The 72089-nt window shown below is 44.3% G+C and overlaps 1 long non-coding RNA gene across 1 annotated transcript; it reads right to left on the bottom strand.

Annotated features, from left to right (window-relative positions):
• Positions 1–21896: 21896 nt before the first annotated feature.
• LOC120880537 lies at positions 21897–43549 on the bottom strand. The gene is made up of 3 exons (XR_005725053.1): positions 43499–43549; positions 28223–28233; positions 21897–21908 (listed from the first exon to the last, which is right to left on the bottom strand). It is a non-coding gene; the product is annotated as an uncharacterized LOC120880537 (long non-coding RNA).
• Between the last annotated feature and the right edge of the window lie 28540 nt (positions 43550–72089).

Genomic DNA, 72089 nt, shown 5'->3' on the forward strand with positions numbered 1-72089 from the left:
TCCCCTATAATGAAAAGGACATCTTTTTTGGGTGTTAGTTCTAAAACGTCTTGTAGGTCTTCATAGAACCATTCAACTTCAGCTTCTTCAGCATTACTAGTTGGAGCATAGACTTGGATTATTATGATACTGAATGGTTTGCCTTGGAGATGAACAGAGATCATTCTGTTGTTTTTGAGATTGCATCCAAGTACTGCATTTCGGACTCTTTTGTTGACCATGATGGCTACTCCATTTCTTCTAAGGGATTCCTGCCCACAGTAGTAGATATAATGGTCATCTGAGTTAAATTCACCCATTCTAGTCCATTTTAGTTCGCTGATTCCTAGAATGTCAATGTTCACTCTTGCCATCTCCTGTTTGACTACTTCCAATTTGCCTTGAATCATGGACCTGACAGAAGCAGAAGATATTAAGAAGAGGTGGCAAGAATACATGGAAGAACTATACACAAAAGATCTTCACGACCCAGATAATCATGATGGTGTGATCACTCACCTAGAGCCAGACATCCTGGAATGTGAAGTCAAGTGGGCCTTAGGAGCATCACTGTGAACAAAGTTAGTGGAGGTGATGAAATTCCAGTTGAGCTGTTTCAAATCCTGAAAGATGATGCTGTGAAAGTGCTGCACTCAATATGCCAGCAAATTTGGGAAACTCAGCAGTGGCCACAGGACTGGAAAAGGTCAGTTTTCATTCCAATCCCAAAGAAAGGCAATGCCAAAGAATGCTCACACTACCACACAATTGCACTCATCTCACCTGCTAGTAAAGTAATGCTCAAAATTTTCCAAGCCAGGCTTCAGCAGTACGTGAACCATGAACTTCCTGATGTTCAAGCTGGTTTTAGAAAAGGCAGAGGAACCAGAGATCAAATTGCCAACATCCACTGGATCATGGAAAAAGCAAGAGAGTTCCAGAAAAACATCTATTTCTGCTTTATTGACTATGCCAAAGCCTTTGACTGTGTGGATCACAACAAACTGTGGAAAATTCTGAAAGAGATGGGAAAACCAGACCACCTGACCTGCCTCTTGAGAAATCTGTATGCAGGTCAGGAAGCAACAGTTAGAACTGGACATGGAACAACAGACTGGTTCCAAATAGGAAAAGGAGTACATCAAGGCTGTATATTGTCACTCTGCTTATTTAACTTATATGCAGAGTACATCATGAGAAATGCTGGGCTGGAAGAAGCACAAGCTGGAATCAACATTGCTGGGAGAAATATCAATAACCTCAGATATGCAGATGACAGCACCCTTATGGCAGAAAGTGAAGAGGAACTAATAAGCCTCTTGATGAAAGTGAAAGAGGAGAGTGAAAACGTTGACTTAAAGCTCAACATTCAGAAAACGAAGATCATGGCATCCGGTCCCATCACTTCATGGGAAATAGATGGGGAAACAGTGGAAACAGTGTCAGACTTTATTTTTTGGGGCTCCAAAATCACTGCAGATGGTGATTGCAGCCATTAAATTGAAATATGCTTACTCCTTGGAAGGAAAGTTATGACCAACCTAGATAGCATATTCAAAAGCAGAGACATTACTTTGCTAACAAAGGTCCATCTAGTCAAGGCTGTGCTTTTTCCAGTGGTCATGTATGGATGTGAGAGTTGGATTGTGAAGAAAGCTGAGTGCTGAAGAATTGATGCTTTTGAACTGTGGTGTTGGAGAAGAATCTTGAGAGTCCCTTGGACTGCAAGGAGATCCAACCAGTCCATTCTGAAGGAGATCAACCCTGGGATTTCTTTGGAAGGAATGATGCTAAAGCTGAAACTCCAGTACTTTGGCCGCCTCATGCGAAGAGTTGACTTATTGGAAAAGACTCTGATGCTGGGAGGGATTGGGGGCAGGAGGAGCAGGGGATGACAGAGGATGAGATGGCTGGATGGCATCACCAACTCGATGGACATGAGTTTGGGTGATCTCCAGGAGTTGGTGATGGACAGGGAGGCCTGGCATGCTGCAGTTCATGGGGTCTCAGAGTCAGACACAACTGAGCAACTGAACTGAACACACATCTTACAGTCTTATACCTTTGACATGAATGAAAGGATGGAGAGTTGATTAGTTTTTGTTTATTCCTTTGAAATTCCTCATGATGGCAAAGTGATATCTATGTTTCAAGATTTTTGCCTGAAGTCCCATTTTAATATCCTGTACAAAGACACACAAAAATAGATACTTCTGTACATTTGTCTATAAATATTATTAGTCCACAGAACTTCCAGTAACAAAGAAAAGTGGGCTAGGGAATTGTCCCTCACAATGCCCTTCTTTGTTTTCTATGTAATACTTTCTGCATGTTTATTGTGACCTCATTTTGCCAGCAGATAGAGGTGTGTGTGTGTTTGGAGGTGGTGGAGAGAGGAGGGTAGTATATGACTCTCCAGAGAGTAATTAGTCTGGGTTCTCATATTCTTCTGAGTTCAACCCTGGGTCTCACATCAGACAAGCTGTATGGATGCTCTGTAAACCAAGAAGTAGGGTGAATGCTCCTGCTGGCATCACCCTTTGCTACAAAGACATTTAAAACAAGGCCTGAGGCAAGTGGGACATCAAATAACCCTATTGCTCTTATAATAGCAAAATATTGAATATTTAAAAGGTAAGCAGGCTTGAAATTTGTAATGGAAAGAAAATACCCCTTTAAGTCATTAAGGAGTATGAGGAACCCTAGCCTTTGAAAAATAGTGGGCAAAGCTTGAAGAATTCATAAGTCAAAAGAAGCTGGGTTACAGTCATGAATATGCAGAGCTTTGAGTAAAAAATAAGGGCCAATTCAGAGGTCCATTTAAGGAAGTGACCAGAGCATAATTAAAATAAAACTGGCTTCATAGCCAATTTGGAATTCTGTCTCTAGGAAAATGGTTACTATGTGATATTCACAGACAAGCCAGAGAAAATGAGCCCATGAATTGGCATTGAAGAACATAAGCTGAGGTGGTTGAGAGGGCAGGTTCTTGAATGACAATGAACAGACCTTGATTCAGCTTAAATAATTTATGATCTGAGTGGCATTAGGATACCTGTAGAACTTTCTCTACCTTAATTTTCTCACCTTGTAAACTGGCACCTATCTCATAGGGTGGTTGTGAGAATGCTCTTGATACATAGTAAGTGCTCATTAAATACAGTTATTATACTTAGAATTTTTATCTCCTAGAAGCACCAGAAATCTGATATGAAGATGAACATTTCTGATAAAAAGAGAAGACAAAGCTAAGCTCTCCTAGAGAGTAGTTCAGATTTTCTGTTGAATGGATTTGATTATATAGTCACCAAAATAAATAATTCATTCCATTTCAGATATAAAAGAGACAAAAGTATGCCAAAGAAAGTGTTTAATTCCACAAACAGAGGGAATGACTTTCGGTTTGCTCTTGTTTCTCAGTGTTTACATTACTGAATCTCTTTTCTCCAGCAGGGACAAAAAATTCCCCAGAAGTTGTTTCATCTTCTGATTATATTGTATTATATTGGTTTATAGATATGCCTATTAGAGACTCAGTTCTTTAGTCATGAAGATATGACTCTTAATAATTAGAACAGACTGCGTGGTATAACCAAGACACCCCAAGTCCCGCTGTTGCATATTAATGGAGGTTTACTTACCCCTTGGACTACAGCCTGCTGCTACAGCTCTCCTGAAGGGTTTCCCTCCAGAATTGAGGTAGTAACCTGGTACCATTTTATCCTGTGGTTCCCATGATTGCTATGGCCTTTTTGATGTTTTTCACTGGATCTTTAGTTTCCCCAACTGATAAGCAATGATATGATATGAAGATGATAATGTGAGATGTTTTATGTTCAGCTTGGGGATGGCAAACATTATTCCCATATTCTTTTCACCAGAACCTGCCACATAGCCCCAACCTGACTGCAAGGGAAGCTAGGAAATGTAGGTTTTCTATATTCCCATGAGGGGAAAGAGGTACTGGAAAGCATTTTAGTTCATCTCTATGCATGACTTTTGTTGATGTGACATTAGAGATTTTGTACTTGTAAACTTTTATAGGATGGGTTGCAAGAGGATTGTTGAGAGATCTTAGCCACTAGATCAAGGCACATTCAAGTTCACATTCTTGAACTTCAGAATGTGAATGTGTGCATTGATCTACATAGTGGAGAGGACTACTTTGAGTAAGATGGCCCTTGATCCACTGGGCAGGTTGAACTCATTTTTGCTTACGTAGGTCAAGATGCTGAAGAAGTGGCAGGTACCATGTGTTTGCTTGATAGCATCAAGGTCCTTTCTCATATATTCCAGAAGATGTTGAGACCTCTTTCCTCTGGCTGATCTAATTTAACTTGACGTTAACTTGATATTACATATCTTCTATGTTTCTTCTCTAGAATTTCCCTTAATATGCTTCAATTTTCACATCTAAGTCTAGATCATCAAAATGGCCTCTGCTCTGTCTTCACTCATGGATTCATACATCAAAGAGTTGTTGAGCATCTCTTATGAAGAGACAAGAACGTGTGCATGCTAAGTCACTTCAGTTGTGTCCAACTCTTTGTGGCCCCATAGACTGTAGCCCGCCAAGGTCCTCTGTCCATGGGATTCTCTAGACAAGAGTACTGGAGTGGGTTGCCATGTCCTCCTTCAGGGGCTCTTCCAAACCCAGTGAAGGAACCTGGGTCTCTTACGTCTCCTGCATTGGAAGGCAGGTTTATTTTTGGTTATATCTTCAGGTCGTAAGGTGGCTTTTTCCCAAGGGGTAAAAGCTTTCATGAAACAATATATTCAATCATAGTCATTCATAGAAGGAGAATATAGTGTCCTAAAGTAATAATAATACTATATATCTGCAAGCTTCTCATTTGTGTAGTTCACCCCAGAAGGGGATGAGCAAATTATAGTAGGTTGTTGATCAACTTTGAGAGAAAGAACTTAAGACTGCCCTCACAAAGTTTTCAAATGGCAGTTGAACTGTATAATGGTTGCTTTGTACTATTCTGGGCAAGGCTGGCTTGTCTGTGACCCTTAACATCTCTATTTCTTTGTTTCTTCATCTCAGTCAGTGTAAGCTGGACCAGATAATGACCATAGCTCTCTTCAGCTTTTAGAGTCGATCATTTGTCCTTTCTGTCTTCGAACACTCTTAAGGTTCTCCTTACTTCTTTTTCTTCCATGCCATCGTGGGAGTATAAGAAGAAACAATTTAATTTTAATGTCATCTGAAGTCAGATGTTTTAGGAAGACAAATCTTGGGAGGTAAAAATCTTCATTCCAAAGCTAAATACTATGGTGTTGGCAGTCAGATCAAGCACCAACTTAATGCATTAACTGTGCTCTGTGAGGTTTTTGCTAAAGGTAATAGTTTCATTTCAAGAGGGCATGATATGACCCATGATATTTTCACATTCTCAAGAGTAACAAGCCATGAAAACACAGGATTTATTTGTATGCATGAGTTCAAAAAATCATCCTTTGATTTTGCATGCTAGGAAAAACATCAGACTGGGGCAAAGTTATGAAAGGATCAACCAGGTTATTGTTCAACACATGGAATTCTGGGCTCCACCCCATAATCATTAAGGTCAAGTATCTGGGATAGAATCCAGTAATCTGAATTTCTGACAAATTATCTGGTTTGGGAGCTTAATAAAAGTTTGGCAACTTCTCAACCACTAACCAAGTCACAGAACTGTCCTCATCTGTAGAAGGAGAATACTGATACTTATTCTTTGTCACACAGAATTATTGCATAGGTTAAAAGGATAGCATGGACCCAAGGATCTTTACTGAATGAAAATTCCCTGTGAATATAACTTTGAGTTGTTACTGTTGGAGCAAAGCCTAGTCAAACTTCCATCTTTTGATTTTGCATTTTTTTGAAAATGTCTCAGGTCCCCCTCTTCTCAGGAACTTAGGCCAGAGTATCAGCATGTGATGCATTCCTTCTGGACCCCCTGCTTTAGACAAGTTCACGTCAACTGCTGCAGCTTCAAAGTGCACGTGGAGTTAACTCGAAGCAAGGCTCTATTTGTGCACTTGCAGATTTTAAAGGGGATAGCGCAATGTTCTCTTCTGTTTGTCAGGGACAAACAAAGCTATTAGCTCTAGGTCTAGGGAAAGGAAAAAAAATCACTTTTCATATTGTGCAACCAACCCTAAATCAGGTCAATCTCTCCCTCATTGCTGGCTAATATCCAAGCCACAGTGAAAAGCTGATGTTTTTGTTTAGAATGGATTTTTGCAGTGTTTATAAACCAAGACTCCTTGAAATTTTCATTAGGAGGATCATATAGTTCACCTCTTGTCCTGCCCTTTCTCCTTTCTCCTGGAATAGTTGAGTGATTTTGAAAATTCTCAGTAGTTTAATTGATTAGTGAGGAGAGTTCATTGTGAAAGTCACCTTTTGCAAAGCAGAACTGAGATTGACACACAGTCAAGATTCTGTGACCTTAAAGGATGAAGAACAAGGAATGAGGAAAAAGTGACCTTCCTTACAGTCCCGGATATGTGAGGATGAGAAGGGAGCAGTTATTTAGGAACACAGTGCTGGCACTTTGCTAGGCATGGAAGATGCATTATATCATCAAATCCTAACAATTTATAATCCCATGATGTACATATTATAATTACTATATTTATAGGCAAGGAAACAGAGGTCAAAGTGCTTAACTTGCTAATAGGTGGTAGAGCCAGGATTATTTCTGTGTAGCAAACCATCCTAAAGCTTAATGACTTAAAACGATAATCATGTATTGTTGGTTGCAAGCCTGTACAACCAGTATCGGCTGACAGGTTCTGTTGATCTGGGTCAGGGTCAGCTAATCTTAGTTGAGCTTGTTCATGTATTTGCAGTCAGTCCGCCAGCTGGCCTGTGTGTGTGTGTGTGTGTATGTGTGTCTGGCTGACTGGTTTAGGATGGTTTCCCTTGTGTGTCTGGCAGTCAGTTGACTGTTGACTAGACTGATGAAGCTGTGACAGGTTGTATTTTCCAAAGATGACCACAGTATATTTTTATTCCACATACCCTTTTTACAATGTGACATTGCAGTTTTCTCATCTCTGCCCCTTTCCTTTGAATCTGGGCAGGCCTTTGAGACTGCTTGGACCAATAGAAGGTGTCAGAAGTAATGTTCAGCCGATTTCTAGGCTTAGACCTTGAGAAAATGGCAGCTCCCACTTTCTTCCCTTCATGGCTTTGCTCCTGGAAGATACCTACAATGCTGTGAGGTTGTGGAGCAGTCACTTGGAGGGGCCACGTGTAGATGTCCAGTCTGCAGTCCCAGCTGAGGTCCCAAATGACAGCCAGCAGATGTGTGAGTGAGGGGGCCATAGGTGACCCCAGCTCCTGGGTGTCTCGTCCCTTCAGGCCCTTGAGCTGCCCAGCTGATGCCAGACGGGGAGAGATGAGCTGCCAGGGCCAGGCGCTACTCAAAGTGCTGGTTTCTAAGGAAAATAAATGATAGCTGTTTTAAGTCACTGAGCTTGAGACACTTTGTTTTACTGCAGTGGTTATCAGGTCATGTGTCTTATATGATCCAGCAAGCTAGACTGGGCTTGTCTGTAGAGTGGTAGTGGGGTTCCAAGACAGAATGTAGAAGCATGAAAGGTCTCTTGAGGCCTGGGCTCAACACCAGCACACTCTCAGTCCCAGTGCATTCTGTCGTGCAAAGCAGATCACAAGCCAGCCTGGTTCAAAGGAAAGGGAAAGACACTCTGCTTTTTGGTGGGAGGAGCTGAAAAGTCACTCGGATGCACAAAAGTGCTCGGATGAAGGCAGATAAAACCTTGTGGCCATTTCAGCAGTGTATTGCATTACACAACCTCCTGAGCCTTGGGGACAATTCAGGTCTGTAAGAAAGCTGAAGTGACACTTAGAAACACAATGATTGTTTTTCATGTAACAATATATAGAGAATGAGGCCTGACTTCTGGCAAACTTGATCATATAGAATGTCATTTGCAGGAAAGGAAAGTCAAGAAAATAGCTATGACCAAGCTCATTTTCTTTACCAATGGCACAGATGTGCCATCTTCCTATAGGCCCAGTGTAGGAGGAAGGGAAGAGAACAATTTTTTTAATTGAAATATATATGATTTGTAATGTTGTGCTATTTTCTGTTGTACAGCAAAGCAATTCAGTTATATATATATATATATATTCTTCTTGAAATATTCTTTTCCATTATGGTTTATCCCAGGATATAGTTCCCTGTGCTATAGAGTGGGAACTTGTTGTTTATCCATTCTAAATGTAGTAGTGTGCATCTTCTAAATCCAGAATCCATCCCTCTTCCTCCTCCCCCCTACCCTTGGCAACTACAAGTCTGTTCTCTGTGTCTGTGAGTGTTTCTGTTTTGTAGATGGGTTCATTTGTAGCGTATTTTAGATTCCAGATGTAACTGACATCATGTGGTATTTGTTGTGTTAGTCACTCAGTCGTGTCTGACTCTTTGTGACCTCATGGACTGTAGCTCTCCAGGTTCTTCTGTGAAGGACAGTGAAGCACGGTATAATGAAGTGACTTAGCAACTCGTTGTTGTTCATGACTTAGCAACTTAATGGAAACAACAGCATAATGGTATTTGTCTTTCTCTATCTGAATTACCTCACTTTGTATTATAATCTCTGTGTCCATCCATGTTGCTGCCAGTGGCATTATTCCATTGTTTTTTATGGCTGAGTAGTATTCCATTGTATATATGTACCACATATCCTTTATCCATTCAACTGTTTACTGGAGATAGGTTGTTTCCATATCTTGACTACTGTGAATAGTGCCATCATGAACATAGGAGTGCATGTATCTTTTGGAATTATAGTTTTATCCAGATACATGCCCAGGAGTGGTATATGGTAGTTCTGTTTTTAGTTTTCTGAGTAAATTCCATATTGTTTTCCATAGAGGCTGTGCCAGTTTACATATCTACCAACAGTGTAGAAAGAGGAAAGGGAACAATTTTATTCCTTTATGCTGCAGAATACATAGGACATATATCAAAACCGGATTTACACTCATTTATTGATTTGAGAAACATATTCACTGTGCCTATTAAGACATGGAAGTGATGGTTTGGGGACTACTGTCAAGGCCCTTCCTTTGTCCAAGTTCATGAACATTTACTTCTGAAGATGGGTTATGCTGGGAAGCCAGGTTTATTTTGGGGGCAAACAGCATATTTTTGTTAGCTCTGGAGTAGGTTTAGTGGCTCCTTGTAGAGATCTGACTTGTGGGAAAGTTCTACCCAGTTGCCAAGTTACTGGGCTAGGGAACCAAGGCATGTCCTCTGGCCCAGAAGCCCCAGGCATCTTTTGACGTGTTCTGATCAAGTGAATGGGATTCATTTCAGCTCACTGCTACTTAAATCAGCTAATAGTTATGGAGCACCTCCTGTGTTCCAGTCATATTATAGGTGCTGAATACATAGAGATAAAATAAGATCTGGGTCTTGCTTCACAAGTGTTCATGGTCTTGAAATAAGTCAGTGAACCAGTTCTTACCGTACAGTGTGCTAATTCCTATGACCAGCCAAACAGCTGTAAACAAGAAGCACTGGAGAAGGACAGTGAATGGAACCCATGAGTCTGGAAGCCTCTGGGATGAGAAGGGATTACATAGAAGAAGCAGGTACCAATAGGCTGGGGGAACAGCAGGTGGAAAGTTCTGGAAGCAAGGCAAGTTAGGATAGGACAAACAGCCCAGAGGTGTGTGAGAGAAAAGCAAGAAGTGAACTCATAGAGGAAGGTGGAAGCCAAGAGAAGTGACACAGCTGGACTTGGTTTTAGGAGTCAGAAATATGGAGAATTTATTCAAGGGAGAAAACAAGACAGGGGAATTTTGAGAGACATTTGTGATAATCCAGGCCAGCAGTGATGAGGGCCCCACCAGGACAGTAATCAGGGCACTGAAGTTAACGGAAGTATAGTTGATTTTTTAAAATTAGAGTGTAGCTGATTTACGATGTTGGGTTAGTTTGAGGTGTATAGCAAAGTGGTTCAGTTATACATATATATTAGTTTTCAGATTATTTTCCCTTATAGCTTGTTACAAAATATTGAGTATAGTTCCTTGTGCCACACAATAGGTCCTTGTTGGTTATTTAGTTTATGTATAGTAGTGTGTATATGTTAATCCCAAACCCCTAATTTATCCCTGAAGAGGACATTTTAAGAATGTACTATCGTGGGACTTGGATTAAGGGGATGGAGCATCAGGGGAATCCGGGATGATGCTCAGGTTGGAACAGGTGGGTGATATGGCCCTTGCCTGACACGGGGAACATAAGAGGGTGAGCAGGCCCAATCAGGATGATGCTGAGTTTGGCTTCGAACATGCTGTGTTGGAGGTCCAGTGGGCATCTAGCCTGACAAAGTGTACCCTGAAGACTTCATGACTGTTTTCTGGGTTGTTCCAGTTTCTTTCTTCTCCCTCTCCTTGCCTGTCTCCATTTTTAACTCACCTTTGCCCTACAAAAACAAAACCTCCAAAATAGTGAAAAAAGCATTTGAAAGAGTCTCTCTGTTCATATGAAGTATTTATCTTACAAGTCTCCACCACTTCCTAGGTCATGCAGTGGACTCCCTTCAAAGACCTGCAGGTGCACGGTGCATTGCTTACACACTTCATAAATGACTGCTTCTACAAAATGCTGTCAAACATTAGGATGAACCCGCTCCAACCTCACTGGAATGCACAACCTGAAACTGGAGGTGTGGGTTGGTCTGTAAGGCATTTTGCATCCGCCCCCAAACCTAAATCTATTATACAGTGCAAGAAAGTTACCTTCCATGACTTTATAACACTTTACAGTTTACAAATTACAACTCTAACTGGGATCTCACAACAATCACCTCAGGTCTGTGGGAAAGATATTGTGCCTTCCATTTTACTGATAAAGGAATTGAGGTAAAGAAACGTGGTAGATCTGGAACACGAACCCAGGCCTTTTCCTTTAAGCTCAATATTGTTTCTGTCCTGGCATCTTGACCCTCTTTATGCAAGAACAGCTAAGAAACAAAGAGCTTGACAGGGTCTAGAATTAGATCCTCTAAGCAAACATGGTATGATCTGGCTTAGGGGATGCCAGCTGTCCCTACAAAACTGAGGCTTCTCCATCATGTTCCGGGTGGTGTCACTGGTCAGCGGCTGTTGTATTTGTCTACTGAGGTTGTCTGGTTAGAGTCGTCATCTAGTTTGAACTGTCACTACAGTTCTTTGGGGAGTGCTAATTCATATAAATATGTATATTAAGTATATATACACATATAAACTTTCTGCTTTTATGCGTAGGTATTGTTCTTCCTTGTCACATCATATTTCTTTCCAGCTTAGTAGCTGGTGAAGCTCAGGTATCACCACTCAACCAAGAGCTAAGGTTCATGTCTGAAACTGACAGAGTGGTGAGTAGCTTGCTCCTCTTCACTTACAGCCTAGGTCAGCAGGGCCAGGGATCTGCGGAAGGAAGAACGGGGAAAATATCTCACATGATTTGTTTACTTGCTTGGTAAGTTGGTGTGTCACTTGACTGGCAGAAGGAGTTTGAGGGGGGGGTATGTTTTAAAAGGATATGCATAGATATTTGCTGGAAAACTACATTCCCCAGTGATGTGATGGGAAAGGTATTGCCCGATGACCAATCTCTTATATAGCACAAGGAGAGGTAATGAAAATATGAGTGTAAAGGACTTTGATGTAAGATAAAGGATGCTCAAATGTAAAAAAGAAAAATATATAGAAGTAAAAACTCCTAAAAAATCATTCCCAAGGGCATTCTTTGAATAACTGATGAGACATATTAAAGTCATTTGAAAGATATAGCACCAATTTCCAGCATGAACAAATGGAGATATTCTCATGAGAATAAGTGACATTCTTGTTGTTTTTGCTGGGGAGATACCCTCTTTTGTTTAGGAAATTGACAAGTGAGAGTGGCTTCTTGGGCTATGTTGCCCTGTCCAGTGGCTCTCTCAGAACCTTGGAGGTTGACTTTCACTTGGCAGGTGGTGGGATGCTCAGCCAGGAGTGAAAGAACCAACATGCCTGTCTTCCTTTAGCCATGGGCCAGCTTTGTGCTGTCATCCCAACGTCTTGTCGGTCCACTCTTCCAAGCAGGGATATCATCGGGATACCTGAAAACAGTGTTGAGGAGGGACATGAAGTGGAGGCATGGTAGTTTCAGAAGCTTATCAACGTTGCCCAAGAGAACCCTCTGGGAAGGAAAAAGCAGAAGCCGTTGGGGTTCCTGTTCACTTCTCCCTGAAGCCCTTTTGGGTGATGAAGACCTGGGCAGTAGCAGGAGACAGGCCTGTAGTTCTCTGCAGCCCGTGGTCCATGCTCAGGAGCCCTGCTCTGGTCTTTTGAAATTCCAAATCACACCCTCTCCAAGAGGATGGTTGGAGTTCTTATTCTGTCTGCTCTAGTTTAGCTTTGTCATAATCATTTGGGATATCATTCATTTGTTGAGAGGCGGTATGGGTTTGGGGAAAGAGCCCAAACTGGCACCAAAAGTCCCTAAGTTCAGACCCTGTTGCTGGCTAGGGACACTGAACTAGTCGGTCTAGCTGTCCAGAGTGGTGTCTACATCTCTAAGATAAAAATGAAATGATTGTACATGGAAAATTCCTACATTAATGTGCACCTGCAATCAGAACTCAGATGTAGCTATTATTATATAAATATTAGTAGTAGTAAGTATTGTTACTGCTTTCTATCACTGTTGCTGTCAGTGGCGCTGGATGAAGGTAGAGGTAACCCCTCCATCAAACCCCACCCCGGATTCCCAGAGGAACTTGCTTCCCTGCTTTTCCTAATGCTCTCCCCTGCCCCATCCCACCCTTGTGGCACACTCTCACTGCTGGACCTCCCTTGGCAATTCCTTGAAGGTGGTGTTTATACTTGTCTGCTTAAAAGATGATCCCCCAGCTCCCTGAATGCACAGCAATCTGCCTCGCCAGCCTGTCCAAGATGTTCCCAAATATAAGTGCTGCCACTCATTTCCCCTCCTACCCCTTCCCAAGCTCCATGTAAAGCCATAAACAGTGTGGGATAGAGGACATTTTTAGCCAGATGGTACAATAATAATCATGATAATGATAAAAATGTCATAATAGATACTAATTACAGAATATCTAGTTATTCTAGTATGTAGTAATAGAATATGTACTAATATGTATGTACTAGAATATGTACTAATATGTAGTTAGGTGTTTTCCTGTTTCATTTCAATGAATCCTTATTGCAATCCTTTTGGATTCTAAGAGCATGCTTGTTCCATTAAATGTTGACCAAACCTGGGGGTCCAATCATCTTGCCCTCCTTCTATACCATTCATTCTTAAGGATCCCCAAGGCCCAGAGTTTCAGATTGTTTATTCATTTGGAACCAGCTAAGGAACCACAAAAGACAGCAATTAGTCTGATAGTAACAACTGGTTTCCTTTCTCCATCAATCAACACCCCACAGCCTATTGAACAAGCTAGGTGTATCCTATAAGTAATACATCTTATTATGGAGGAATCCCAAAGGTTCAGCACTGGGTCTCAGTCCCCCTGAGTTTCTCTGTGACCTTCAGTGGCTCAGCCAGGCTTTAGGCAGCAGGTGCTGGCAGGGAGGGTCTGTGAAGAGCAGGAGAGGTTCTCCTGGGTGAGGATCTCAAGCCTTACCTGGGCCTGAGCCTGGGAGTGCTGCCTCCTTCCTTAAAGTTTACACAGGATGACAGCTTCTGACTGGGTTATGCTCATGTAGTAGTAATCAGGAGGGAGAGAAAAAAATGAAGATGTGTTCGTGTGTGTGTGTGGTTGTGTGTGTGTCGGGGGAGGGATATGGTAAAGGGCATGACCACTCACATCAGTGTTCTTGCCTGGAGAATTCGGTGGACAGTGAAGCCTGGTGGGCTACAGTCTATGGGGTCACAAAGAATCAGACTCAACTGAGCAACTTTCACTTTTCATGGAGAATTGGGCTGTAGGCAAACCAGTCATCTCAGTTTGCCTATGTCTGAGGAGTTTCTGGGACACAGGGCTGTCACTGATAAAACTGATATGGTCCTAGGTTAGCCAGAATGGTTGGCAACCTTAGCTGTAGGAGGGGGTAACAGTTAGTCCTTATTTTGAGGGATAATGCACTCTTGTGGCTGATGGTTGGCCTGACTGGGTGCAAAGTCTAGCTCTGCCTGGGCAAAACAGACCCCGTGCCCCAGTCTCTTCATCTGTAAACTGGGGCTGATAATGGTACCTATGTCATAGGTTGTTGTGGAGACTGAAGGACACACTGAATGTCAGGTCCCTGACATACGCAAGTAACTGACAGTCACTGTAATGTTCTCTTACCTGGCAACACAGCCCAGTTCCATGGGTTTTCCTTCCTGAGTCTAGTTGACCCAAGACCCTATGAGACCCCCTGCTGTCAGCATCTGGTACAGAATGCAGTCTGATCGGTGCTGCACAGCAACTTCTTGTAGGGTGTTTGTTACTCTTGGAGGGCTTTTTGCCAGACTGAGAGCTCTGTGGGGGGTGGGGGAAACCAGGGCTGTGCCAGGATTAGAATATTTCCAAAGACAGAATCTGGTTCTAAGCACAGACTGTGATAAATGTCATAACCCAGGAAGGGGGCACTTGAGGTGTCAGCAGGCAGAGGACCTGTGTCTCCATTAGTTAGTGTTAGCTGCTCAGTTGTGTCTGGCTGTCTGCAACCCCATTGACTATAGCCCAGCAGCTTTCTCTGTCTGTGGAATTCTCCAGGTAAGAATGGGAGAGCCATTCTGGAGTGGGTAGCCATTTCTTTCTCCAGGGAATCTTCCCAACCCAGGGATTGAACCTGGGTCTCCTGCACTGCAAGCAGGTTCTTTACCATCTGAGCCACCAGGGAGGTCCATGTCTCCATTAGCACCCCTCTTTGAAGAAGGGGTGTGGGTGGAGTGAGCCGAAGATAGGAAGGCAGAACTCTAATGAGCTGGCTAGAAACACTGGGGTCAGTCCCGCCGAGACACACCAGACCCTTCTAGTCATCTGATAGTCACGCTCTGAGCACACTCACACATCTAGACACACACACTTTCTGCTGGTTCAGCAGCCTCCAGAAGGCAAGATGTAGGGCTTGTTTTTCCTGAGTTGCCTGATCCCTCTTCTTGTCTCCGTTAGGTGTGCAGACACCGCAGACCTCCTTCTCCGCATTTCTCCCAGTGCTTCTTTCTGCCTGGGTCCTGTTCCACGCCTGGCTTTTCTTCCCAGTGCTTTGAAGGGTGGGGGCCCTGCTTTGTAGGATAACAAATAGAACTGTCAAACACATCAGCACTGCCGCCTGCAAAGATAAATGGGGAGACACGTGGAGCAACCTCTGTGGATCCTGGGGCCCCAGCAGGAGCTGACACTGTGACAGATGGGGGGACGAGCGGTGCTGACACAATCGGGTCACCTGAATGTCGAGGGGTGAGGGGGGTGTCTGCTCCTCCGTTGGCTCCCCTCCCCTCTCTACCTTACACGTGCTGTGTTGCTGGAGATCCTAAAGAGATAGTAGGCAGGTCACCGCTCCTCACCAGCCTTGTGCATCTTCCCTGTCAGCGGCACGGGGCAAGGAAGCAGGCTGTCTGCAGAGCATCCTGTCATCTCAGGGGTGACAACTGAGTTATGTGCAAGGAGAGCCGGTCCTGAGCAAAGACCAGAGCAAAGTTTGTCTTTATCCCTCGACATGGTCTTTTTCCAGATCCACCCTGCTTGGTGACACTTTCTCATCAGTCCTTCTAGCAGGCTATACTCATCTCTGGTTCTCACCCAGGAACCCCTCCCAGGCCTTGCCGATCAGCCCATGCAATTGATCTTTCCAGTCTTTCCATATTGCAACCTGTGTCCCGCTTTATCAGGTATCAGAAGGTTGTCCCACTGATGGCTCTAAAACTGCCCTCCTTTCCAAACAGGATACACATCAGCACATTCCCAGCAAGGGGCTGGGCTGGACATTCCTGAATCCCTGAAGGAGGAAGGCCTACAAGATTTGAAACTCTATTCCAAAGGGATGCAAATGCCCAGCAGCCTTTAGGGACAGAACTTCTGAGTGGTAACTCTTCCTTTCCAACTTCCTCTTTTATTCTGCTTAAAGAGAAGCTTTCCTGTGCTCACAGGTGCTGTTCTCAGCTGAGGTCTTCTCTGGGTCTCTGGCTTCAATATCCATTGCTGATGGGCTGCCAGGGCCCCAGGCAGTTCAACTCTAAACATGTAGTGAGGATCCATTCTCTGTTATACTATGTGCTGACTGCTCTGAGTTGGGGGGCAGAGAGGGGTGGCTGTAAAGATAGATAAGCTGGAATTTGTCACATCTGGGGACTCACAAGTTAGTTGAGAAGAGAGACATGTATGAGCTTTAATACAAGACCAGCCATGAATAAGAGGTAATGGGACAGAATGAGGACAGGAGGAGGAAGACTAATCTTGACTTGAGAGGAACAAGGACATGCTCAAGGAAGAGGTGGGTTTTGGTAGGGCTTCGAAGTATGAAGAGGATCTGGACAGGCTGAAATGGTGGGGAAAAAACTCTGTGTATAGAGAGGAATATGAATTCAGACAGATGGGAGATGCAGAGTCTTCTGGGGTCTGGACTTGATCAGACATGACTGAGGCACATGAAAAGTGTGTGTGAGTGTGAGAGAGAGAGAGGGAAAGAAAGAGAGAGACAGAGGGAGCAGAGAGGAGAGGGGGAGAGAGTGTTTGGTTGGGAGAAAAGAGTGGATACAGCCTTAGGGTCTGTATTTCATTCTGTATTCAGCTTTGGATGGGAAGACAATGCTTCACTTCTTTACTTTCCATTTCGCTTCTCACTGCAAAATTCTCAGTGGAATTGGATGGTGCTCTTAGTAATAAGTAAGGAAATAAACATCACACAGTTCTCTTGGATTCTCCAAAAAAACAAAACAAAACAAAAAAACCCCCAAAAACCGGGGCTGATAGGCAGTAGGGAAAGAAAGGACAGAGGGGAGAAGAGACTGGTATAGAGTGCCTTTGAGTAGAATGAATGAGCTGGTACCAATTACTGAACCTCTTTTAGTTTCCCTGTCTTAAATGGGGATAACATATAACTCCTGGCCAAATATGGGGATAATAATACTTCCCCCATAGGACTGTTGTGAGGCTAATGGAGAGAATGTATACAAAATGTTTAGTACATTACCTCTCAATACCTGGTGGCTATTATTATGACTATCCCTCTGTCTCCTGACCCATTTTAGCAGGCAACAGCTCTCAGACACTGTTAATGGGTGGCTGTATAAAAAAAGCACGTGGTTTGTCCACAGGAATGATGTTGCTGAAGGATGCTCAAAGTCTCGATGATGAGGAGACTTAACAAGATCAATACCACTTTTGGAAAAGATTATATGCTATACTAGGCAGCAAATAGACCATTGAAACTGGATTTGGAAGGCATTTATGGAGTTTATTAGAGCTGGTTAAACATACCAACACAGAGAAAAATAAATAGTGGGTCACACACATGCAGCCTGCTAGTACTCTTTCTCTTTGTGTGCCCTTTTTTTTCCCCCTTCCCCTCTCCTTCCCCATTTTCAGGTTTAGGTAGGTAGGACTGATCAAATAACTCTTCTGAGCAAAGCTGAAGGAGGAAACGAGTGGCATCATGGCTGTGCTTATCTAGTCATTTAGAGTGTGTGAAATTTCAGGAGCTGAACAGAAAAGTGATGCTTCTATTTACAGCGGGCAGTGAATGAGTTCTCCCTGATTGATAAGCTGATGGGTTTTCCAGAAATCACTGAAATCTTTTGGTTAGCTTTTTAAGGTTACCAGTGAGCAATTTAGTGCACTGGAGCAATAATTTCGTATTCTCTAGTGGCTTGAAATAATTAGATTATTTTGTGGAATGAATAAATGAGAAGTTAACTCACTGGCATGGATCAGTGTGGTAACATGATTTATTTCTGGTAAAGGTGAATGCTCTAGAGTCTTGACCTTACAGATGATTGTTTTGACTCCCTCCCCTTTCTCATTTATAATGTGTTTTGGGTCATTTTGTGAGGGAGGCTGCCCAGTGGATTGGGAAGAGCATATGGTCTTTGGGATCAGCCAATTCTTGATTCAGTTTTCACGAGGTATGTGACCTTGGGAAATCACTTGATACACCAAACCCCTCTTTCCGCTAATCAGGAAAGGAGTGGTAGTAATACTTACCTTGTATGAGAGACATATGAATTAAGCCCGTCACTGAAAGGAGAGCATCTAATACAGCTTCTAGCCCACACTGGGAACCCAAACAAACATTAGATCCTTTTAGTCTTTCTCCCCACCGTATTATCTTAAAATGATTAATGTGAATACCAAGGATAAGCATCCAGCACATTAATTAATGGTGATGCTAATCATTTGTTAGGTTAGAAAGAACTTCTGCCTTGATAAAATGCTTTAATGAAAATGTTTACTGAGCCTGTTCTTTTGGATGAAGGGAATGGGGTTTAGCATTTTGCTTTATGGCCACTAATGACCCATTTCAAGGCAAAACCTCTATCTTCAAACCAGCCAATAATTAATATATAAGGTTTAAACAGAATCTTGATTAGGGAAGTGCTTTCGTATTCTTCTCTGTTACAGTATTGTACCCAGTGGACATTCTGCAGCCCTTAGATAAAGCACAGAAAAGAAAAAAACCAACAATTGAGTAGTAGTTGGAGGTTAGAGAGCTGGTAGAGTTTTGGTCAGCTGGTGATAGAAGCAGACCTTGCTTTTCATCCATGTGCTAACTTTTGAATATTGGCAGACTACCCAGCCATGCTGGGTTCAAATGACATAATATAGCAGCGTTGGATGGAGGTATGGGCTCTCAGTTTCTGCTAGAACATTACAGCATTAGAATTCTTGATACAATTTATTCCAAGCCTCAAATCTGTGTATCACTTATCCGCTGAATTGAACAAATTGAAAGTGATTGCATTTAGGAACTATTAGTGGGAGGTTGGTTCTTCCTCCTCTTTAATAACATCTTGAGAGCTAACGGGGTTCAGTGCTATTCCTCACATCCATTCTACCTCCCTCCACACAAATGAGCTCAGCTGGAGGTAGGGTTTATTGACATTTAAATGAGCATATTTGGCTCACTGTAGCATGGATCTAAATGAACACTGCTTTGGTGCATTGAAACTTAATAATTTCCTCTGCATCCAGGTGAGACGGGAATGTTGCGGCGTTCCGGTGGGGATGAAGACATATGGAACACAAATCTTCCAGTCAAGAATTAATATCTTGATTATAACATAGGTTATTTTGATATTGGGATGTGGGAACTTTAGGAATGTTCTTCTGAGCCTGGAAAAGTAAAACAATAGCTACAGAGGGGTTGAGGGGTGTTGGAAATCAGGAGGAATGCCCAGGTGAGATTATTGATAAGACTAGTTTGATTGATAAGACAGCTTCATGGTCCCTCTTTGGGGACTAAAGACACAACTAAAGACTAAAGTTGAGCTATTTCAAATCCTGAAAGACAATTCTGTGAAAGTGCTGCACTCAGTATGCCAGCAAATTTGGAAACTCAGCAGTGGCCACAGGACTGGAAAAGGTCAGTTTTCATTCCAATCCCAAAGAAAGGCAATGCCAAAGAATGCTTAAACTACCACACAATTGCACTCATCTCACATGCTAGTAAAGTAATGCTCAAAATTCTCCAAGCTAGGCTTCAGCAATATGTGAAGCGTGAACTTCCAGATGTTCAAGCTGGTTTTAGAAAAGGCAGAGGAAGCAGAGATCAAATTGCCAACATCTGCTGGGTCATGGAAAAAGGAAGAGAGTTCCAGAAAAATATCTGTTTCTGCTTTATTGACTATGCCAAGGCCTTTGACTATGTGGATCACAACAAATTGTGGAAAATTCTGAAAGAGATGGGAATACCAAACCACCAGACCTGCCTCTTGAGAAATCTGTATGCAGGTCAGGAAGCAACAGTTAAAACTGGACATGGAACAACAGACTGGTTCCAAATAGGAAAAGGAGTACGTCAAGGCTGTATATTGTCACCCTGCTTGTTTAACTTCTATGCAGAGTACATCATGAGAAATGCTGGGCTGGAAGAAGCACAAGCTGGAATCAAGATTGCTGGGAGAAATATCAATATCAATAACCTCAGATATGCAGATGACACCACCCTTATGGCAGAAAGTGAAGAGGAACTAAAAAGCCTCTTGATGAAAGTGAAAGAGGAGAGTGAAAAAGTTGGCTTAAAGCTCAACATTCAGAAAACAAAGATCATGGCATCCGGTCCCATCACTTCATGGGAAATAGATGGGGAAACAGTGGAAACAGTGTCAGACTTTATTTTTTTGGGCTCCAAAATCACTGCAGGTGGTGATTACAGCCATGAAATTGAAAGACGCTTACTCCTTGGAAGGAAAGTTATGACCAACTTAGATAGCATATTGAAAAGCAGAGACATTACTTTTCCAACAAAGGTCCATCTAGTCAAGGCGATGGTTTTCCCAGTGACATGGCACAGCAGCTGCTCCTCCAACCACACCCCTCCTCCTGCTCCCCCACCCACAGCCCTTGACCCTGGCCAGCCTCCCCCCGCACAGGCCACCAGATGGCCTCCTGAGACCCTCCCCAACCACCACACATGGTAAAAAGCTTCCTGTGTGCAGCTCATTCTGCTGGGGGTATAGAGCAGGAGAGTGTACACTAAGCCTTGGACTGGCAAACAGAGGCCTGGGGAGGGGGGTCAATGTGTGTCAGTTTCCTCCTTAATGACAATGGAATTTTTATAATATCTGAAAAGAGGGGACTTCCCTGGTGGCTCAGACAGTAAAGAATCTATCTGCAATGCAGGAAATGTGGGTTCGATCCCTGGGTTGGGAAGATCCCCTGGAGGAGGAAATGGCAACCCTCTCCAGTACTCTTACCTGGAGAATCCCTTGGACAGAGGAGCCTGGTGGGCTACAGTCCATGGGGTTTCAAGAATCAAATATAACTTAGCGACTAATACACACACACACACATATGGATGTGAGAGTTGGACTGTGAAGAAGGCTGAGTGCCGAAGAATTGATGCTTTTGAACTGTGGTGTGGAGAAGACTCTTGAGAGTCCCTTGGACTGCAAGGAGTTCCAACCAGTCCATTCTAAAGGAGATCAGTCCTGGGTGTTCATTGGAGGGACTGATGCTGAAGCTGAAACTCCAGTACTTTGGCCACCTGATGCGAACAGTTGACTCATTGGAAAAGACTCTGATGCTGGGAGGGATTGGGGGCAGGAGGAGAAGGGAACGACCGAGGATGAGATGGCTGGATGGCATCACCGACTCAATGGACGTGAGTTTGGGTAAACTCCGGGAATTGGTGATGGACAGGGAGGCCTGGAGTGCTGCGATCATGGGGTCGCAAAGAGTTGGACATGACTGAGCGACTGAACTGAACTGAAAGACACAACTCATTTGGTATTTGGTGATGGAGCTTAGAATCTCTGAGGGAAAATCATGGAAACCAAAGTTCATTCCCTGTAAATACTGGTCAGTTATGGCAGACCGCCTTCCTCCAATCCACATGCCCTCCAACCATTCTCCCATTTCTCTGATGTTCTCTAATACAAACTGCTCCAAAGAGTTGTCTAAATACATTGTTTCCATATCTTCACCTCCCAATCTCCTGTCAACCTACACAGCTCAAGCTTCTAAATTTACCAGTTGATTCAGTCACTAAGTTGTGTCTGATTCTTTTGACCCATAGCCAGCCAGGGTCCCCTGTTGATGGGATTGTCCATGCAAGAATACTGGAGTGGGTTGCCATTTTCTTCTCCAGTTGGTGGAGTGCAATTTTGCCAAGATCACCAATGACCTGCCTGTTCCGACGTCCACTTTATTTTCTCATCTTCATGACCTCAAAATATATTGGGGGCAATCTTGACTATTTTCTCCTTCTTGAAATAGTCTCCTTTCTTGGTTTCTATAGAAATTATTTTATCTTAAGTCTTCTCTGACTTCACTGATCCTGTCCCTGGTCTCCTTGACTGTCTCTTTCTCTTCCATCCAAACACAAAATGTTGAGGCTCCTGAGAGCTTGGACTTGAATCTTCTTTGCATCTCCAAAAGTTTCCTTCTGGGTCTCTACTCTGGTTTCATGTGTTTAAATGCAATGTTTACAATGATGTCTCTGATATTTGTATTTCCTCTCTCAGCCTGTCTTCTGAGTTCTAAACTTATAAATCCAACTGTCTCCTTGACATTACCACTTGCATACATTCCCAATTGAGTAAGTCCAGAAAGGTACCCTGGGGACCTATTTTCCAAGTCCTGAATATTATACCCACCACCAAGTCCTGTCAATCCACATCTTACATATACTTTGCTGTGTCCATTGCTATGCTTAGTCACGGCCTACATCATCTTTCAACTGGACTAGTACAACTGCCTCCTGCTTGGTTTTTCTTTCAATCTCATTCTCTCAGTTCATTCTACCCATAGCAGCGGCTTCCCTGCTCAGCACTTACCTGTCAAGAGTACCACGCCATACTTGCTCTGGCCCTTTCCTCTCTAGTCTTTGCTTACTATACATTCCTCCTTATTCACCATGCTGTAGTCATGATGCTCTTCCTTCTGTCCCTTGAGCATACTGTACTCCTTTACACATCAAAGGTTTTTCACATTCTGCCCCCTTTGCCTGGAATGGTAATTTACATCTCCAGCTTAATGGCATTTATTATGGGCCAGGCCAGTTCTAAGTGCTTTTCATGGATTAATGCATTAAATTCTCATATCACCCACACAAGATAGGAACTGTTATTCTTCTGTTTAACCGATGAGGAAATTGATTCGCATTTACTCATCTAAATGTTCTTTCCTCCTTTTCTTGTAGTATCTCCTGCTTATTTTTTAGATCTTATCCTAAATAACACTCTGAGGATGCTTTCTTTGTCTTCCCTGTCTAAAATATTATTTTCAATCTCAGTTCCTTGTTTAGACTTTTATAGCATTAACTATAACTTGCAGGGTTTTTTGTTTGTTTGTTTGTTTGTTTGTTTATTAGCCCTCCTTGGTGGCTCAGATGGTAAAAGCGTGTCTGTCTACAATGAGGGAGACCCGGGTTCGATCCTGGGTTGAGAAGATTCCCTGGAGAAAGAAATGGCGATCCACTCCGGTACTATTGCCTGGAAAATCCCATGGACAGAGGAGCCTGGTAGGCTACAGTCCATGGGGTCGCAGAGAGTCGGATACGACTGAGCGACTTCAGTTTCTTTCTGCAGGGTTTTTTTGTTTGTTTGTTTGTTTATTGGTTGACTTGTGCTTTTGTCTGTATGGACTGAGGTTAGGTCTTTCTCACTCACTGCTGTATCTTGTGGCTCAGAATGGCAGCAGACTCTTAAATATTTGTTGATTGAATGAATGAGGGAATGAATGACCACCTAACTTGGAACTTAGTCAACGAGGTAGGGAGAGGGAAGGAAAAGGGGTGGGAGGATATGTTGTGTGGCAGCACCAAATGAGTCAGAGATGTGATGTTCTTGTCCACCTAACTCTATCTGTTCCATCAAGCAACAACAAAACAAAGTAAACAAACAGAATGAGAGAGAAAGAGCTTAAAGAGGAGAAGAAGGATTACTTATGTATATTTCTCTGATCATAGTCTAAGCACTAAAGTAATGAAGACCTACTGGGTATACATTTCAGTGGGAGGGAGGAATAGACAAAAGCGTAGAACCAGTCATCAGAGTTTGAAGGAGTGACTATAACAGTCTGTCTGGGTAGAGGATTTGAATGGGAGTGTAGTGAAAGATTGGAGAAGACAATGGCACCCCACTCCAGTACTCTTGCCTGGAGGATCCCATGGATGGAGAAGCCTGGTGGGCTGCAGTCCATGGGGTCGCTGAGGGTCGGACTCAACTGAGTGGCTTTACTTTCACTTTTCACTTTCATGCATTGGAGAAGGAAATGGCAACCCACTCCAGTGTTCTTGCCTGGAGAATCCCAGGGACGGTGGAGTCTGGTGGGCTGCCATCTGTGGGGTCACACAGAGTTGGACACAACTGAAGCGACTTAGCAGCAGCAGCAGCAGCAGTAGTGAAAGATAATTTCAGGAAATCAGGTTGGATCCCTGAGCACTGGCTTAGGGAGTGTGGATGTGAATCACTGAAGGTAGAAAGCCACTGAAAATCTTTGTACCAGTAGTTTTGGAATTACCAAGACTCAGGAATTTGGAATTACCAAGACTCAATATATTATAGACATTAAATCTGTGGCCTTGCTAGTATGTAAGCTATAAGAAGTGAGCAGGTTATAAGAATGTATTTCCTCTGTGTTACTCATTGTCCCATCTATGAGGACCCACAGTTTCAGTTCTAGTAAAGCTATGTTAGATGATGTTAGCATATAAGTGATCTTGTAGCTAATCGTAAGAATCTGGACATCAAATTTAAATGATTTAAATAATTATGCAGTTTTTATTTTTTTTTGTCTTGCATTTCTAAACAGTATCACTCCCTGGCTTCACTTACTATCAGATGTTTATTATATTAATGTTGTTATCTTCATTTTTATTATTCTGTATTTTGCATATTTTTGTAATTTTCCACTAATACTTTTTGGTGTAAGAGGGTTAACATATACACAAGAGACAGTTTTTATAGGTTTAAAAATGTTTTGGGGGTGAATTATTCTTGCTTCACTAGCATAAAGGTGACAGTATTTATTTAGCATGGAATTGGTGCAGGGGTAATTGATTGTATCTTTTCCTCTAAACTAACTTCCTTTACCCTTGTGAATCACCTGGCACTCAAAAGAACCAAAAAGGATTCATGGAGAGGAAACACTGCCTTAACACTGTAAGGTGTAACAATAACCCTGCCTTAACTTTCATGAGACTTGATGCAGACAGTACTAAAAATTCTTGGGGAGTAGCCATCCAATCTTAAAAAAAATAATTAAGTGGTCATAGAGGAGGCTAGATTCTCAATCTGGCTTTCTACATTCTGCATGTGTACCTGTTCAGAGATTTGACAAGCCCAGGTATTAGCATTTCTATTTCCAATTTCCCTCTTTATTTTTCCATTTCAAGGGAATGTTAGATTATATTCAGATCTCTAAGTCCAAGGATCCTTGTGAGGTCCATAAGATCTACCAGTGGGTCCATGAAATCAAAACAATGTTAAAAATAATATTAAGACATTACTTGATTTTTCCACTTCCAAGTTCTCATGTGCACAGTAGAGCTTTCCAGAGGCTATGAGATATGACATCACAAGAGATTTAAATTGGAGCAGATATGAGATTCTAGTTACTTTCTTTAAGCCAACATCTTTCTTAAAGATATTGGAAAAACTGCAAAATAATGTGATTATTTTCACAAAAATTCTTTTTACTGGAAAAACATAATTAAAAAATAAAAATGCTATTTATGTTCACATGTGTTAGATAATATTTAAATGAATCAATGAATCACTGTTTTAAACATTTCTTATTTAAAATTTTGAATATGGTAAATATTGTGAGCATTAATAATTCTTCTGGAAAATGTAAAAGAGATGTATTAAACAAAAGCCTTTTAGGGTCCTTAATAATTTTTAATAATGTGACGGGATCCAGAATCTCCAAAGTTTGGTAATTACCACATTGAAATGACTATTGTTGCTAGTAGTAACTTTTTCTTTGTCAACAGGATGGACAGTGAAGAATTAAAGAAATAGAACACCCAGGTAATACTAGTGAGGATGTTAGAGTGGGGCCAGGCTCATAGTAGGCGAGGTCTCTTGGAGGCGGGAGGCCAAGACCTGCCCAAAACCTCTCTATATCCTCTGTGTCCAGCATTATATCTAGCATAGGACAGTGGCTCCATACAATCTGGATATTGAACAAGCTAATGAGTAAGTGATAAAACACAGCTCATTCTCCTGATAAGGGCATGGTGTACAAGGTCTAATTAGGGCTAGGCCTGCCGTCCACAATTGAGATGAGCTTTTATTCAATTTTCAATTCATGCATGTATTCAATGGTTACTTATTGAGCACCTATTATGTGCCAATTGCTATGTCTAAGTCACATTACATCTTCAATTTTCTCATCTCTGTAAGGGAAACTCAAATAATCTGTGAAAACCCTTCTAGCAATGTCTTCCTCTGGATAATACAAGAGCTCTCTCTTTGTCTCCCTTGGATAAGCTAACACAGGGAAGAAGATAACTTTCCTCAGGCAAAAAAGCATCGTCTGCTTTAAGTGCTGCTGCAGAAACTTTAGAGGCAGATGGTTGACTGCCTTGGCATTTTACAGATAGAAATGGTCAAGTTTGGAAATGGGAAAAATTTAAACTAGAAATCAGCTAGCTCAATTTTATTTTCTAGAATTTATTCAGTATTAAACTCCAACTGAATAATTTCAATTTAGGGAATTTAGAAACCCTACCAGTGTCTCTCCCTTTGCAGAAAGATGATGATCAGAAGTCTTTTGTAAGAATCTGAGAAATTTTCTGCAGTCAATGCAAGCCAGGAAACTGTCATTGTCCTAAATTGGGTCATGAATTTTGAGAGAATGAATGATCCCTTTCCTTTAGTCACTTGTCCACAACTTCCATTCTGGCTCCCAAAGTCTTAAGTGCTCAAGTTCCATGGGTCTGTTTCTTGATTACTTGTATGGAGAAGTTCCCACATGTATTTGTCAGTTTTCATTAGATTACGTTGCAGTAACAAGCAACCTGTACATACCAGTGGCTTACAATGAAGGTATATTTCTTGATTGCATTTCATCGTTCTGATTCTGGCTGTGAGTCAGAATTACACTGCTCCTGCACCGAATAGCTTCTTCCTTTAAGATTCTAAGTTGAAGAAACAGCCACCATTTGGAATAGCTGTTACAATGGAAAATGAAAAAAAAAACGTGGAAAAATCATACAACGGTTCTTATGTAGAATGTGGCATTCAGTTCACATTCGGTTGGCCAAAGCAAGTCTCAGGCAGGCTGCCGCCACGGTCACTGGGGGCAGGGGAGATGCTCCTCTCAAATGGGCTTTCTGAAATCACCTGGCAGCAGGCAGGGATGTATATTTCTATTACAAAGGGAGAGTAAACAGTTGAGAAGCAATAATACTATCTAGCACACCATTCTTTGCAAGATATTATATAAACAAATTGCTTTCTCCATTTCATTTTACTTTATGACAGTTAAGAAGGAAAGAGAATCTTCCTGGAGTTCATGAACTTAAAAGATATGCTCATGGGACTGTTAGAGCATAGTTTGGAGGACTTTCTTGGCATCAGAGATGAGATTTGCTTTTTCTGCCATGGACTTAGAAAAATGGAGGAAAACAAAAGAACCAAAATAAACATGTTCTCACTGAAAGCATCTCAGTGGTGCTGACAAGGGGCCTCCTTGTCTCTGGCATTCTATAAAAGAGATAGTGAAGAAGAGATCTGGCTACTACACATTTTCTCCTTCATCTCTGTTTCTACCTATAGAAACCCCACCTGTCTAACCTCTGACCTGAAAGTATGAGCAGGGGCAATGCCCTGTCACTGAACGCTATCAATGAAAATTCAAGAAAAATGCCTGGAAATGCAAAACGTACTCTTTATCTCCCTTCCCCCCTCAAATTCTCTAATGTCTCCCCTTCTATTTTAATTTACACCATTAACACTCTGCACCTGGGCTCTTATAACAACCTGCTCTTTGGTTTCACTGCCTTCGCATTTATACTATGGCCATCTAGTCTCTCCTTGAGTGATTGCTCCAAAGTATACATGAAACCATGTTCAGTTCAGTGCAGTCGCTCAGTCGTGTCCGACTCTTTGCGACCCCATGAATCACAGGACGCCAGGCCTCCCTGTCCATCACCAACTCCCGGAGTTCACTCAGACTCACGTCCATCGAGTCGGTGATGCCATCCAGCCATCTCATCTTCTGTCGTCCCCTTCTCCTCCTGCTCCCAATCCCTCCCAGCATCAGAGTCTTTTCCAAGGAGTCAACTCTTCGCATGAGGTGGCCAAAGTACTGGAGTTTCAGCTTTAGCATCATTCCTTCCAAAGAAATCCCAGGGCTGGTCTCCTTCAGAATGGACTGGTTGGATCTCCTTGCAGCCCAAGGGACTCTCAAGAGTCTTCTCCAACACCACAGTTTAAACGCATCAATTCTTCGGCGCTCAGCCTTCTTCACAGTCCAACTCTCACATCCATACATGACCACAGGAAAAAGCATAGCCTTGACTAGACGGACCTTAGTTGGCAAAGTAATGTCTCTGCTTTTGAATATACTATCTAGGACCACCCTGTAAAATTATTCCCCAGGGCCTACTTCTTTGAGCCACAATTTCATTACCTGAAAAATGGGAAAATAATATCTATTTGGTAGGGATGAGGGGGAGGGTAAAAGGAGATAATACATGAAAAGTGCCTAACACAGACTCTCAATAAATGGCAGTAATGATGATGATTATGATAAATATCATAACAATCAAAATTGGCTCCCCATCCCCACCCTGCCTTCCCGACCTGCACTGTATGCTCTCATTTTGTCAAATGATGCTTAGTTCCCTAACCGGCCACCCTGCTCTGCAGCTTCATGCCACTGCCCTGGAATTCCACATCTGGAATGCTTTTCCTCACTCAGTTCACTCAGGTCCCCACTGCTTAGACCAAAGATGCAGAAGTACCTCACTGGCTGTGTTACTCCCATCCCTCCAGGAGAATGAACTCTTCCCTGCACTGGCACCCTTGAATCCCTGTATTGTCCTCTTCCATATTCCTGTTTGTCTTTTCTGCTAGAGTGCGAGTCCTCCGAGGACAAAGACTCTGTCTTACTTACCTCTACAAATGGGCCCTGTTGCCTGGCATGTTCTAGGTTCTCAAAGAAACGACAGACTGCAGGAAGGCTTTGAATCAAAGATAGATTATGATCAAGCAAAGGCCATGCTCAAATTCTAAGCTTGGAGTGGGAAACCGGAGAGCGGGTCTATATCCTGTACTGTGCGGGGGCTCAGCCCAGCCTTGGATAAAAGTGGCTTTGGGATATATGCCTTTAGGAAGATAAATTTATCATGAAAAACAAAAAAAATCAAACCCCGAGTTAAAAAGACCTCCAGATGGGCTTTCTCTTGATATAGTAAGTAGGTCCTTTATAGATCCGCTCCTTAGCATCCTAAATCTTGAGATGTCATGCTGCTCCTGGGGTTAGCCAGTTGCCTTAGGCTGAGTAGGCGTGCGCGGATAAGATTAAAACAAGTAATTCTGTTTGCCTGCTGCACACACCATTGTTTAGCTAGAAAAATTAAATTCTTATTCAAGCCTCTCAGCATGTTTAATAAATGCTTCAGGTACATAGAACCGTGTGTGAGGCAGGAAGAAATAAAGCCGTTCCCTGGGAGTGATACCTTTATTAACCTCACTGAGTACTGCAAGCCTGGCACCTGGGATGCTGGTCAGGTAATAGGCGAGCCTGGCAAACATGGATGAGTAAGACCCCGCCCCGGCACTCCTGTTCTTCTGTGATACAGCGTAGCTAGGAGGACAGAGCTGCTGTTTCAGCATTGGGCAGATCTGGGTTCAAATGCCAGCTCTGCTGCCTTGAAGCTCCTTACCTTGGATCTGCTACGTGTTACTCTTCTCATCCCAGGCTTCTCAGTTCAGTCACTCTGTCATGTCCCAACCACCAGGGAGGTCACAAGCTTGTTATTTTTTATTATGGTAAAACATATATAACATGAAATTTGCCGGTTTTTCCGTTTTTAAGCTTGCAGCTCAGTGGCATTAAGTACATTCACAATGCATCTACTTTAATCTGACATATGAGGAAGTAGTTTTACTCCCTTCTTTCCACAGATGAGAAAACTGAGGCTCTGAGAAGTTAAATAATGATGACTCTTTTAAGATTCTTAGAGTTAAACATGAGAAACTATTATGATTTTCCTTTCAGGACACAGGCCAGAAAACCCTATTTAGACCATTAAGGAGGGGAAGAGAATGGAAATTCTAGATTAGTTCATTCTTTTTTTTTTCTTTTTTTTAAATTTAGAGAACACTTTATTACTTTCTGTAATCAAACCCACATAGATAAGACCTTGCATATTTAATACAGTGCATTGCTGCTGCTGCTGCTAAGTCGCTTCAGTCGTGTCCGACTCTGTGTGACCCCATGGACTGCAGCCTACCAGGCTCCTCCGTCCATGGGATTTGCCAGGCATTACCCCTGTACAAACAGAAAAAAATGGTTTAACGTTTCTAGACCAATATACTGTTAATTTCTGTACAATGCCAACCCAACATGGTATAACTGGGATTGTTTGTTGTTTTTCAGTTGCTAAATCAAGTTTAACTCTGCAACCCCATGGACTGTAGCATGCCAGCCTTCCCTGTCCTTCACTGTCTCCTGGAGTTTGCTCAAAGTCATGTCCACTGAGTTGATGATACTGTCTAACCATCTCATTGTCTGCTGCCCCCTTCTCCTTTTGCCTTCAATCTTTCCCAGCATCAGGGTCTTTTCCAATGAGTTGGTTCTTTGCATCAGGTGGCCAAAGTAATATTTTTTCCAAAGTTGACAGCACAACTAAAGTTTCCAAAAATTCAAATTATATATATGTATATTTATATAAAAGGACCAATAGCAGTATGTTATGCATCAATAGCAGCAACAGCTTTTCCAGGTTCAACAGTCATCTGAACAGACTTATAGAGACATCCAGCACATGCCATTTAAAAAAGTAAAAAGGAAAACCTCGGAATATAACAAAGTTCCATTCCTGTTGTGCTACCTGGCACCATTTTTTAAAAACTGGCTTCTCAATCATCATCTAGAAAGAAAACATTCTAGAATAACATCATTAAAAACAGACCTGATAAGGCACGGTCACTATTATGTTTCATGACGCAGGTACGAGGCATTTTGCATTCACAGAGGTATGATACAATTTTGTTAAGAGTCCTTAGGCTTCCTGATGCATTAGCAGAGATGCCTGCCTCACCCCATGGAGGGAGTGGAAACAGACAGCGCCCCGAGACCCCTGCCTCTGCTGTCCTGTGGAGGTGGGTGTCCAGGCCCCAGCTTTGGGGCCAGCCTCTCAGGCTGACCCACTCCAACCACAGCTCCAGGGAGGGGGAAGGGAAGGAAATGAGTTAAGTCTGTCTTCAGATGCGTTGGTATTGATTCTGTCAGTTTCTTGCTGCTTGCTGACAGGAGATAGATGGCTCATAACGCAGCTGGGCACAGCACATTAGATCTCCGTCTCGGGGCTCCTAAATCATTTCGAAATTTTAAATTCCCTAATCAATATTTTATGGCAAGCACAGGACAGGGATCAGGCATGCTTCTCTCCAGGGTGTGTGCTCACACACAGGGTCCTGGTGGAATTGAGTGGCTAGAGGGGTCCGCCCTGCTGGGGGAGAACTTCTGGCTGGATTCTCCTGAGGGCAGTCATTTACTACTGGCCAGGACCAAGGGGCCCTCACAAGTTACATGATCCCAGTGACCACCTTTAAAGGGGAAGAAGTCTGAGGACAAGAGATGATGAGGTTGGTCCTTAGTTGCCTGACTTGTAACAAAACTGAGACCAGAAGTCAGGTCTTCTGACTTCCAGCCCAAAGCTCTTTCTGTGAAAGCATGCCTAGCAGAGTGCGTGGTACATAGTAGATACTCAACAAGTGTTTGTTCAGCATTAAGCAAATGTTAAAACTCATAAACAGCCAAAGTTTGAGCCAATGAGTTTTTGTGCTTATTAAGCTCTTACTAAGTGTCAGCCTCTGTTCTAAGTTCTACACCTGTAAAATACCAGTCTGTACTCATGATCCCATGAAGCAGGGACTATCATTTTCCCCATTTCACATATGGCAGAACTGAGGCTCTGAGAGGTAAGTGGCTTGTCCCAGGCCATACAACTGGTGTGTAAGGAACCTGCATTGAAAACCAGGCATTCAGGCTTGAGACCTTGTGTCTTAGCCTCTGTGCTGTGTTGGTGCCCCATATAGACTGGATTTGCTTTCATCAGTTGTGTTTAGACCCTTATCCAATGTGCATCTGTGTTTCATCCTTTGAAAGAGACAGAAAAAAAGAAAGAAAAGGACTTTGGTTTTGTAACCAGACAATGGCTTCATCTGCTAAAGAATCTACCTGCAATGCCAGAGACCCCAGTTTGATTCCTGAGTTGACAAGATCCTATGCAGAAGGGATAGGGTACCCACTCCAGTATTCTTGGGCTTCCCTGGTGGCTCAGGCAATAAAGAATCTTCCTGCAATGTGGGAGACCTGGGTTCAATCCCTGGGCTGGAAAGATCCCCTGGAGGAGGGCATGGCAACACTTTCCAGTATTCTGACCTGGAGAGTCCCTATGGGCAGAGGCGCCTGGGGGGCTACAGCCCATGGGGTCCGAAAGAGTTGGGCACCACTGAGTGACTCAGCACAGCAAAATGGCTCAAGAAGTAAGCAATCAGCTGTCTAATCAAAGACTTTCAGAGCTGATGAAAGTGAGGGCTGGACTTGACATTGTTTAGAGGAAGCAGCAGCTTGATGGGAGGATAAGACCCTGGTTTCCTGAGACTTGTAGCAGACAGCAGGCACCTGATGAAGAAATTTTGGTGATTCTGGCAATCAGCAGGCCTGTTAAGTGCTGCAATAGAGAAAGGAAAAAAAAATCCTCATCAGTTCCACTGGCACACAAAGCCTTTCTGCCTGGATCTGGTCCCTCCCTGACTTTTTCACCATCTCTTCCCCTTGTTGCTCACCCAAACTCACAGTGCTACAGGTTCCTGCTTAGGCCCTGCCTTGATACCCGATGTTCCCTTGGCCTGAAATGCTGGTCCACATAGTTGTCCCATGGCTGGCTCCTTCCTGTAATGTATATCTCAATGGAAAATACCAGCTGTTCAGAGAGGCCTTCCCTGCTCCCCCAGTCAAAACTGCCTATTAGACCAGAAGCTCACTGAGAACAGGAACCTTCCTGCTGATGTCTAGGACAGCACCTGGTGCACGATAGGTGAGGAGTAAATATCAGCACAATGTAAGAAGGATAAGTTCTTTGAAGAGGCCCCCTCAGATGGTCAGGCAGAGCACACAGAAACTAGGAGAGTATGGTAGGAAGGGAAGGGAAATTATAAAAGATTTCATGCCTGTGAGTGACCAGCCCCTGAGTCAGGGATCTCATGCCCCCCTTCCCTGGGAAGTTCATGCTAGTTTCATCTTCTTTAAAAAAAAAAAAAAGTATTTGTTTATTTATGGCTGCGCTGGATCTTTGTTGCTGCTCGTGAGCTTTCTCTTGCTGTGAATGAGCGGGGTCTACTCTCTAGCTGCGGTGCATGGGCTTCTCATTTCGGTGGCTTCTCTCGTTGTAAAGCACGGGCTCTTGGGCACGTGGGGTTCAGTAGCTGTGCTGCATGGGCTTAGCTGTTTCACAGCAGGTGGAATCTTCCCGGACCAGGGATGGAACCCATGTCCCCTGTGTTGGCGGGCAGACTCTTAACCACTGGACCACCAGGGAAATGCCCACGCTACTTTCTGATGGCTGCAGAGTTCTTCCTTATTTGGGTATGAAACCTGACTCCACTGCTTCTACCCATTCCCTGGTTTTTGTTATTTTATTTTTAATTGGAGGATACTTACTCTACAATATTGTGACTATTTCTGCCGTGTGTCAAGATGAATTGGTCATAGGTATAAATACGTCCTCCCCATTAAACCACCCTCCCACCTCACTCCCCATCCCACTTTTCTAGGTCATCACAGAGCACCAGCTTTGGGAGAAGGTGTGGAGAAAAGGGAAACCTCTTGAACTGTTGGTAGGGATGAAAACTGATGCAGTCATTATGGAGAAGAGTATGGAGAGTCTTTAAAAAACTAGGAATAAAACTAACCTATGATCCAGCAATCCTACTACTGGGCATAAACCCTCAGGAAACCATAATTGAAGAAGACATTGCTCCCAATGATCATTGCATTCACTGGCTTTGATCCAAATCCTGGGGCTGCCTGAAAGCCAGGCTCCATCTGCAAAAAGCTCCTGAGACCCCAAGAACCCCACCGCCCTGGGAATACTGTACTGGCCAGGAACCAGAAGGAATCGTGTCAGGTCTGAGCTGCAGGGATTTGATGATACACCACATACAGTTGAACTGTCAGAGTCAGCTTGCTCTTCCAAGGGAACATGCAGGGAATTCTGGGTCAACATCCTCTGAGAGCCATAGGAGGTTCTGCTAAGAGCCAGGAGGGAAAGCCAAGGACTTGGCTGTGTTCCTTTTAAAGAGTCCTGTTGCAAATGCTGGGGATTCATCATGCTCTCGTCCATTTCCACATTGTCTGATGCATTGCAGAGCCCTTTCAGGCATATTCTTGAATGTTCTCATCAATCTTAAACAAGATATCTGAGACAGGGATCACTGCCTCTGGAGAAGGCGGGACTCGCTGAAGATAATCTGCCTGTGACTTCAGGACTATCTGTGATTACACACAGAGTTGTGCTTCTCAAAACCAAGCATGTGTAAAAGTCACTTGGAAAGTTTGCTAAAACACAGATTCCCAGAGATTAGGATTCCATGGGCCTGGGTGGGTCTAACAAGCACTCAGATGATGCTGATGCCTGGCAGCACTGGTCCAGATGGTCCCACCCTGACTGGGTGGCTGCATTTGACTATCACACCACTGCCTCTCCTGAACTCTAGTAAATAGCAGATAACTGCAGAAAGCATGCCCCATATGGTATCTCACCTGATCTCAGCGTGACCCATGAGATAACTATGGTTATCATTCACATTCTGCAGATGAAAAACTGAAGGTTCAAAGAGGTCAAGTAACTTGTCTGAAGTCCCTCGTTCTGTAAGTGGCTGAGTCTGAGTTTTGCTGGACTTCAGAGCAATGGATTTAACCACAAATGGCATTGTTTGTCATGATTAGGGAGTGTGGAAACTGTTTCCTGGAAGTCAGAGGGATTTGGGGTTAACTAGGTCTCCTGTCCTCACTGGAAGAAGGGCCTTGCTTCCCACTGAGCACTGAGATGAAAGCTTGACTTTAGGGAAGAGCCTGACTTCTTTCCAGGAGTCAAAACTATCCCAAGAGCTAGGTGCTCTCTACGCCACTGTAGTTCCTAAGGCATCAGATCCAACCCACAGGATTACTTTAAACTCCTGTTAAGATCCAAGTGCCATTGTCTAGGGTGGAGCAACCCTGGGCAAGAGAGCCAAGCAGATATGTTGTGGGAACCTCCACCCGTGTGTTCCTCCTTTCAAGTGGCTCCCTGCTCTCCCCAGTAGCATTTGGGAACTTTCCTGCATTTTGGTCATTTAAACTCAATAAGAGTTGTTAAACTCTCAAAATGGAAAGGTTAGCAAATTTACAAATAACTGCTCCCATAGGTCTTTGCATTTTAAAGAGTCTTGAGAGAGAAAAGCAATGATTTACGAGTTGAATTCATTTCTACATGTTTCATTTCTGACATCACAATGGGCAGGTTGGACTGATGATTTGGGACCGGGTCTTCCTCTCTTTCCTCCCTGTACTTCATGGCACCAACCATGTCTGCTGTGCTGTAATTATTGTGAGGCTGCCTGTTTCATGATTGCCATCTCACTGGATGATAAACTCCACAAGGAAGAGAGATTTCTCCTGCTCTGCTCTCACAGTTGCTCAAAACCAAGACCTGTGGTGGGTTTGAAGCTTAGTCACAGCTCAGATGTGCTCAATGTGATGCTGTTTTTCTGTAACTGTCATTAGCTATCATTTTTTGCTATCGTGGAAAGACATATTCTTGAGAATCAAAGGTAGCTTAGTCAAATTCTGGCTAAATTTGTAGTCTCTTTTAACTAATTAGACAGTCAAGACTCAGCTTTTTAGAATTCAAAAAGTTGTCTTTTATCAAGTGTTCTTGTCTCCTGCCTGGAATGGTGCCTAATGCAGGAACCATGGAATCATGGAAGAAGGAAGTGGGAAGATTCCTGTCTGGTTTTTTTCTGGCTTCTGGTCCTGGCTGGCCTCTGAGCTGGAGTCGTTGGTCTGTTTGGTTTGGGGGTGTTATTCTCACTGCATTGGTTGTCTCAGCATCTGTGGCTGATGTGATGTGTAGTTTGTCTTCCTGGTTCAGTCCAAGTGACTACCCACCCAATTTGTGTCTCAACTCAGTTCTTGCTAGCCGCAATGATCTTCTGAAATTGCCAGGGTTAAAGTTGGTGTGCATGTGTGTGTTTGTGTGTGCACACACCTGCCTGCGTGTGTGCTGCAGGATGACACATCTCCTGTGATGGGGGCTCCTCCTTCCCACTTGGCATGATGGAAGCAGCCGCCTGGAGGGGTGCCATGGAAGGGACAGGCAGGGTCTGCAAAGCAAGTGTGGAGAAATAGAGAGTGAGCTGGGCATTCAGGCAAAGAAAAGATTCATTATAGGAAGAAAGAAAGTGATTGGCTTTAGAGAAAAACCAGTGCTCCCCCTTTACAGCTGACTCTTATTATATCTTATCAATGGGAATTTGTGCCCCGAAGGGAGGGGGCCTTAGTTTATCTTTAGCCTGCAGCTGAGGTCTTGTGGTCACAGGGTCGGAGGGGTCTCATGGTCGGGTGGTCACATAGTCTTGAGAAACTGGCACCAGCAGGAAAGAATAGGATATTGCCTTAAGGAAAAAATAGGATGCCCATCAAGGCAAAGCAGCCACTGTGACTTCATCCCCTGTTTGTCAGGTCACCACAATGAGCCATTTTTAAACTATATGTTGTGAGCCCCTTGTGGACTCTAACAGGGTCCTCTCAGGCAACTCACTCACATGTAATTTAATTTCCTCGATGTCTTTCTCTGTGATTTTCCTTGAGTTTCTTCTCATCTAGTAGGGCAAACTGCTCCACCTCATCTCTCCCATCCTGCCTACGCTATGGAGTCCAGAAAGACTTCTTTCATCTTCGCAAGTGCCTGGTTCTTGCACTGAAAACCCTGGGCTTTCAAGGTTGCTGTCTTTTCTGTGAATTAAAAAAAAAAATTAAATTAGGATGTCAAAGTCTTCTTCTTCTTGGAAAACTTAATTCCTTGTTTTCTCTTCCACTCTATCCCCAAGCTGTGGATAACTCTGACTCTGAGTTTAGAGGGCTTGTGGGCAACACAGCTACCAAATTACCAGGAATGAAAAATGCATAGAAAAATGCTTCAAAATATTTTTCTGTTTGATGGAAGGCACCAGTGTTTATGGAGTAGACATTGGTAGCATTGACTCAGAGTAAATTCTGGACTAACATTCAGGCTCATTCTGAGGTCCTTTGGGCCTTGGAATATTGAGTATATGAAGGTTGATTGGAGACTTTAAGATACCACACACTAGGGACAGCCCAGAATAATGTGGTGATGATTATGACAATAACATTTCATTTTACAAGTATTTTCCCTACAGACTATTTTATAATTCATCCTTTATTAAGCAATATATTGTGTGAGGCATAGTGCTAGGACATGTTCCTATGTGAGGAGACAAAATTTATTAAATTGGCAGTGTTTATGAATTTCCCTCTTTCTTCAGCCCATCAAAAATAATCTTGTTATTTAGTCCAATTTTCTCCTGCCACCTTTTTTTTCCCCCCAAAAGAAAGGATTCTTATTTGTCGAGAAAGAGCTTAAGTTAATGTAGGTCACAAAGTGCTGAGAGGAAGGACAAGAAGATCTGGAGGAACGTCTTTCTCTCCTCCCCTCCTCTTGCCTCCTCCTCCCTTCTTTCTTTTCCATTTTCCTTCCATTCCTGCTCCCTCCACTCCCCTCCCCCTCCTCTGTTCCACTTCCCTTCCTCTTCCATACATCCTCTCCGCTCCTGGGCATTCTCATCAAGGTTCTGGGTTTCTTCCCTATGGGACTAGCCGGAGGTGATGATTCCCAAAGTCTGGATTCAGGCTAGGGATAGCCAAGAGCCTACACTTGGATTCCCAGCTTGAACCTGATGCTCAGTTAGCTCCATCTGAATTCTGAGACAGGCTGGAACCTGGGACCTGGGACCCTTTGCTGCAGTGCTTGCACCTGCACAAACATCTCCTTGAGCAACAAAATACAAAGAAATTATAGGGGACTAAAAATAACTGTGTGCATATGTAGCTGGGACAAATTTGGGACAATAAGATACAAAAGGTCCAAAAAACCCCAATCGCCATTTCTAAAGAGCCAAGAGCAAAAGCAGGGTACTGCACATGCCTCCTTGTACTCAGACCACCTAAACCAGCCCTTGGCCCAACCCCTGGACCCACCCCCTGTGCTCACCCCATATAGGGAACCAGCTCACCCCTCACCACCCCTGGGGAGTGAGCCAGAGAACCTGTTACTTGTTCTTGCTGCCTCCTGCAGCTGCAGGAGCCTCAGTAAAGCCTTGCCTGAATTTCTTGTCTGGCCTCTTATCAGTTTCTATTGGTTGGGGAAAACCAAGAACCCCAGTGGGTATCAGTTCTACTGTGGTGGGATTGAACAGTGGCCCAGTAATAGCGGTTCCTCCCATCCTAGTGTGCCATTATTTCTCGCATGCCCAGCTTCCTCAGGAATTTCCTGGGTAAAGAGGGGATTGTCAGGTTGGAATTTAGGCTGTCGTGTGTCACGCCCTGGGGATCCCAGTGAAGACAAGGGGTCCAACCCTCCAGGAGGTCCCTGTGCAGCCGTGGGGAGGGACAAATGCACGGGAAAGGACAGCGTGGTAGGGTCACTGGTATTCTAGGCGTGTGTGCTGGGTGCTGCTGGAGCACATGGATGGCATCTCATCCCGCCTGACCGGGGGAGGCTGCCTGGACAAGGGATGTCTACGCTAAGAAGCTGAGAGTGCCGACAGAAGCAGGGGAGCAGGCAGCTGTGCTGATTTGTGGAGTACTCAGATGAGGATGCTGAATCTAGGCAAGCTGAATAGAATAGATAATGGGATTCCAAGCAGAAACGGAGGAAAACTAGGACTGAGGATCAGGAAGGGGAATCGAGAATACAAAGCACCTGCTGAGAAGAGCCGACTCATTGGAACAGGCCCTGATGCTGGGAAAGACTGAAGGCAAAAAGAGAAGGGGCAACAGAGAATGAGATGGTTAGACAGCATCACCAACTCAACAGACATGAACCTGAGCAAATTCTGGGAGATAGCGGAAGACAGGTGAGCCTGGCATGCTGCAGTCCATGGGGCTGCAAAGAGTCAGACATGACTTAGTGACTGAGCAACAACCTCTCTCCTCGAGGGTGAGAACTGGAGCTGGGAATGGGGGTGAGGCCAGGGTTGGGGAGGAGAGAGATGCACAGAGAGTTAAAGGCTAAGCCTGGGAATGCCCTGGTTTCAGGGCTGAAAAGGCAGAGGGGCTAGATAGAGAATGATTTAGAGAGCCAGCTGGGAAATCCTAGCAACCTGATCAAAGCATCACCAAGCCCTGGGTCCTCTCACAGTCCCGCTTAGGAGTGTGCAGCCCTCACCCCTTTGTGTTGCGGGCCTTACAGGTGATGTTCAGCACAGCTACCATCTCTCAAGGGAGTGCCAAGCAGCAGGCCCAAGCTAGACTAATATACATATTATCATCTGAATTTCTTAGAATTCAGTGCAGTAAACATCAATTTTCCCATTTTACAGATGAGGAAACAGGTTCAGAGAGGTTAAGTGACTTTCTCAGGGCCCCTGTGTCACACCAGCTGGATCAGAACTGGAATCCAAACTTTTAAACTCTATGGTAAAGACTGCTGTTGTTCATTTGCTAAGTTGACCCCATGGACTGCAGCCCGCCAGGCTCCTCTGTGCTCTACTACCTCCTGGAGTTTGCTCAAATTCATGTCCATAGCATTGATGATCCTATCTAACCATCTCATCCTCTGTAGCCCCCTTTTCCTTTTGCCATCAATCTCTCCCAGCGCCAGCATCTTAACCAGTGAGTCGGCTCCTCACTGTTTTTATCGTTCAAAAGGGCTACTGGAAGTGCAGCCTTTCCTGGGAGCTTGCAGCAATGCAGAGTCTCAGACACCATCCCAGAATTGCTGATTCAGAATCTGCATTTTAATGAGTGAATTAGCCACACATTAAAGTTGGTAAGCTCTGCTACAAGCTACCTCCACACATCTACCTTCTGACCTTATGTCAGGGGTCCACGCTGCCCCTGATTCTTTGCCTCCCATCCTCTCCTACAGTCCTGTTCTGGGAAGATGTGGGTTGGGTGCTGTGTGGTTTACTTGGTGGCCCTGCTCTGCTCGTTATGATTAGAGTTTGGCACTGCACTTCGGTTTCCTAAAGGGATGGTTTCTTACAGGAGTGTTGGCATGAAGGAGAGTCAGCTTTTCCATGGTGACGGTCTGCCCCTGGAGATCTGGCGCTGGGCCTCGAATGTACTGCTCCCCAACTGTGCTCATCAGATCACCGTGATCTTGTTATTCTCTCTGAGCACACATGGAACCACTGAAGGCTGAAACTCTCCCCACCTGGCTCTCCAGTCTGCCCATCCCTCCCCTTGGGTGGATGTTCCCTGTAGTCTACTTACAGGAGAGGAAGAAACTCAATAGCGTTTGGCTGCTGTGCACAGTTGCTGATTGACATGAGTGTTAGTGTTAGTAACTCAGTCTTGTCTGACGCTTTGCAACCCTATGGACTGTAGCGCACCAGGCTCCTGTGTCTGTGGGGTTCTCCAGGCAAGAATACTGGAGTGGGTAACCATGCCCTCTTATAGGGGATCTTCCCAACCCAGAAGGGATGGAACCTGGGTCTCCTGCATTGCAGGCAGATTCTTTACCACCTGAGCCACAAAGGAAGCCATGAAGCATCATGAAAATTACTACTTTCTGTTTAGCACAATCTGTATGCCAGGCATTGTGCTGGGTTTTATGATTTCCATTGTACAGATGATGAAAAGAATTCTTAGAAATGTGAAGTGATGCAATGAAAGTCACATGGCTAGTAAGTGGCGGAGATGGGATACAATCCCACAATTACTTGACTCTGAAGTTCATGCTTGTTCCACATTACCTCTAGAAAGGCTTATGGTTCCTAATTTCGATTAATGAAAGTGACAGATTCTCATAACTGAATCTTTGCAGACTTGTAGTGCGGTGGCTTTTAAATGTTAGTGCACATCAGAATCAGCAGGTGGGCTGGTTAAAACACTGGTTTGGTAGTTACGATGTGAGACTAGAGCATTTGCACGTCTCACGAGTTTCCAGGTGATGCTGCTGCTGCTACAGGCCATGCTTTGAGAACGGCTGCCCCTCTGGACTCGAAGGGGCAGAGAAGAGCAGAAGACAAAGCACTCATGTTCCCGTCCCCCAGCCAGCTGACATGCCTGGGCCTTGCTTTTTGCTTCCTGGACATTATTTCACAGGAGAGCAGAGGTCTGGCTACTTGCATCTGTTTCAGTTCAGTATCTCCTCTTGTCTGGGGAGTATGTAGGCTGGTCCACTGCCCTAAACTCGGGAGGGTCACCTTCTAACAAGCTGAGGATTTAAAAAGCATACAATAACACAAACAAAGGCCTAGAGACTGAAAGCATGTTGATTTATGGACACTTCTCAGGAGCTAGTAATCCAGTTCAGAGAATGAAAAAACCTTGGCTTATCCACCCAACTCGAGGGCTTCTCTGAAATTCACGTGATTTGCAAAAAGTGGGATTCATCATTTGCCTTTCCCTAGAGTTCTTGCCTTATTGTGTATAGCCAAGCTTCCAAACAGAGTTGACTTTGAATTTCCATCATGGAACATCAAGCATGCTTGGGAGAACACTGGGGGTCTATCTACATGCTAATCCTGTAGGCACTCTGGCAGTGAGAGGCACGATGTACAGAGCATCAGGGCTAAGAGCATGAGGCTGTGGAGTGAGATAGAGCTGGTTGCAAATGCTGGCTCTGCTATTTAACAGCTGAGTGTCCATGAGCATATTACTTAACCTGTCGATCTCATTGTCTCCAGAATCAAGGCTGATATAAAAAATATTTAGCCAACAGATATGGCATGAGCATCAGCCAGTCAGAATGGATGGAGGCCAAATCTGAAGCAACGCCAACTGTAAACAAGCCAGAACCAGGGTGGAGGACTGGCTTGCATTTTCCAATATGATGTGGGTTCCATCTGTGGTTTATCTCTGGGCAGTAAGGAGGGTGTGTGTACGTGTGTGCATGCATGCGGGTGTGTCTGCAAACGCACACTCAGAGAACAACAGGAAGCCTTCCTGGGAGTGAGACCACCTGGCTGTTTCAGGGTCATGAGAGATCTCTCTTTTGGAGGCCTTGGACCATAGTCAGTTGGGCCTGTCCCTTTTCCACAATCTGGTTGGTAGCCAGTGGGTGGGAAGCCAAGAATGAGAAAAGGTTCTGTGGGTTGATTCTTATTCTGCTATCTTTGGAAAGAGGCAAGGCCAGATTCCTATAACTGCTCGAGATATGGAAAAGTACAAAAGACTGCATAAAGGCCTCTCCCTCCCAGACATGGTCGGGGGGACCTGAATAGTCCTTGCCCTGGTATACAACCATTGGTTGACCTGGTTTACCTTTTCTGGGGAACAGGACAATGTACCGCATGGGCTTGAATTGAGAAGCAAACAAGGCAATAGGTGTGAAACACCAGGCACCCAGCAGGAGCTCAGCTCTGTGTTGATCTTCTAGGCCGTGTGCCTAGTTTAGAAGCTCTGAGGCTCCGGGGAGCTCTGTCCACTGCCTGAGAGCCAGGGAGCCAGGTAAATTTCCTGTGATACTGTATGGACCTTGCTTACTGATACTTGAGTGGGTCCTTATGGGAAACTTGTACTGAGTACTAAGACAGATGAGCTATTTGTTGTGCAGGGAAAGTAAGTAAAAGAAAAGTACTGCTGAGTTCTAACAAGCAGAGGGGAGAAGGTCTTCCCATCTGGGGCCTCGTGAGAGTTTCAAGGTTGGTAGCAGTAGTGTAACCCCAGTGCGAACAGCTTGTACAGAGGTCAGGGTATGGCTAGCAATGAGGTGGATGGCTGGGTCAGTGTCTGTGAGGACGAGGGAAGGTGGCCACAGGCAGATGCACACCCCCATGTCACCCTCAAAGTCAGCTGTGGCCCCTGGTGCCTCTTGCAGGGGCATATGGTAGCCGTGAGTGAGTGAGTGGGGGGAGGAGCACCTCTGCTCCAGTTCTAGGGGAAACCAGGCTGCTGCAGCCCCCAGAAGACCTGGGATGAGGCAGTGGACCAGCCGCGGGGCAGATGGACATGCAGATTCAGAGCCTTCCCTTGTCCATGTGCTCTTCTAGACTGCTATTGTCCAGGAAACAACCCCCGACTACGTCTACATCTTTGGATGTTGCACCTTGTGTCTCTTTCCTCCGTTCTCTCAGCCACTATAGTCCTCATCTTACTCTTGTTAGTTTTAAAGTGGGCCACCCCCTCCTTCCTGAAACTCGTTTGTCTTATCTATTTATTTATGGCTGCGTTGGGTCTTACTTGCAGTGCGCAAGCTCTTCGTTCAGGCATGCAGGCTCTCTCACTGTGGCACGCGGGCTCCAGAGACCCTGGATTCAGTAGTTGTGGCGCACCAGCTTATTTGCCCTGCAGCATGTGGGATCTTTCCAGACCAGGGATTGAAGTTGCATCCCCCGCATCGGAAGGCAGATTCTTAACCCCTGTACCACCAGGGAAACCCCCATCTTTTGTCTCTTGAGTAATGTGATTTCCTGTCTCATTTGACCTCACAAACAAACCCTGCCCTAGAAAAGGGCCTAGTTAAGGTGGCAGAGCCTGGTAATTGAAGCCCTGTACTTCTAACACCCTTCCTTGGAAGACTCTTTCCTCCTCCTGCATCTTTGTTTCAGGGCTTTCTCGCTCTCTCTCCAGGTAACTGAATCTGCATTCAAGAACTCAGTGGTCCCTGTGCATGAGCCTGAAATCTCCATCTCCAGTCAGGAGCTTGTTCTTTAGTATTTGCGTATATTTAGTATTTGGATGCCCTCTGGGTGTCTCTTCTTTGGTTGCTGTCTGGATTGTTGCACTGACCTCCCAATTTAGGAGCTGCTTCAGGTTTCCTCTCCTCCAATCCACACTCCTCCTCCTACCCAATTTTTTCCCCTAAATTACCCACTAGAACTTATCCCTGGGGCAGCTTCAATGATTCACCAATACCCACAAGAAAACTACCCAGTATGAGTGGTGACAGTGGTAAAGAACCCATCTGCCAATGCAGGAAATGTGAGGGACACAGGTTCGATCCCTGGGTTGGGAAGACGCCCCCTGGAGAAGGAAGTGGCAACCCACTCCAGATTCTTGCCTGGAGAATCTCATGGACTGAGGAACCTGGCAGGCTACAGTCCAGAGGGTTGCAAAGAGTTGGATATGATTGAGCAACTTAGCACAACTTGAACTAAATCGTCCCAATCTATGTTGCTCTTAAGTGGTCTGAAAGACGCCTGATGCTTGGGGTCTGCTCCCTTGCCAGCCTCCTTCCTTGTTTCTCTCCCACCCAGTTTGCAGACGCTGACCTTCATGACCTTCTGTCAGTTTCTCAAATACAGTGTGTCTCGTACCCCTCCGTGCCTGTAGACATGCCGCTTTCTTTCTCTGAATTGTTCTTCCTGTTCATCTGCTGGTGACATTTGTCTTTGCAGATTTTTCTACGGAGGCATCTCCTCTGTGAAGTGCTTCCTGACACCCAGGGCTGGCTTCACCTGTACAGTCATGCAGGGCCCGAAGTTTAGAAGGGCCCTGCATTTGGTGGAGTGCTCTAGCTGTCACCATCTTAAAATTGTAAAGAATTTAAAAATAAAGGACTGTGCATTTTTATTTCACACTGAGGCCCATAAATTATGGATCTGGTCCTGTTGCCATCCCCACAACAACATCCACATGGCACAGTTGGGACATTTACTAGGTTGTGTTGCAGTCGCTGTGATCCGTCCACCTCACCCACTGGCTGGTGGGGTCCTTGAGACCATGTCTCATTCATCTCTAATCCTTAGCCCCCAGGGAAGACAGTAGCACATAGTAGGGACTCAGTAAATGCTTGTGGATGGAGTTAATTCAGGGCTGTGAGTTTTTCCTCCTTAGTCTGGGAGAACTCCCTTTCTCTTTCCTTCTTTCTTTCTTTCTTTTCTTTTTTTAAAATTTATTTAATTGGAGGAAAATTCCTTTACTGTCTTTCTCTTTAAAAAACATTCCCCATGTGAAAAGGAGTTACCAGAAACAGTGAGCTCCAGTTTTAATTATTATTATTTTTTTAGCTTGGCTTTATGATCTAGCCTAACTCTATTTACTTCTAGGGGCATCAGTTGACTTATCTGTGAAGTGAAGGGCAGGACCAAACTTAACACTTGAGGGGCTTTTGGGCTGTAAGTCTCCAAGCCCCTCTATCTCTCTCTCTCTGTTTTGGGCCTCTCCTTCAGAACACTTAAGAATCCCCATCCTTTATACTCCTTTTTGACAAAAAAACAAAACAAAACCAAAACTCGCCTTCTCTCTCATGTTATCTCTTTTGTTTTTCATCAGGAAAGGCAAGGCCAGACTCTTCACTCAGCAAAAGTGGTTTTTGTTGACATTTGGAGGGAAAAAAAATGAAGAGAAAAGTCAAAGATCCTTCAGAATCTTGGTGTTTGAATATTTAAAGGCTCTGAATGCTAGAAATGTTGACAGGTCTGTGTCAGCTTTCATTCTGATCCCTAGGCCCATTGTTAACTCTCCAGAGACAAAAGTAGCTCACTTCAAGGGTCCATGTGCAGAAGAGATTTGCTGGTCAACTCTTCTGCCTGCCTGGCCTTCCCCTGCCCCCGTGGCTGCCTGCCTGACTGCTTCGATGCCCGAGTTCTCAGAATGCTCCTCTCCAGTGTGCTCTGGGGACTCCAGGGTGGGGCTGAGGGAGAAGGTGGGGGGAAATTGAGTTGGGAAGAGAACCAAAGCAGAGAACCAATCAGAGTTGGTTCTCAGGGACCCCTCTCTCATCTCTATCATTTTTACTGCTTTTCTATTTGAGGGCTCTGTGTAAGAGGTGACTGGAAAAAAAAGGGTTGCAAAGCTAAAAAAAAATTGCACAAAAGCCTCTGTCTATGGGCCTGGTATCAAGTCTCAGTCTGAGAGCAGGGACATGGCTGGCTAGACTGACTCTGTGGCATGATTCTTGTCAATAGGAAAGAATATAATTTTTTTATGTTTCCTGTTCTTACTCTCAGTCCAATTATAATGGGGAAGTAGGGTTCCTGGACTGGTCTCCTCATCCGCTCTCCCTGGCCACAGGCTGGGTATTGGCTAGGGCTCCAGCTTCTTGGCAAAGGCTAGGACACCGTGGTTGATAAGATTGCCATAGATGTTAAGTGGCCAAGGAACGCCTCTTCACCCGAGGGTCTGGATCCTTGCTGAGAGACCATGCCCAGAAGAACTGGCAAGGATAGGTGAAGGGCTATGGACACCCCTGTCCTCCAATTCCCAGACCCTAAATATCTTATTTTTCTTTCCAGAGGGTCTTCTGGTAAGCCCAGCCATGGAACACCATGGAACAGAGGGTGGCACGGGATGTGGAGCTGAGGTGATGTGGAAGTCTGGAGCCCACCACACCTGGGATTGGGTCCCGGTTCTGCCGCCTAACTTGCTCTGAAGTAACTCCATGTGCCTGTTGCTATGTTAGATCCTGTAGGGGAAAAGGAATTTGCATTCTAATTGGGGAGAAAAAAAATCCAACTTTTTGGCTGATAGGAAAGTTTTCTTAGCCTTTTCACCTCCACCACCCAAACAAGCCAGAAAGAAACCCAGGAATTGAAGAGGAGAAACTGAGCACAGTATCTTTCACTGTGCAGGAAGATTGGGAGAGGACAAAGGCTGTGGGCAGAGAAATTAGTCCAAAATTACATTAACAGGAAAAACATGTCTCTATAGTAGCCCTCTTGATGGATTTTGGCAGGGAATGAACCCTTACAGTTTGAGACGTGTCTGGTATAATTAGATACATATTTGGGGAAAGAGCAAATGGCAAACTGGAATGGTAGACCCTGAAACCTTCCTCCCTCACATGGACCCAGAGGCGCCCCCGCTCAACATGCCCAGCAGCAGGAACTGGGGGCAGAGGAGACCCTTCTTTGACTCATGACAGAGAGCAGAGCCAGAGCAATTTAGGAGCTACCCACAAGGACTTGGGTCTATGTAATGCATGGGGAGGGGTGGTTCTGAGTGGTTTGAGGGGAGAGTAAGGAAGAAAGGGAACTTTAGGAAGGAGTTAAAAGAGATAAGGACTGAAGGAAAAATAAGGAAAAGGCAGCTTAGGGAAAGAGGGCTTGGTCCCATGGAACAGTGGTCCCCAACTTTTGGGCACAAGGGACATGGAAGACAATTTTTCATGGACGGCAGGTAGGGGATGGTTTCAGGATGATTCAAATACGTTACATTTACTGGGCACTTTGGGGGCTTCCTTGGTGGCTCAGTGGGAAAGAATGCACTTGCGAATCAGGAGCTGTAGGAAACATGGGTTTGATCCCTGGGTTGGGAAGATCCCCTGAAGGAGGAAAGTATTCTTTCCTGGAGACTCCCATGGACAGAGGAGCCTGGCAGACTACAGTCCATGGGGTTGCAAGAGTCGGACATGACTGAAGCAACTTAGCAGGCATGCATTGGGCACTTTATTCTGTTATTACATAAGCTCTGCACTGAATCATTTGGCGTTAGATCCTGGAGTTTGAGGACCCCCTACCTGGAAGACTCCTCTGGGTTCCAGGGAGTGTCCATGTGTAGGCATAATGGGAGTTCACCTCAGAGAAGGGAGGGTACCTCAAGGTGACCAGGATGTCTCAGGGAACAGGCAGGATTTGAGCTGAACCCTGGAGGACAGAAAGATTTTCATAGCCAGGTAGAGGGGGTCAGTGAGGACACTTCAGGTGTAAGGCTGTGTGGTGAATAAGCTGTGTTTTGGTCCTAGCCTCTGCTGCATCCTCCTGCCTCCTTTACTGGCCGCCTTCCCCCACCGCCAACAGGGGTTCTGAGCCCATCCGTGACACAGGGACCTAGCAGCGGCCGTGGCCCCATCTCCTTGCCCACAAGGCTGGAGCATTTACTAAGGTCTGGGACTAGCCCTTCCTGGGGTCTGGAGGCAACGGCAGACAGCCCTCGCCCTGCCTTAAACATCTACGCAGCGGAAGGTGAATTTCACATTTCCAATTCTGACACAATCTGCTCGGTGTGGAAGTGGGAGCCTGTTGACTTTAACAGCCCAGCTGTTCCTGTCTTCCGGGTGGTAGTGAAAATCTCTTCCGAGCAGAGGGGCGCACAGTCTGAAGTTCTGATGGGAGTCCTCCCGGCTGCCACAGAAGAGCAGTTTGTTATAGTAACGTGGCCCTGGGGGCCTCCATGTTCCTTTCCTGTGCGATGCAGATGGGACCACCAGGCCCGGCTGTGCTGGGAGCTATTTCCTAAATGTCACAATTCTCTGAGATGAGTGAGTCCCATATTTCTTACAGTTTCTTAAAGCCTGTGTTACAGAGCTGTCATTTGTTTAGGCTTCCTACCAGCTTCCTTCCCTTCCCCCTTCTCCCTGTCTTGCCCTCTTTATGAGGAAGTGGAGGGAAAACCCCCTGTTTCCTTCTGCTCACCAAATTGTGGCCTGCCTGCTTTCCCAAGGCTTAGTCCTTCCTCTGATCCCTGCGCCTGGCTGCCCTCTCCACTGGAAGGGACAAGCCCTCTTACCACCAGGGATTTTTCAGAGGGGGCCCTTGAACCTACTCTTGGCTCTTGGATTTTTAACTTCTAATTGCCTTTTAATGCCTCACCTTCTATCTGTCTTTTGAATCCCATCACTCGTTTCCAGCCTTGTAGAAGAGGCTGTCTCACAAAATTAATTGCAAAGCAATGGAGAATGTAAATGTAGTAGAAAATATGATGAATCCCTTTTCTGAGACTAAAATATGGTTAAAAATGGTTTATTTATTTTTAGCTTAGTCCTCTCTCTGATGAACAGCTGAGCTGGTATAGCTTCTTGGGCTTATTGGTAAGGGTCAGTATGAACACTCTTGCCATTGTTCACATCTGAGGTTTTGCCATAAAGCAATGAATGTAATTTTTTTTTACATAAATATACCACAATTTTGTGAAATGGAAAACTTCCTTCTCCAATGTTATGAACTGGTAAGTACTTTATACACACCAATTGTGTGTTTAGAATTGATAATGCAAAGGTTTTCATCAAAATTTCATCTGAGTCTGTTCATAAAAAATTGACATATGTCAGAAAGTACAATATTTCAGCATCTAAGTTATATTTGCAAAATGGCTTCTTAAATATGGAAGTGGCTTAAAAAGTGTTTGTCGGATCATAAGTTCTGATTTTTGGTTTCAGAAGGTATCACCCCGGTAACCATACCCTCGTGCCCAGGGTGCTGTCGTTGCAGACAAACACTGATCAGACTTCAGGATCAGTTTGTACTTCATACAAGAAAACCACACTCATCTCTCCACTGTCACCTTCATATTGACCCAAAGTGTTTCTACCTGCTTTACTCCAATGACTTTTGACTGTCTAACCTTCAGATAGGAAACTTTCTTATAACAAAAGGTATTGAAAGAATAGATACAGGTTCTGAATAGGATTCTTAAAGAGGATTTCAAAAATATTCTAACAATTGTAGCACTGAAAAAAGAGAATCTGTCCCAAAGGATCCACTTTATAAAGTTGAAGTATAATTGCTTTACAATGTTGTGTTAGCTTCTGCTGTACAGTGAAGTGAATCAGCTGTATGTATACATATCTATTCCCTCCATCTTGGACCCCCCCCCACTATCCTACCCTTTTAGGTCATCACAGAGCACTCAGCTGAACTCCCTGGGCTATATACGGCGGGTTCCCACCATCCATCCATTTTACACATGGTTGTGTTGTTTTTGTTCAGTCGCTAAGTTGCATCTGACTTTTTGCAACCCCATAGACTGTAGCAAGGCCTCCCTGTCCTTGACTATCTCCTGGAATTTGCTCAAACTCATGTCCATTGAGTCATTGGTGGGATCCAACCATTTTACCCTTTGTCACCTCCTTCTCCATGTCACCCCCTTCTCCATGTATTTAGGTCAAACCCAATCTACCAGTTCATCCCATCTCCTCCTTCTCCTTCTGTATCCACACATCCGTTCTTTACATCTTCATCTGCATTCTTGCTCTGCAAACAGATTCACCTGTACCATTTTTCTAGAGTCCACATATATGTGTTAATATACCAACATGTCCACTTTGAAGGACATGGTTGTTGGCTGTGGGCAGAGGAGGTGTCTTCCCCTGACTTCATGTATCTATGTGAAGAGCTTCCTCTAGAGTAGCATTACTGGCTAATCCATGCCTCCTGCACTCCTCCCAGGGGGCAAAGAATAACAGATTAACCCCACCTCCAAGGTAAGAGAAACCCAAGTAAGAAGGTAGGTTTTGCAAGATGGCATCAGAGGGCAGACACACTGAAACCATACTCACAGAAAACTAGTCAGTCTAATCACACTAGGACCATAGCCTGGTCTAACTCAATGAAACTAAGCCATGCCTGTGGGGCCACCCAAGACGGGCGGGTCATGGTGGAGAGGGCTGACAGAATGTGGTCCACTGGAGAAGGGAATGGCAAACCACTTCAGTATTCTTGCTTTGAGAACCCCATGAACAGTATGAAAAGGCAAAATGTTAGGATACTGAAAGAGGAACTGCCCAGGTCAGTAGGTGCCCAATATGCTACTGGAGATCAGTGGAGAAATAACTCCAGAAAGAGTGAAGGGATGGAGCCACAGCAAAAACAATACCCAGTTGTGGATGTGACTGGTGATAGAAGCAAGGTCCGATGCTGTAGAGAGCAATATTGCATAGGAACCTGGAATGTCAGGTCCATGAATCAAGGCAAATTGGAAGTGGTCAAACAGGAGATGGCAACATTCTAGGAATCAGCGAACTAAAATGGACTGGAATGGGTGAATTTAACTCAGATGACCATTATATCTACTACTGCGGGCAGGAATCCCTTAGAAGAAATGGAGTAGCCATCATGGTCAACAAAAAGAGTCCGAAATGCAGTACTTGGTTGCAATCTAAAAAACGACAGAATGATCTCTGTTCGTTTCCAAGGCAAACTATTAAATATCACAGTTATCCAAGTCTGTGCCCCAACCAGTAATGCTGAAGAAGCTGAAGTTGAACGGTTCTATGAAGACCTACACGACCTTTTAGAACTAACACCCAAAAAAGATGTCCTTTTCATTATAGGGGACTGGAATGCAAAAGTAGGAAGTCAAGAAACACCTGGAGTAACAGGCAAATTTGGCCTTGGAATGCAGAATGAAGCAGGGCAAAGACTAACAGAGTTTTGCCAAGAAAATGCACTGGTCATAGCAAACACCCTCTTCCACAACACAAGAGAAGACTCTACACATGGACATCACCAGATGGTCAACACCAAAATCAGATTGATTATATTCTTTGCAGCCAAAGAGGGAGAAGCTCTATACAGTCCACAAAAACAAGACCAGGAGCTGACTGTGGCTCAGATCATGAACTCCTTATTGCCAAATTCAGACTCAAATTGAAGAAAGTAGGGAAAACCACTAGACCATTCAGGTATGACCTAAATCAAATCCCTTATGATTATACAGAGGAAGTGAGAAATAGATTTAAGGGACTAGATCTGATAGACAGAGTGCCTGATGAACTATGGACCGAGGTTCATGACATTGTACAGGAGACAGGGATCAAGACCATCCCCATGGAAAAGAAATGCAAAAAAGCAAAATGGCTGTCTGAGGAGGCCTTACAAATAGCTGTGAAAAGAAGAGAAATGAAAAGCAAAGGAGAAAAGGAAAGATATAAGCATCTGAATGCAGAGTTCCAAAGAATAGCAAGAGGAGATCAATGCAAAGAAATAGAGGAAAAGAACAGAATGGGAAAGACTAGAGATCTCTTCAAGAAAATTAGAGACACCAAGGGAATGTTTCATGCAAAGATGGGCTCGATAAGGACAGAAATGGTCTGGACCTAATAGAAGCAGAAGATATTAAGAAGAGGTGGCAGTAATACACAGAAGAACTGTACAAAAAAGATCTTTACAACCCAGATAATCACGATGGTGTAATCACTCACCTAGAACCAGACATCCTGGAATGTGAAGTCAAATGGGCCTTAGAAAGCATCACTACGAAAAAAGCTAGTGGAGGTGATGGAATTTCAGTTGAGCTATTTCATATCCTGAAAGATGATGCTGTGAAAGTGCTTCACTCAATATGCCAGCAAATTTGGAAAACTCAGCAGTGGCCACAGGACTGGAAAAGGTCAGTTTTCATTCCAGTCCCAAAGAAAGGCAATGCTAAAGAATGCTTAAACTACCACACAATTGCACTCATCTCACAGCTAGCAAAGTAATGCTCAAAATTCTCCAAGCCAGGCTTCAGCAATATGTGAACCATGAAATTCCAGATGTTCAAGCTGGTTTTAGAAAAGGCAGAGGAACCAGAGATCAAATTGCCAACATCCGCTGGATCATGGAAAAGAAAGAGAGTTCCAGGAAAACATCTATTTCTGCTTTATTGACTATGCCAAAGCCTTTGACTATGTGGATCACAATAAACTGTGGAAAATTCTTCAAGAGATGGGAATACCAGACCACCTGACCTGCCTCTTAGGAAACCTATATGCAGGTCAGGAAGCAACAGTTAGAACTGGACATGGAACAACAGACTGGTTCCAAATAGGAAAAGGAGTACGTCAAGGCTGTATATTGTCACTCTACTTATTTAACTTATATGGAGAGCACATCATGAGAAATGCTGGGCTGGAAGAAGCACAACCTGAAATCAAGATTGCTGGGAGAAATATCAATAACCTCAGATATGCAGATGACACCACCCTTATGGCAGAAAGTGAAGAGGAGCTAAAAAGCCTCTTGATGAAAGTGAAAGTGGAGAGTGAAAAAGTTGGCTTAAAGCTCAACATTCAGAAAACGAAGATCATGGCATCTGGTCCCATCACTTCATGGGAAATAGACGGGGAAACAGTAGAAACAGTGTCAGACTTTATTTTTTGGGGCTCCAAAATCACTGCAGATGGTGATTACAGCCATGAAATTAAAAGACACTTACTCCTTGGAAGAAAAGTTATAACCAACCTAGATAGCATATTGAAAAGCAGAGACATTACTTTTCCAACAAAAGTCCATCTAGTCAAGGCTATGGTTTTTCCAGTAGTCATGTATGGATGTGAGAGTTGGACTGTGAAGAAAGGTGAGTGCCGAAGAATTGATGCTTTTGAACTGTGGTGTTGGAGAAGACTCTTGAGAGTCCCTTGGACTGCAAGGAGATCCAACCAGTCCATTCTGAAGGAGATCAGCCCTGGGATTTCTTTGGAAGGAATGATGCTGAAGCTGAAACTCCAGTACTTTGGCCACCTCATGTGAAGAGTTGACTCATTGGAAAAGACTCTGATGCTGGGAGGGATTGGAGGCAGGAGGAGAAGGGGACGACAGAGGATGAGATGGCTGGATGGCATCACTGACTCGACAGACATGAGTCTGAGTGAACTCTGGGAGTTGGTGATGGACACAGAGGCCTGACATGCTGTGATCATGGGGTCGCAAAGAGTCGGACACAACTGAGTGACTGAACTGAACTGAATGGTGATTTAGCGAAAAGGACTGGTAACTTAGGGACGACCAGACATGCATGGCTCAGCCCCTTTGGGCTCATCTTTCAGATATGCCAGATCTCTTGGCCCTGACGTGAGAGGCCTGCCCTGGAGAGGTCTTCATGGGTGGCTCTGATTAACTTGGGGATAAAGTATTAGCAAGCCCTGCTGGCCACAGATCTAAAACCTCATGGCAAAATCCTTGGCAATATTTTGACTTCTGTCTTTAGGCCTCCGGTGTGTTTCTCTCATTTGGGTTTTTGTTTATTACTATCTATTTTGGCTGTGCTGGTGTCTTCATTGCTGCACAAGCTTTTCTTTAGCTGCAGTGAACGGGGGCGACTCTCTAGTTGTGCGCAGGCTTCTCATTGCAGTGGCTTCTGCTGTGGAGCCTATGCTTGCTCTAGGGTGTGCACCCTTCGGTAGTTGCAGCACGTGTGCTCGGTTGCCGTGGCTCTGGGCCTCGAAAGCACAGCCTCAATAGTAGTGACGCATGAGCTTAGTCACCTCATGGCATGAAGGATCCTTCTGGACTGCGGCTTCAACCCTTGTCTCCTGCATTAGCAGGCGACTTCGTTACCACTGAGCTACCAGAGAAGCCCTCTCATTTGGTTTTAATCTCCAGGGGATGAAGAAAGAGGTGTTATTTATTAGCCCTTTAAAACACCATCAACTGTGTTCATTTGGCTGTATAAATTTTTGTTGCCTTTATGAAAGCAGCTCCTTTGCATTATACTTATACCTGATATAGTAAAAAGCTAGGAACCACAAGAGAAGTCTTCTATCCCTTCTGGCCCTATCCCTTTATTTTATTAACTTAAAAAATTTCATCAGGAAATATGGAAAAAGAGAGAAATGCCCATTTCCTACTTGTGGAAGAGAGTTGTGAGCAACTCTACTTGCTCTTGATAAAAGAGGGTGGCTCCCCCCGCCCCCCCCACAATAGGTAATTTTTATTTTATTTTACTTTTTTGGGAAAGTTTAATGTATCATTCTAGTGGAAGCCTTCCTTCATTGTGATAAAATTATCCCATTTCTTTTTAGAATCGATGGAAATGAACAACTTTTGCTGTGATTCTAATTTCTTCCTACAGTAGAAGCTCATACAGGGCAGGGCTATGCTGTTCAGCGTGATCACACCTTCTTAGCTGCTGGATGTTCTGTTGTTTCTCCTTGCCTTCTCCTGAGGCTCAGGTGTGGTTGTTGGAGATTGTTAGGTGGAGGTTTCTGGAGAGAGGCCAAGGGATCTTTACCCCTGAGGACCAGCTGAACTCTAGAAAGATGCTCTTTTCTTCCAGGTCTCCTTGAGCCCATCTGACCTGAGAGCAGGGAGAACTTAGCTCGCCTGTCCTTGGGCTTTCCTCATTGGGGACAATATAGACCTTCCCCTGCTGGTGTGCATGTGTGTGTGTGTGATCCGCACACATCGAGCTCTACTAGCATCTGCAGTTCTGACTTGGACACTCTGAAACTGGGCCTCCAGGCTTTCAGTAGGCCCTACAATGGAGAAAAATTTCACCAGTTCTAGAAAAAAATCTAGAAGATCTAGAAAAATCTCACCAGAGTCCCCGAGGCTTCCCCTGTATTCATCCTGGCGCCTTTAAGCTCCAGAGCTCCTTTGGTTGAGAATTAGAGATACATTGGAGATAGAAATGCGGCAGGGAGGGGGTTGGTCTAGGGGGAATATTGTGTGGTCAAACCATTCTCTTTCCAGAATCCTCTTGATTCCATCCTTGTCTGTCCCCACAAAGCAAATATTAATACCATTATGGTTTATAGCAGTCACCTTGGAAACCCCAGGCACTTGAGAGCTGGTTTGTCCCAGGTGGAAACAAAATGTATCAGGCCCTTCAGCAAGGGCTAATGTGATTGATGAGAAACCTGACCCCTTCTGAGCCTGGGCCTGGTAATTTGCTTCCCTCTCATCTCGGTGCTCATGGGAATCCCTTCATACATAGTCCAATCTAGTTTCCCTTTGGGCTTTCTCTACCCAGTTCTGAACTTCTGGCTTCCTTGCCTCTTGTGGTCTCTGAACTTCGGTTTGAATCTCATCTTTTCTGGGGCTCTGTCTTGGTTTCCTCTAGATCTTGTCTCTAGAAGGAAGTGCCCTCTATAGAACCCTATCCCAGCCCTGGACCCTTGGCTGATGCCCTCTCTGGGTGGTGGAACTCAAACAGGTGCATGATGTCAGATGTGAAAGAACCTGAAGGCTGATGCAAAGGAGTTTTGCTTTGAATAAGAAGTGGCCCCTTCTTATTAGCAGGGGGATTTCCCCAGTGGCTCAGTCAGTAAAGAATCTGCCAGCAATGCAGGACACTTGGATGGCCCCTGGCTTAGGATGATCCCCTGGAGAAGGGAATGGCTATCCATGCTAGTATTCTTGCCTGGAGAATTCCAAGGACAGAGGAGCCTGGTGAGCTATAGTCCATGGGGTCGCAGAGTCAGACACGACTGAGTAACAATTTCATGTTTTCTTATTAGCAGATCTGGAATTGCATGGTCATATCCTATGACATTTCCAGAGCAGGTTTGGCAATAATGGTTTTTTGGATACTCCAAACTGTCTCCAGTGTTTTGACAACTTTCATGAAGTTCATATATATTTCTCAAAACAAAGTTATTTTAACTTTTTACTGCAAACAGAGCAGTAAGCCAGAAAGCAGAATGAGCAGGAAAAGAAGTGGGATTGTCAAACAAAGCAGAGACAACTTTGGTAAGATTCCTTTCTGTCCTACTGGCCTTGTCTCTGTGCATGTGAAAATTAGGCCAAAAGAGGCTTAAGTAGAGAAAAAAGATTTTAATAGTAGAGAAGACTTGCCTCTTGATGTTTTATTTTCTCCCTTCTCGAATACCAAAACCAGACCCATAAGTCTGGGTGTTTAATTTCTGTTTCTAGGACACAGAAAGGAATTTAGAATTTTTAGAGCTATAAGAAAATGAGAAGCGATTTGATTCAAATCTCCTGTTCTATAGATGAGGTAACTAAGGACCAAATTCGTGAGCTGAGCCAGCTGAGTCTGCAGTCTGTTGGTGACAGGTATGCAACTCAACACCAACCTCCTGACTGCCCGCTAGTTCTCTGTCCACTTATGTCCCTTCATGTTTGGAGGAGGGAAAGGAGGCTGGAGAAGTGGAAGAAAGTAGGTCTCAACATCACTGCTCTCAGCTGACTGCAAGGATTGCTGAGTGGAAGCCGAGAGAGAAGGCACACAGGAAATCAGTTAAAGTATAGCTTTGTGCTTTTCAATGTCAAGCTTAGGTCAGCTGGTTGAGAAAAATGCAGAACTTGTAACTAGGTGTTCTCTCGATTTCTCTAAATTTTGCAATAGAAGGTATGTTAGTCATATGTTTAAGGCAGTATCCAAAAACCTCACAGAAGCAGTTATGAAATATTTTGTTTTACTGGCAATGGGACAAAAAATAATTGGGCATTAAATCAAGGAAATGGGGAAAAGGGAGCTGCAAATCAAGGGAAATGGTAGAAAATTAGGTCTTAGTGGAGAGAAATGTGTACATATGAACTGCTTGATGTTTCAGGGAAAGAAAGATAGTCCTGTAAATCTCCCCCTTTAACCCTTTAAATGTGAGAACTGAGCTGTGCTTGCCTCTTGGTGTTTGGGGAGCTATCCACTTTGCTGAGCAGGCAGTGGGGTGGGGCTTGGCTTTTCCCTGTCCCATATTGTCAGAAATGAAGGGTGACGATTTAGAAGTAGCTCTTCTCTTTTATGGGCTTCCCTTGTAGCTCAGCTAGTAAAGAATCCTCCTGCAATGCAGGAGACCTGGGTTCGATCCCTGGGTTGGGAAGATACCCCGGAGAAGGCAAAGGTTGTCCACTCCAGTATTCTGGTCTGGAGAATTCCATGGATTGTATAGCCCATGGGGTCGCAAAGAGTCAGATACAGTTGAGTGACTTCACTTCACTTGTCTTTTATGGGCTTCCCAGGTGATGTTAGTGGTAAAGAACCTGCCTGCCAGGAGACATAAGAGACATGGGTTTGACCCCTGGGTTGGGAAGATCCCCCAGGGAAGGCCATGGCAACCCACTCCAGTATTCTTGCCTGGAGAATCCCATGGATAGAGGAGCCTGGCGGGCTACAGTCCATGGGGTTGCAAAGAATTGGATATGGCTAAGCGACTTAGTAAGCACGCGTGTACTTGTCTTTTAACGGGCTTCTCATGTGTCTCAGTGGTAAAGAATCCGCCTGCCAATACAGGAGACTCAGAAGATGCAGGTTCGATCCCTGGGTCATGAAGATCCCTTGGAGGAGGAAATGGCAACCCACTCCAGTATTCTTGCCTGGGAAATCCCATGAACAGAGGATATGGTGGGCTATAGTCCATACGGTTGCAAAGAGCTGGACACAGCTGAGTGATTGAGCAGAGCAAAAGCCCTTGTCTTTAATGGGAATTTGGGATCAAATTCCTGGGACTATCACAACCTCTGCATTTCTCTTGCCTCTGACTGGGCAGAGAGTGACCTCAGTCTCTTGGCAGCTTAGAACCAGGGAGATAAGCCTCCAAAGGCCTTTGCTGGAGGGCACTAGGGCCCTGCCACCAAGCTACAGAATTTAATTAGATCCCACTGAAAGCGTGCCTTATTATCAGTCTCCTCTATATGTACTTACTATAAATTATAAATTAAAAAATAAATAATAACACCTTTTTAATTGCATATCCTCTTTTTTTTCCCCTCCTCTTGTCAATTAAAGTGAACTTGCAAAGCTGCTTAACACAAAAAAAGCTACACAGCCATCAACTCCTGTTAGATGTGGTACAAGCCGTTACACTGATTTTCCCATAGCTGTGAGGATTAATCACAGATAATCATCACTAAAGGATCACACCCGTATAAATAGTATAAGAACAGCAAAATGCCCAAAGTGGAACCACTGACAAAAGAAGAAAACCACTTAAACATGGATAGCTTTGACCTACCACTTAGGGGGCAAAGGAAAGGAAACAGAGAGATCTTAATGCTTGCTCTTGAAAAATCCTAGGTCTGGTCCGTTTGATGAGGGATGTGGGACCAGGAAAGTGCTGAAGAGCTTGACTGGCTCTGGGATGGATGCAGCCTTTATATTCATTTTTAAAAGAGTTTATTTACTTATGATGGTGCTGGGTCTGCTTTGCTGCACACAGGCTTTCTCTAGTTGCAGCAAGCGGGGTGCCTCTTTAGTTGTGGGGCACGGGCTTCTTACAGTGGTGGCTTTTCTGATTGTGGAGCAAGGGCACTTGATGGTTACATGGCTTGGGCAGATATAGACTCAGTCAGCATCTTTTGTTCCTTTTTCAGTGGATCACTTGAGGAAGAAGGGTGTAGGGGACTGGGTTAGGTGAGGAGATGTAGTCATCTTTCTACTGTGACCTTAGGGTTTCATGAAGGGATGGAGGTTTGAAGCCAGTTTCAAAGCAAGAAAGGCACTCGCCTTGGGAAGAGGACCCAGGACCAAAGGGACCACCACCAGGTGTGGAGAATGAACCAGGTGTTGGTGACGGGATAGGCAGGCTGGAGCTCATGGGTGCCGGCTTGAATAGTGTTCTGTCGGGCTTTGAGGCTATCACGTGTGCTTTCCTTGTGTGGAGTGACATGAAGTGGAGCTTAGGTGACATCTCAGCAGGTTAGATATGCTGAGGTCTAAAATATTTCTCTTCAGATTGTGGATGAGAATACTGCTTCTCTTCTGACTGCATTGGCTCTGCATTTGAGATTACAGGGCTTGTCCAATCAGTATTTTTTATCAACACGTGAACGCTAACAGTTGAAAAGGAGAAGGCTTAACTTCCCTCCTGCCTGGCCTTCCCAGCACCTGGGTGAAGGGTTTCCCATGCTGCCTGTGCTGGGATTCACAGCTGGGCCGACAGGGACCGAGCCCCAGGCCGCACCCCAGAGTCCCCTGTGATCACCGGTCCTCCGGGAAGCTGAGAAAGGGCCTCTCAAGCTGTTCCACCTGTTGCTCTCCAGTGTAACCTTCAGGCGGGTCTTCTCCTCCTCCCTCTAAAGTCCTGTCTTGCTTTGCTTTGGAAACATGTGGTTGTCAGTCCTCAAGATGGCAAGACAAGGTGTCTGTGGGCTAATGAGCAGCTGTGGGGAAGATAATTAATGCTCTCCGACCTTTCTTACAGACTTGACCACCTCGCTGCAGCACCGCCAGCAACATCTGTGCTTCCTAGCAGCTGAGCTGTAAAACACCCTTCTCTACTCTTCACGAAACAACTGTCAGACAGGCCAGCACCCACATTAAGGGCAAAACTTACAAAATGCTACACGCGATGAGCTGCGCTGTTCCCAAGACACAGATGTTGAGTCTGTCCATGAGAGAAGAGGGATGAGAACTTTGAGACGTACTTGTTTCTGGTGTGGATGTGGAGGGAAGGCAGAGGTGAGGGACAGGAGGACCCGGGAGGAAAAGGCTTTCAGTACTTTCTTCCAGGGAAGGTTGCTGAACCTGCAGGCTTTGGAGCCAGTCCAGAAGTGCTTCATCAGTCACCAGGGCAGAGGGTGGGGTCCTCTGATACTTCTTAGTGGTCTCATCCAGAGGCCGCATTCAGAACAATGAGAAGAAATGCACAGGCGTCATGCAGAACAGACCTTTGTTGTAGGGACTCAGTGTAGCTGTTCTAGTGTGTACTTACTTTCTGCATATCAGACCTGGTCTTATGTTCCATGATCTCTCTGCAACCTCAGACATAACAATATTTTATTTAAAAAATTTATTGGAGTATAGTTGATTTATAGTATTATGTTAGTTTCTGCTGTACAACAAAGTGAATCAGCAATAGGTATACGTATACCCCCTCTTTTGTGGATTCTCCTCTCATTTAGGTCACCACAGAGCACTACTGAACAGAGTTTCCTGTGCTCTGTGATTGTTGTTGCTCAGTTGCTAAGTCATGTCTGACTCTTTGGGACCCCATGGCCCGCAGCATGCTAGGCTTCCCTGTCTTTCACTATCTCCTAAAGTGTGCTCAAATTCATGTCCGTTGAGTCAGTAATGCCATCCAACCATCTCATCCTCTGCTGCCCCCTTCTCCTACCCTCAATCTTTCCCAGCATCAGGGTCTTTTCCAATGAGTCAGCTCTTTGTGTCAGGTGGCCAAAGGATTGGAGCTTCAGCTTTAGCGTCAGTCCTTCCAATGAGTATTCAGGGTTGATTTCCTTTAATATTGAGTGGTTTGATCACCTTGCTGCCCAAAGAACTCTTCTCCAACACCACAGTTTGAAAGCATCAATTCTTTGGCACTAAACCTTCTTTATGGCCTAACTCTCCCATAAGTACATGGCTACTGGTAAAACTGTAGGTTTGACTATACAGACCTCTGTCGGCAAAGTGATATCTCTGCTTTTAAATACGCAGTCTAGGTTTGTCATAGCTTTCCTTCCAAGGAGCAAGTGTCTTCTAATTTCGTGGCTGCAATCACTGTCTGTAGTGATTTTGGAGCCCAAGAAAATAAAATATGTCACTGTTTCCCCCTTTCCCCCTTCTATTTGCCATAAAGTGATGGTACCCAATGCCATGATTTTAGTTTTTTGAATGTTAAATTTTAAGCCAGCTTTTTCATTCTCCTCTTTCACCTTCATCAAGAGACTCTTTAATTCCCCTTGACTTTCTGCCATTAGGGTGGTATCATCTGCATATCTGAGGTTGTTGATATTTTTCCCAGCAATCTTGATTCCGTTATATGTTCTATACAGTAGGTTCTCATTAGCTATCTATTTTATATATAGTAGTTCAAACATAGCAATATTTACTGAGTACTTATTACACCAGAAATGGTTTTAGGAGATTTTGATAACTTCGCACATGATGAAAATGTTTTAACAATAATGTCAATGTTTCCCCCCTGGTTTATGAGTGCTAATTTGCATGTTTATGACTTGAGTCCCAGCTGCATTTGCAAAACCTCAGTCTCTTTGTAGTCTTGCCTGCCCACCCTCAGCCCCCATCCATGTATTCCTGGGCATTCCCAGAGGATGTCTCATCAGTGGTCAAGGACGTGCCTCTCATGTTCTCCTGATTCTAGCTCTTGATGTTGTCTTTTATCCACAGGACCCTCGAGGGAGGGTATCCTGATGCTGGTACCTTCCTGACTCAGGTGTTGGCTTTTGATGCTCTCTCCCGACATTGCTATTAGCACTTTACTGTACATCACTGTCTGGGGTAGCACGAATATTCCTGTGAAAAACAGCTCCTTTGCTTCTGCTTGTGACGCCTGTCTGTATTAGGCAAAGCCCAACTGGAAATCTTACACATAGGATCCACTTATTTCCTTACTTCCTTTATCCCTCCATGGATGCAGCCCCAATCTCCTCTCCTAGCAGACCACTTCCTCCCCTTGCAAGTAAGTACCTGGCCTGTGAGGTGGCCATACACCTCAACTGGCCCCACACAGGCTCTTTTTGACCTTAGCCCACCATCGAGTAATTCAACTAACATCAGGTCTCAAATTGCCTGTCCAGAGGACGTTCACTGGTGTTACAAAGAAAATGACATAGCATGGTACAGATAAGGTCTAAATAATTTTGAATCAAAGCAGAAAAAGACTTTCTACCAAACAAACTTGAATAGCACCTTTGCTCAGAAGAATATGGAGTCTGTGCTGGCTAGAGAGACCATGGCCATGGAGCTCAGGATGGGAACTTCCTGCTGGAGGATTAAAGAAAGAAGGGTGGCACCTTCTTAGAAATGAACTGCAGTCAGTTCTTAAAAGGCTATTCTCTGGCTAAGTGCTTAAGACAAGACTAAAACTACATTTCAGCCTCAAGGAAGCCATAAAGGCAGAACCATGTGGGGCCATCAGGAAAGGGCTCAGGCAGGCCCAGGGCTGGTCCCTGCCTACAACTTATCACAGATTCTTCAGCAAGGATGCACAGGAGAGAGACATTCATATTCACTGCCTCTCTCTACACATTCTCAATAAATCCTTAAAAAATCCTTAGTAAATCCCCAAGTCAAAAACTCTTTGTTGTTGTTTAGTTGCTAAGTCATGTCCAACTCTTTGCAAGCCCATGGACTACAGCCTGCCAAGCTCCTCGGTCCATGGGATTTCCCAGGCAAGAATACTGGAGTGGGTTGCCCTTTCCTTTTCCAGGGGGTCTTCCTGACCCAGGGATGGAACCCATGTCTCCTGCATTGGCAAGCAGATTCTTTACCAGTGAGCCACCGTGGAAGCCCAAACACTTGTTAGATGTTGCTAAAATAGAGACCCAGGCCCAGACAAAATATGCTTGACTAATGGAGTTGAGTCTCTGGTGCCTAGACTTTTTAAAACTGTGATCTATTAGAGAGGCTTAGTTCTTTCTGAACCTACCAAGTAGTCAGTCTTCATTATCTAATTTAACATTTTTCCTTGATCTATGGAATCTGTTTGTTTTGAGCCTGGCACAAGAGCTCTTCATGATAACTGCCCTGGGGGGAGACAGAATAAAAGGCAAGCCCTGACCCTCGAGTTGCTCACAGTCTAGAGGGAGAAAGGTATGCATACATGTTTAGTCACTTAGTCGTGTCCAACTCTTTGTTACCCGTCTTTTTGACTGTAGCCCACCAGGCTCCTTTATTCATGGGATTTTCCAGGCAAGAATACTAGAGTGGGTAGGCATTCCTTTCTCCAGAGGCTCTTCCCAACTCAAAGATCAAATCTGGGTCTCCTGCACTGCAGGTGGATTCTTTACTGTCTGAGCTACCAGGGAAGCCCAGAGGGAGAAATGGACAAATCCATGGCATAGGGTGTGAGAGTTGGTATCCAGGAATGCATAGAGGCAACCAGAACTCATAGAGAAGATGCCAGCATCACATTTGATAGGGGTGGCTGAGGGGTGGGATTAAGGAAGGCTTCAGAGTCTTAATAAGTGAAAGGGATTCTCAGAGTAAACAGTTGGCATAAAAATATGAAGCGTTGGGGAGCATGATGAATCTGAAGAACTATCGTCAATTCACTATAGTTCAAAATTTTGATGTGAGTGTATTGGGGCTAAGTTAAGAGATCTGGTGAGAAACCAGATCATAGAGGGCCTTGGAAGTGAAGGTAGTCATGCTAAGGAGATCATAGATTGTCCAAAAACCGACAGGAAACCGTGGACTGATTTAAGCATGGGATTGACATGTTTAGAGTTACCTTTTAGAGTGTTCGCTGCCCATTTGAGTGGGCATTTCACTTTTCAGCAGTTGCTGGTGTAGGTTTTCTTCTGCCTGACTTTAGAAAAACATCTTCCAGGCAGGTAGAGCCATGGAGGAATACATCAAATTTTTTGAAATAACACGGTGTGAAAAAAAAAATATTATTTCTGTCCAAATAATGGTGTGCTGGATAATAAAAACTTTAACAATAGCTGCATCATTCCTTATTAGAGGTGAGGTGGAACTCAGTCTTGAAGGCAATGGTGGAGAATCAATAAGAGTAGCTGCAATTCTTGGTTTCTTCATGGTTTTCCAAAGAACCGGAAGAGAAGCACTGTCCTCTTGGTTGAAGGTGTGAGTGGATAGCTACAAATCCTACAGAATTGGTATCTCAGAGGCTTTGGTGGTCCGTTCTCAGTTTACATATTTTGACCAGCTCCAGCCTGGAGAGTTTTGTATGTGCCTGTTTTGGACAAAGTGAGTGACTGAAGCATAATGTCAAGGAGCCTTAACTCTTTGTCCTTGGAGAGCTATCTTGGTCTTTTCAGAGGACACGTGTTGACATGGACTTAAGTCAACCATGTGAGTGAGAAGAGGCGGGGGCTGCTGGTTGGCTTAAGACAGTTTCACTGGCTGCTCACTTAATACTGTTCTCAGCGTTATGGATTTCAAGTTTTTATTATCCAGCACACCATTATTTGGACAGAAATAATACTTTTTTTTTTTCACACCATGTTATTTCAGAAAATTTGATGTATTCCTGCACGGCTCTACCTGCCTGGAAGATGTTTTTCTAAAGTCAGGCAGAAGAAAACCTACACCAGCGACTGCTGAAAAGTGAAATGCCCGCTCTTCACAATGTAATTACCTTGACAAGTATTTCTAATTGCCACTTCCCTTCCTCCAAGCCCTCCTTTTCTTCAGACATTGCGAATTTCTGGTAATCTTGGGTTATTATCACACTGAGCTGCTAACCTGAGTCTTGACACTCCTCCTGGAGACCTGTGTCAGAAATAATTATAGCTGAGAGAAGTGATTCTTCCTTGGTTATTAGCAGTTGCTGGTGTTGGTATCTAACATTGATTAGCAATTTGGAACACCACGTTCCTTGGACTTTGTTTCTTCTTCTGTTCCTTGGAGGACAGAGCACATTGTTCTTCATTTCCTTTGCCTCTGTTTGCCCTTGTCTCTGTCTGTGTGTTTTGAGAAGGTTCCTTTCATGCTCCACTGATTTATTTACTTGTAATCTTATTTTCTGCTCTCTTGTTTTTCAAACCGTTTGCAGGCCATTGGTGAGGCTGAGAGACTTCACCTCTTGGAATTGGATACTAGGTGTGGTTGTGGGAGTTCTGGGAGCTGAGAACTCCCATTCAAGGCCATTTCAGTTCAGTTCAGTTGCTCAGTCATGTCCGACTCTTTGCAACTCCATGAATTGCAGCACGCCAGGCCTCCCTGTCCATCACCAACTCCTGGAGTTCATGCAAACTCACGTCCGTCGAGTTGGTGATGCCATCCAGCCATCTCATCCTCTGTTGTCCCCTTCTCCTCCTGCCCCCAATCCCTCCCAGCATCAGAGTCTTTTCTAATGAGTCAACTCTTTGCATGAAGTGTCCAAAGTACTGGAGTTTCAGCTTTAGCATCATTCCTTCCAAAGAACACTCAGGACTGATCTCCTTTAGAATGGACTGGTTGGATCTCCTTGCAGTCCAAGGGACTCTCAAGAGTCTTCTCCAACACCACAGTTCAAAAGCATCAATTCTTCGACGTTCAGCTTTCTTTACAGTCCAACTCTCACATCGATACATGACTACTGGAAAAACCATAGCCTTGACTAGATGGACCTTTGTTGGCAAAGTAATGTCTCTGCTTTTGAATATGCTATCTAGGTTGGTCATAACCCTCCTTCCAAGGAGTAAGTGTCTTTTAATTTCATGGCTGCAGTCACCATCTGCAGTGATTTTGGAGCCCCCCAAAATAAAGTCTGACACTGTTTTCACTGTTTCCCCATCTATTTCCCATGAAGTGATGGGACCAGATGCCATGATCTTCGTTTTCTGAATGTTGAGCTTTAAGCCAACTTTTTCACTCTCCTCTTTCACTTTCATCTAGAGGCTTTTTAGTTCCTCTTAGCTCCCTGTAACCCAGGGCTCCAGGCTTCCTTGGTGGCTTGGTGGTAAAAGAATCTGGTTGCGGTACAGGAGATATGGGCAATGCAGGAGACGCGGATTTAATCCCTGAGCCAGGAGAAGAAAATGGCAACCCACTCCAGTATTTTTGCCTGGGAAATTCCATGGACAGAGGAGCCTGGTGGGTTACAGTCCATGGGATGGCAAACAGTTGGACACAACTTAGCCACTAAACACCACCAACCAACCCAGGTCTCCAGCAGCAGCAATAGAGAGGATAGAAGGGAGAGGTGAGGCTGGATTAAGCAGCAATTGGGAAAGTGAGGGGTTGCTGCCTGCACAGATGCCTGCTGCCGAGAAGCCTGCTTCTTTCCTTTTAGACAGCCTTTCTCCTGTTTGTTAGCTGGGATTGCTATGGGGTGGGAGATGGGGGGTGAAGTTTATAATCATAGCTCTGAAAGGATTCTCTCTGCTTGCATGGTGCATGAAGTGCATATCCTACCTAATTAAATATCACCCCTGTTCTGAAGAGGCTCTCTTTTGTGTGGCTGTGTAGAATCAAAAGAACTTCAGGAAGGAACACAGGGCAATTCCTCATCAGAATTCTAGCTCTGCTTCCTTCTTTCCTCCCTCACCCTCTCTCTATCTTTCTTTCTTGGATTAGCTAAGCAGAAAATTAAAATTAAATTAAGATAATTTCTTTCCTGGTCTGTTTATTCTTCTTAAGATTTACTAAAACCAGAGTCTCAGTCCCCAAGTACAGTTGACCCTTGAACAGTGTGGGGTTAGGGGCACTGATTTTCTGCAAAGTGGAAACCTCCAGGTAACTCACAGTCAGCTCTTTTTATCCATGGTTCCTTGGGACATGCAGATTCAAGCAACCCTGGATTATGGAACCTGGATCATGTAGTATTTCCCATTGGAAAAAAAAATTGAGTATAAGTAGACCCGTGAATTCACGTTTGTATTTTTCAAGGCTCAGCTGTATAATATGGGTGCTTCTGTGCTACACTGGGGGCTTCCCATGCGGCTCAGTGGTAAAGAATCCACCTGCCAATGCAGGAGACACGGGAGGCATTGGCTTTGATCCTGGGGTTGGGAAGATCCCCTGGAGAAGGAATTGGCAACCCACTCCAGTATTCTTGCCTAATGTGGTTGCTGTGCCTTATGGAGGCTCTTCCATACTTCTGTCCTTGGATAGACACAGTTTCTTAGACTCTGGATCCCAGCTCTTTGAAAAGGCAACTGTCCTAAAGTTCCCCCTGTAATTGAATTTACTGCAGCATAGGATTGAATGGCCACTGGAAGTCTAGGATGTCAGTGTAACAGCCTCATGTGACATATAGTTTATGTGCTCATTTATTTTTCCATTCAGTAAACCTATATTAAAACACTTTATCATGCTGAGTGATAATCTAAGCATTATTGATATTTATTGAGAATCAATTATGTTTCAGAAATTGTACACCTATCATTGTAGTGACTCTGTTGCACAGAGCTTACTAACATAGACTTTGAACTTGCACAGATCTGTTTGAAGTCCCAGTTCCATCAATTGATACATGTGTGACTTTAGTCATATCTACTAATTTCTCTAAGCCTCAACATGCTTATCTGTGAAATGGCAATTACATTACGTCCTACCTGGCAAAGTCGTTAATAGAAATAAATGACTTAAAGCATATGAAGTGCTTATATTACCTGGCACAGCATAAATTTACATGATCTTTTCCCATTTAATCGCCACAAGATCCAGAAAAATACATTTGATTATATTGTAATTCTATTTAGAGGACCCAATATTGCATATTTTGGAGAATTTTATCCAAGATTTTAGAACTTTAAACCATAATGTTAACACTGCTTCAGAGCTGAAGCAGCTGAGATGCAGAGAGGTGGTGGAATCAGGGCCCCGCTGCAGGTCCCACCGACTCCCAGGCCAGGTCTCCACTGAGACTTAACACCCCCCCTCACTTAAGTTATAATCTTCACAGCTGTCTGGAAGGAATCTCTTTGAACTGTCTAGGAGTGTTTACCACTTACCAATGTTAGAATCATCCCTCCCTTGTTTGAAGGGTGAGTATGCAATTCATATTTTCCAGACCATTTTCGTCTCTTCTCTGTGTGCACTTTGGGCCTTCCGTCCTCATTAACACCTCAACCAGAAAGGAAATGTAACAGGAAATAAAACTTAAGCCACTCAGTTTTGTTCTTTATTAACAGCTCTTTTTAAAAGATCTGGTGGATGGGGAGGCTGACTTTTAGCTACAGTGGAGTTTGTTTTTTTTTTTAATAGTCACAGATTTAAATTAGTTGGGCTACTTTTCTGGATGTTACTGTGAATAAATGGCAGTTGTTTTCCTGAGTCCCAGTGGGGCTATGGTCACAGAGACCCCTGTCTGCCCAGCCAGCAGCTCTGGCCTTTCCAACTCTCCACCCTTTCTTCTGGTGCTCCCTTTATAGACACCGCACTGGGAGCTTCTCATTTTGCATCAGAGACAGATGAGGATTCTCTTCAAGGTCACACATTTGTTAGGACCACCAAGTTGCATGGGTGAAAGGAGGCCTAGATTTGTGCAGCGTGGTGGTCCTGGTCCGACTTGAATTAGAAAAACACAAAACTGGAAATCAGAACATGTCAGACATTTCTCTTCCTTCTTTTTATGTTTTAAAACCTAGTTCACTTTCTAGCTGTACCACATACTCCTTGGAGAGTAAAGCTTTCCTTGCGGTCTCCCCACTGCTTGTTATCTGGACTACATTCAGCCAGGGCCTGGGAGGGTAGCCTGGCAGCCAAGCCTCTATCAGCCTTGTCAAGTGGGCTTCCTTCTGTTGCTTTTTGATCTTGTGAGTGTCAGCAGAATACAGTCCCCTCATCCTCGTGCTCTTTTGGCCTGCCCCAGTTCTTAATTTCTTCTTCCCTGTTTATCACAGAACTCTGACATATCCTTTTGTCTTTTATCACCTAGTAGCTTTCTCCTATCACCTGACTTCCAGCAACCAAGTATGGGCTGAATTTTAATGGTGGATATTATGCAACCACTTGGGAACTGGGGATGGCAGCTTGGCTGAATAGCTTCAGTTTTCTCATCTGTAAAACACGGGGTTCTTCTAAATGGCACACATGGTCGCATTTGGTACTACTTTCCTATGATCTTGTCAATACTTGTTTTAGGAAGTTCCTCTTGAGATTGACAGAGCCAAACTGGAAATCAGGCAACTTATACATAGTCTAATATTTTTATTAATCACATGATTTCAAATTCTATATCTCGCCCACCCCCCACCCCTTTGAACTTTTGTTCAAAGTCTTTGCAATATTGTGAGAAGAAATGGAATACTGTGGGTTGAAACTCTGAGAAAGCTATTATTATAAACCTAAGGCATTATTACTAGTGTTTTAAGATTTCTCTCACGTAATAAAAAAGTAGCTTATTTGTTTTAAGAGGCCCCAGGTAATGCTCCCTCCCCCAGAATTTAGGGACACTCTTTTCATGATTTATGCTTTGAGTTACAAATAATTGTTTTGAGATGAAAGATTTTTCCATAAGATAGCTGGAAAATTTTGATAAATCTAGATTTTTTTTTTTCATAAATAACGAGGTCAAATTCAAGAAAAGTGATATGTTAGAGGAGAAAGTGTCAGAGGTCTTGGACTCAAATCCCAACTCTGTAATCACTGGACTATAAGCCCCTTGAGGGCAGGACTCTGTCTCCCAGGCACCCAGAACGGCACCTGGACAGAGCTCCTAGGGCCTGAGGTTCTTCATAAATATAACAGATGTTTAATAACAAGTAGAATAAAGAATGATAAGTAAAATAATAAAAATGAAAAATGACTGGGTGACCTTGCGCACTGTTTAACTTTTCTGTGTCTTATTTCATTAACTCTAAAATTGAAGACTAGCCTCTCGGGGAGACACAGGATAAAGTGACCCTGCTTTTGAGGAGCTGCTAGAGTAAGAAGAGAGAACATTCTTTTTATCATTTAAACCATTTTCTTTCTTTACTGGAGTATAATTTCTCTACATGTTGTGTTCGTTTCTGCTGTGCAGTGAGGCAAATCAGCCATATGTAGACATCCATTGCTTCCCTCTGGAGCCTCCCTCCCACCCATCCTCTAGGTTATCACAGAGCATGGCGCTCAGCTCCCTGTGCTATGCAGCAGCTTCTGAGAAAACCATCCTTCCAAAACACCCATGTACCCCAGTGTTCATTGCAACACTATTTACAGTAGCTCTTAATAGGACACAGAAGCAACCTGAATGTCCACTGACAAATAAATGGATAAAGAATATGTGGAACATCCCTCTTAAGTGACCAGTGAGGCTGACTAGATGAGGAAAGGGCAAAGGGCATTACTGTTACTGCTGGCTATTCAGAGGAATGTGAGAAACTCCAGGAAGCCCCAGTCCCGTGAGTTCCTGGGAAATTCCTCCACAGAGCAGCAGAACTTCCAGTAGGGATTTCCCCTTTTCATCCCTGTTTGTTTCTACACCACTGTCCTCCATCACTAACAGGTACAATTCATCCTACTGAAAAGGCCTGAGCCTTCATTTCTTTGGAAGTCTTCTGCAAGGAATGACTTGTGACTGGCATCCAAGTGCTGTATTCTGTTGGATCTTTAAGACATCTCATGAGGATATGCAATCTGGCAGGTTTAGATCGATGTGCTCACATTCTTCTGGCCCTCCCTTCCCCTTTAAAGGAAACTGAGTGTTTTTATTTGAGTCTGTCTGCTATTCCCAGGGCTTCCCAGGTGGCACTAGGGGTAAAGAACCCACCTGCCAATGCAGGAGATGTGAGAGACTTGGGTTCAATCCTGAGTTGGGAAGATCCCCTGGAGGAGGAAATGGCAACCCACTCCAGTATTCTTGCCTGGAGAATCCTATGGACAGAGGAGCCTGGTGGGCTACAGTCCATGGGGTCACTAAGAGTCAGACATGACTGAGCGACTTCACTTTCACTTTTCACTTTCATGCATTGGAGAAGGAAATGGCAACCCACTCCAGTGTTCTTGCCTGGAGAATCCCAGGGACGGGGGAGCCTGGTGGGCTGCCGTCTATGGGGTCTCACAGAGTCGGACACGACTGAAGTGACTTAGCAGTAGCAGCAGCAGCAGCAGCAGCCTGCTGGGTGTTGCTGCCCCAGCGTGGAGTTCCAGGGAGGGAGAACTAAAGTCAGTACCCTGTGTATTGGGGTAAAGATTTGGAGAAGACCCTTTGGTGAGCAATGAGAGCCCTCCCAGGTCATGGTGGGACCATATAGGTTTGAAATAGTATCCTCAGCTTTCCCCATCTGGAGTATTTACACTACTCTGCTTCTCAAGAACCATAAATGTACTGGAAAAAATAAGTTAGCAAACAGGTCCCTCTCTTCAATTTTGGGAGACAGCCATGCTATATGAGCTTAACAAATATATTTAAAACTCTGCTGGGTTTCTGATTACAAAAGTCACACTTGTTCATTGTAGAAAATACAAAAAAGCATCTAGAAGAACATAAATATCACCTGGAATTCCCCTTCTGAGAGATGGCCACTGTGAACAGTCTGTTGGTGGACGGTGCAGTCCACACATACTTTTCTAACAAACAGGGTGATCATACTCATCGTTTGTAATTTGCTTTTTCACTTAACAATAGAGTCTGAATATTTATATATGTCTTTATATATCTAGACTTCCCAGGTGGCTCAGTGGTAAAGAATCCACCTGCCAATGCAGGGGACTCAGGTTCCATCCCTGGACGGGGAAGATTCCCCTGGAGGAGGAAATGGTGGCCCACTCCATTACTCTTGCCTGGAGCATTCCATGGATGGAGGAGCCTGGTGTGCTGCAACCTATGGGGTCTCAGAGAGGCAAAGATTGGGCAACTGAGCACACAGGTGCTCATTATGTACTTGCCTTCAATGTGGCTTTTTAATGTAGGGCACATGCTAGTAAAGTAAAGCTCAAAATTCTCCAAGCCAGACTTCAGGAATACATGAACCGTAGACTCCCTGATGTTCAAGCTGGTTTTAGAAAAGGCAGAGGAACCAGAGATCAAATTGCCAACATCCGCTAGATCATGGAAAAAGCAAGAGAATTGCAGAAAAAACATCTATTTCTGCTTTATTGACTATGCCAAAGCCTTTGACCGTGTGGATCACAATACACTGTGGGAAATTCTGAAAGAGATGGGAATACCAGACCACCTGACCTGCCTCTTGAGAAATCTGTATGCAGGTCAAGAAGCAACAGTTAGAACTGGACATGAAACAACAGACTGGTTCCAAATAGGAAAAGGAGTATGTCAAGCCTGTATATTGTCACCCTGCTTATTTAACTTATATGCAGAGTACATCATGAGAAACGCTGGGTTGGAAGAAACACAAGCTGGAATCAAGATTGCCAGGAGAAATATCAATAACCTCAGATATGCAGATGACACCACCCTTATGGCAGAAAGT

Source organism: Oryx dammah, unplaced genomic scaffold (assembly GCF_014754425.2).
Source record: "Oryx dammah isolate SB20612 unplaced genomic scaffold, SCBI_Odam_1.1 HiC_scaffold_21, whole genome shotgun sequence".
Taxonomy (NCBI): Eukaryota; Metazoa; Chordata; class Mammalia; order Artiodactyla; family Bovidae; genus Oryx; species Oryx dammah.